The sequence below is a fragment of the Falco biarmicus genome, chromosome 2 (genome assembly GCF_023638135.1).
Source record: "Falco biarmicus isolate bFalBia1 chromosome 2, bFalBia1.pri, whole genome shotgun sequence".
Classification (NCBI taxonomy): domain Eukaryota; kingdom Metazoa; phylum Chordata; class Aves; order Falconiformes; family Falconidae; genus Falco; species Falco biarmicus.
Genome location: NC_079289.1, coordinates 79,441,870 through 79,501,607, shown reverse-complemented (window position 1 = coordinate 79,501,607; position 59,738 = coordinate 79,441,870). Strand labels below are relative to the sequence as shown.

At 41.9% G+C, this 59,738-nt stretch overlaps 1 protein-coding gene across 8 annotated transcripts; it reads left to right on the top strand.

Annotated features, from left to right (window-relative positions):
• The first annotated feature begins 5,839 nt into the window (after nucleotides 1-5,839).
• Nucleotides 5,840-44,679, top strand: PRDM15 (PR/SET domain 15). Of its 8 annotated transcripts, none has more exons than XM_056329965.1 (25): nucleotides 5,840-5,956; nucleotides 11,040-11,085; nucleotides 14,429-14,522; nucleotides 15,515-15,668; nucleotides 17,348-17,600; nucleotides 18,789-18,911; nucleotides 21,498-21,596; nucleotides 22,372-22,602; nucleotides 23,308-23,443; nucleotides 25,174-25,295; nucleotides 25,924-26,018; nucleotides 26,949-27,036; nucleotides 28,435-28,602; nucleotides 30,191-30,285; nucleotides 31,365-31,496; nucleotides 32,353-32,487; nucleotides 34,422-34,585; nucleotides 35,033-35,112; nucleotides 35,723-35,842; nucleotides 36,575-36,706; nucleotides 37,235-37,318; nucleotides 37,516-37,691; nucleotides 38,860-38,940; nucleotides 39,328-39,540; nucleotides 40,033-44,679. In XM_056329965.1, the coding sequence occupies exons 2-25, from the start codon at nucleotides 11,049-11,051 to the stop codon at nucleotides 40,507-40,509; spliced, it is 3,489 nt and encodes a 1,162-aa protein (XP_056185940.1). In that variant the 5' UTR covers nucleotides 5,840-5,956; nucleotides 11,040-11,048; the 3' UTR covers nucleotides 40,510-44,679. The 8 variants fall into 8 exon arrangements, with proteins under 8 accessions (XP_056185940.1, XP_056185939.1, XP_056185937.1 ...); XM_056329964.1 differs by having other exon boundaries at nucleotides 25,171-25,295; XM_056329962.1 differs by having other exon boundaries at nucleotides 25,117-25,295.
• The last annotated feature ends 15,059 nt before the right edge of the window (nucleotides 44,680-59,738 follow it).

Sequence of the window (59,738 nt, the reverse complement as noted above, 5' to 3'; positions counted from 1 at the left end):
ACTGAGCCTGTTTAAAAATACTGTTTGTGTGTGTAACCTCCTAAAATCACTGTGGTAGTACAGCAGTTCAGACTATCAAATAGTTGTACATTTAAGCATGCTGCTTATTATGAAAACACTTGAAGGCATTTTAATATTCTGTATTTTGAAAATTGGCTACAAATGAGTCTTCTAGAGCTGTAATGTGCTTAGAAATCACAGTTCAGTAGTACATTTTTTTCCAGCTTCAATGTGCTTGAACACATTTGTTTATTGTTAATTCAATATAAAGTAGAAGTTAGGTTTCTTCATTTGTTCTACAGTGGTTCACAATATGAGTGTTAAAAAAAAATGGTTCTCTCAACGTAGACTTTTTCCCTTGACTTAAGTAGGAGCTCTTTGCATGATGGGGCCAGCTGGGGGTCAAATCTCTGCCATGTTGTAAATCCTTAGTCTTGTTTGCTGAAGGAGAAAACCACAACTGGTCATTGAGTTCAAGAAATCAAGGTGAGACTGAGCTCCATGGGTTACACCCCCTTACACTAAAAGCAAAGAGCTGTGGAATTGGGAATGTAAAGGGAGCACATAACACGTCTTGAAGTCTGCTTCAGTTACTGAACTGGGATTTTAATTTACAGAAGTTTTGTCGTGTACGGTGGAATGGGATGGAAATAACACTGAATAACTTGCAGAATACAGGAGTAGGGTTTGCTTGTAGCTTACCCCAAAGAACAGATACACACTGAAGTGGGTTGTTGGTTCCTCTTTCTTTTAAGGTCTTGATGATTGCCTAAATGCAAGTCTTGATGGTGGGAACCAGGAACATTCTATACTGCAAACTGTGTGAAGGTTTGGGCTCACATATATTGAGAAAGAATGAATTCTGAAGATGAGAAAAGTAAGGCATTTTGGGTAAAAAGGGAACCTTCTTTCTTAATTGTCTTCACTCCTCAGGAAAATAAACATTATTTAGTTTGATGTTTGACCTCTACATCTGGCTGGTGTGTTCCCCACCTCTTGCTATTCTTCTACAAATAATTTGTGTTCTATTGTCAAAACAAGGTAAGGTACTAAACACAAAGGGACAATTGAGTTGGTTAGTTGTGACAACCCCAAAGGCCCACGATACTGAATCCCATTCCTCCCTTCAGAGACGATTAGGTTGTCATTTATGATCAGGAGACCTGAGTATGTACATATTTTTTTTTTGTTTACTAGTATTTAGGTCAGTGTAAGTTGTCAGTGGATCCTGACAACTAGCGGGAGCTATGCTACAGGTTTGGGATAGGAGGACTGGATTTGTAAACTGGCGTAACTAACACTGAGATGTATCCTGCCAGGTGCTGCATGTTTCATGTGCAGTTGTGTGAAGGATGCTGGAGAGAATTACTTTGTTCTTTTATGTTTTGCAACCTTCATAATTTTAGTAACTACACTTTTGAACAGTAGAACAAATCTCTGCATGATGTTGCACTGAAAACTTGTTTTCTGCCTTCCAATTTAAGTATTTCAGAACAATAGCTTGGAAACAACCTGTGAAATCTTTCTTCCTTTTTGCCCCTTTTCTTACACTTTTGTGTCTCTGAATATTCTATACAGCAAAGAAGGCATGGCATTTAATGAGCACTGAGAACTGAAGGCTTGCTTTTCCCCTCTGAAGAATTTTTCTGCCCGTAGTTGAAACTTCTTAATCTTTGTTGTTTTTCTTTATGGCATTTTAGCTTTTCATTTACCTTGATGAAGACAACCTGCATCCTTACCTACCCAAGATTTGCCTTGACTTTAGTCTGAATTTTGACCAAGCAGTAAAAGAATTAGATTCCTCTTTGTAGATCGAAGCAATAAACCTACCTAGTATCTCAAGTGTGAATATAAGCTACATAACTTTCTTAAAGTGACTGAGATCACTTTAAGAGTCACTTTAAAGAGGAAGGGGTTCTTTATCCCTAGATTGTCGGTATTTCATATCCAGTTCACCTCAGGAAAAAATTATATTTATGTCACTCCTAACTATACATGAAACTTGTGAATCTGAGGTGGCAGGAAGGAGTGGAAGAAAATTCATATTCATTTAAAAAGCAAAATAGTTTTGGCAAACTTGAACTTAATGGACAGGTCATAAACCGTGCAGGCATAAATACTGAGCTTTATTCTTAAGCTTTCTGTTAGATTTTCTTTTTCCCCTGCTCTTTCTTTGGGAGGGAGGTGAGGCTCCAGGTCATACAGAGCTGTAGTTACTGCCTTGCTCTTGAGAGGACGTGGCTTGCAGCACTGCTTTTTTTGAGGTGTTCTGTTGCCTGGCAATGATAGCAGCTTTGAGGATCAGTGAAATTCTACAGCATTTTGTAGTACTGCGTCTCCTCACTGGTTGTAGGTGGTTTTAAAGTGAAAGCTTTCTGCTGTACATTTCTTGTAAAGTTTTGGTGTCCTTGATATGCAAAAGAAAAATCAAAGTCACCTACATAAAATGCTACCACATGCATATAGGGAAGCAAAGTAAGAATCTTGTTCTTGTAACATCTTTTTCAGCTCTGGTAGCTCTAGGTGTTACAAGGAGCAGGAGCTCTATACAAGGTGGGAGCCGCATGGCTTTTTCATTGTAGTTTATTGCAGTTTTTTAATTGTAGAGCTGAAGTTTGAGATAAGTGCTTATCCCAGTACAGAATTAAGTATACTGTAGCTCCAGGCTAAGACATTCCCGTTGTGAGTGGGAACAGCTGACCTCATGCTTTGACCTCTACAGGACCTAAGTGGATTTATTCATGTGTTTAAAGTCAGCATATGCTTCTCTACATTGCTAAGCCACAGCCTTGGTGACAACCAACTGAAGATTAACTGTGTAACAAGGGTGATTAAGTTAAGGGTGAATAATATAATTTCACTCGGGATATCCAAACTGCTGCTATGCAAGATGCTGGCATGGTGTGAAAATACCTGGGAAGCATGGGTCTGAGGTCTTTCCAATACTATAACTCTGTATTTCCCAATAATGTATTACGCTCTGATATTCCAGGTGGAGTAAAATATTTTTTCTAGCATTCAACTGTGATACTAACTTTTTCTGTGGTGGGGTTGTTTGTTTGTTTTTCTTTTTTTCTGTGTGTACACTAAGTCAGTGTAATTAAGAATGATATACAGATTTATTATACCACTAAAAAACCTGAGAAGATGATTTTTTTAAAGAAATAACTGCTGCTGTACATACAATAAAGCAAATTGTCTCTGTGTAGTGCGCTGTCCTACATACCTAGTCAGCCAAGCGTAACAGATGGTTTTCTACTCTCCTTCACTAATTTGACCTGTTGCTTAACAGACCATTTACCTGTTTACTCAGGAGCAGAGTTCTCCACTGATGCTGTGCTGACACCATGGGTTGTTTCTGATAACCCTGGCTATATCAGGTAGCCCCTTCTTGTTCCTTGAGAAACTGCCTGAAACATGGACTGGGTGGGAATCTAATGGAAAAAGGAATTATGAACTCATTGCGGTTACTTGCTATTTTTTCTTTCATTTATATTCTATTACCCTGAAACCATTTGTTATTTTGGGGGCAAAGAGGGAGGAGTGTTATGGCCTATACCCTGTAAAGAAGACACCAGTACTAAAATGAGCACAGCCTGGGAATAAGGTTCTCTTGCAGTCATTTTACTGAAAAAGGTATGTTCTAATTAATGCTGCTACAAAGCCCTACCAGGCGGGGGGAGGGGAGAGCGGGGGGGGGGGGGGGGGGGGGGGGAAGGGGAGAGGGAGGGGGAACAACACCAAAACCAGGCATTCATATGAAAATAGCCACAATACTGTTTTTATTTTCCTTCCTAAAGTGAGTGCTGTACCTTATTTTGCAAGGAAATTGTATGTTACTTTACTGGAAGTTGCTGTCCACATTTCTATGCCTGATTATTTCATACCCTTGAAGTGCTTAGCTGAAATTTCCTAATGGTCTCCCAACAAACCTTCTTACTTTTTGTCCCCACTCTAATCTTGGGTGAGGTTTTTTAACTTGTATGATGCCATTCATGTATGCTGGCAAAAGTGACAAGACTTATCAAAATGAGAGCAGGAATGGATGTAGCACTATGTCTGGTCCATACTCTTTCCTCCAGTTCATCATTCTTAAACAATGAATAGAAGGAATTTTCATTTTTTTCATCTCTCTACCCTAGCAAGACTGGCGTAAAATGCCAGTTCACAGTCTGATGTTAACTCTGCAGAAAGGAAGGCAGGCATACTGGCAAAAAAAAAAAAAAAAAAAAATGTTGGAGCTGCAGGATCCAGAATCACATGTATTGTAAATCCAGATTGCTTCAGCTAGGAAACATACAGATAACTATTCTGAATTAGTTAATACTGACAAAGTGAATGCACTGCAAGCAGGATGTGTACTGGATGCTGAAGAAACCTAGGCAGAGGCCCAAAGACAGCACTGTGAACACGAATATGCACTGAGATGTACAGGGAAAATTAGTAAAAGCAGACTATACAAAACTAAAGACCAGTCAGCTTCGATCTTTGAAAAAGCAAATGACCTGTACTTGAAAAATTCCCCTTACTACTGCTGTACTCATTGAAAACTTCAGGTGAGTCACTTTTAGAGAATAAACAGTTCCCCCTCCTTAAATTGCCACCTTTTGCCAAGAAACAGTGTTGCACATGTTCAAAATTAAAATGCTGCATTGTTACAGTTTACCCAAGTACTTAACAAGTGGAGAGCCGCAATACTCTACCCATCCCTCTTCAAACCAAGTACTTGTGCCGAAGGGGATATAGGATGGGTGAGGTGAGAGTGAGAAGGAGCCTGGCTTTAGCCAGCTGTTAAAAGACGTAGCTGTGAGAAGAGCACATCCCCCAAAAAGGACAGAACTAGCACCTGCTTTCCATCATCTTTAAATCTTCAGCGGTGCTTTTACTGTGAAGACTGGCCAGCCGCACCACAGTGGCAGGGAGCACTGCGTAAGGCTTTGTGGGGGGCTCCGTTGTAGGCGATGCTTCTTCCCAGAGGAAAAAACTCGGCGTGTCTCTCTGGAATACAGAAAGCCTAAGTGGTTCCTGCCCCCAGCCTCTGCCTCTGGAGGGGTGTTCTTGGCTGCACGGTGCACACTTCGCTTGGGGCGGGGTAAGCGCTGCTGTAACCTGAACTGAATGCTTAAACCCCCTTGAGAGAGGAGCTTTTGTTCCCTGGGCACCAGATTTCAGTGGTAGCCCACGATATGAAAAAAAACCCCCTCAGATATTACTGGTTGCACTTACGGATGGTACGTGTGGCCGCAGTGTTCGCTATCAAGCACAGCAGGGCTGGGCCCTGATAACATCCTGCTCAACCAGGCGGAGGGGCTCGGGCGCGCTGTCCGTTGGCCTCGGCGAGGCTCGGGCGCGGAGGCAGGCGCTCAGGTGCTTGTTGAGGGGTTAGCAGGGGAAGTGGCAGGGCCGGCAGCCTGCCGTGCGCCTGCTCGGCTCCTGCGCGCCGCCAGGCCGCTCCTGGGACACCCCGCCGGCGGCCGGCACCGTCCGGGCGAGAGGGGAAAACCCAGCTGGTGCCGCCCGGCTGCGGAGCCACCCCCGACGGCAGCCGCCCTCCCGCTCCAGCCCCGCCCGGCACCGAGGCGCCGCGCCGGCAGCACGGGGCAGCCGGCCGGGAGGGGGCGGCCGCCCCTCGCGCAGGTGTCGCACGGCCCGGTTGGGGGGGGACCCCGGGGACGCGGTGCCGAAGGCCCGGCCGCCGCCGCTGCAGACCCGCCCCGGCAGGGACGAGCCAGGGCGATGGGGGCGCCGGGAGTAGGACTGTGCCTCCGCCGCCCCCCCACTAACGACGGCGGCCGCTGGCGGGGCCCGGGCCGCGCGGCCCTCCCCGCCGCCGGTGGACTACGCTTCCCACCGTGCTTTGCGGGCGGCCCGGCCGGTTTCCGGTGGCGCGTGGTTTCCGGAGCGGATCGGAACCCGGAGTCCGGATCCGATCCGGGTCTGGCCATTCCCCAAGCAGGTAACGCCGGTCCCCCGCGCTCGCGCCCGCCGCGCCCCACCCCGCCCCGGCCCACGCGCGGCACTCCCCACGCGGGACCCCCGCCCCGCCGCCCCGCGCCCGGCCCGCGCGGCTCGGCCCCCGCGCCTCCGCTCGCCGCCCCGCCGCTCCCCGGCCGCGCGGGGCCGAGGCGGGGGCGGCGGCGAGGGCTCCCGGGGCGGCGGCGGCTCCCGGCGTGGCGGCGGCGGCGGCCCCGCCGCCTCCTCCTCCGCCGCCGCCGCCTCCTCCATGCCGCCTGTTCTTTGTTACAGCGGCCGTGCCGCGGCGCGCGGAGGGAGGGCAGTAGCGAGGGGGGCGAGGCGGGTCCGAGGCAAAACCCGGCGGAGCCGCTCCCGGATCCCGGGCCGGGGCCCGCCGGGCTCCTGGCGGCTGCGGCGCGGTCCCGCCACTCAGCGCCGGCCGTGCCCGCGCTGAGGCCTCCCGCCGGCCCCGCTCGCACACACGCACGCACCCCGCGGCGCCGGGAGGCTCCGGCCCCGCCGCCGGGCTGCGCCTTGCCGGGCGCCGGCCCCGGCAGCGTGTCAGGCGGGCTGGGGGGGGGGTGGTGGCGGCGGGGCGCGGGGGCTGTGTGACGGCGGCGGGGGCGGGGGGGGGTGTCCCCGCAGGCGGGGCTCGGCCGGTAAGGCCGTTGGTCCGGGGCGGGCGCGGGCCCTGTGAGGGAAACGGCCCCTCTGGGGCTGGTGCCGCCGGCAGCGGCGTTTCCCCGGCGGCAGCCGGGGCGAGGGGCTGCGGTCGCCGCGGGGCGGCCGAGCCGCGGGAGCGAGGAGCGCCCCGGGGGGGTGGAGGGAGTCGCTTCCAGGTGTGAGGGCGCGAACCCCGGGGGAGGGGGCGGCAGGTTCCCCCGAGCTTGGGAACCGGGGCCGGCGGCGCTGCCCGGCCCTGCCCGGGCTCCGGGTGCGCGCCGCCTGGGAGAAGGTGCGGTGCGTTCGCTGCCAGACAAAAGGAAGAAAAGCCCCGGCCGGCAGTGCTCCCCGCGGACACGGCCTCTGCAATGCGCTCGTTTTCTGCTCGCGTTCATTAAACTTCGCGTGTGCTTTATTCAGCCTGGGCAGCGTGAGGTTGCAACGCTGGGAAGGGCAGGTGGTGTGAACTCAGCACCCGCTCTGTTACTGTGCTTCCCCTTACTGCTGTGGAAATTGTCCCCCTCCCCCTTCCCAACAATAACTGATGGAGTGGTTGTAGATTTGTGTGGATACAAGGTCTCAACGTAGTTTACCAGATATTCTGCCAGATAGCTTCTGATTACTTCGAACAGTAGCGTGAACAAATTAGGCTACATTATGAAGACGACAATGTGTATTTTTAAGCGTGTTCTGCTTGCACATGTGTATTTGCAGTAACCATCCTCTTGTGTTTTCTGGTTACTTATTCACCTTAGCAGAAGCCCATTTTAGAACTTTAATGGAAAACTGAAGAAAGGGAAACTTCTGTTTTACTTTGTTGGTCATTAAATTCAAATACAGGTTTTTTTTAGGGATTTGGTTTATTTTTTAATTCTTCTTAACTATTTTTTTTAAAATCTATTTGCAATATCAAAATTACTCAACTTACCACTGAAACCCGATTTCTTTCTTCAGCAGATTATAAGGGGAAGGTATGTTTTTTACACCCGGTCTTACATTTTTGGATAGCTTACGGCTCAGGTGGTTCCCTGACACTAATACTGCAGCACATCATGCTCCACAGGCAGATACCTGTGACACCGCAGCCCCTCCGTGTCTTCATCTGGGTTCCCGCCAAAAGTGTCCAGAGGCCTGTGTTGCAGCTGGAGTTTGTGTGCTTAGCTGTGTGCTTTACACTGGGCACAAAGTCACTCAGTTAATTATACAAGCAGCTTTTTTACTGCTGTCAGAATGAGGCCTTGTACCTGTGGTCTAGTTTCTTCTACGTAGCTTTTCACCTGATTATTCACTGCTTGGTGATTGGTCTCTGGTTTATATAAAAGTATCTGGTATTCCCAGAAGCTTTGATTACCTCTGCAAGACAAGAACATAACTGCATGCAGTAGGATGAGTTAATTTCATGGAATATTTTTCTGATATGAATGATTGAAAAGGAAATCAGACATGGGTCAGAGCAACAGCAGATGAGGGTAAAAAACTCTGAAGTCTGTCTTCAGTGCTATCATGTGAGCTAGCGTGGCCATTGTGTGATTGCATTTACCAGATAGAGTGGGTGGCATAATGTCATTTATTTAAAAAAACTCTTGGGAAATACAGTTGAGATTTGTGAGTTTTGAAGCCTACGAGTGAGAAGCAGTATGTGTCTGCAAAGCAGAATTGTTAGAGCCATTTTGGGGCAGTTCTTCCTTTCTTACGCTTTCAGTAAAGTACGGAGGGGGGGAAAAAAAAAGGACCACATGAGAATTTGTAACAAGGTGCAGATACTAATGCAAGGTGGTCCTCTTTTTTTGCACTTGCATGTTGAGGTGTGAGTTTATTTGATAGACAATACATTACCTGTTCCTGTTTATTTCAAAGCATAGCAGGTCATTGTGCTGAACATAGGAAAGACACATGACAAATCAGAAATGTGATGTGGAAAATAGAAGTACTTGCTGCAAAAATGAAAATTGCCCTAATGCAGATAATAGCTGTAATGTAGTGTCCTTACCAACTACGCGAGGTGTGTTTGAGGGACCTTTACGTTTTCTCCCCATCACCTTGAACAACATTTATGCTACTATGATTTCTCCGCCCCTTTGTTGCTATTCTCATCTGATGGCCCCTAAAACAAGACTGATGCTGCTTCTGTAATACTGCATGTCATCAGTCTGTTATTTGTGAAGAATGTGACACAGGAAAGTCCTAGAAAGAGAATGCCTTTGACAAGCAGGTCACACAGCAGTATTGCTCATCTTGCTGCAGTGTCCCCTGCATATCTGAACCATTGACCAAGAAGACTATTTGTTAATTCAGCCATATTTAGGATTAAAGTCTTGTCAGGAAACAACCTATCTAAAAATAACTGGACATACACCTCTTGAAATAGTGCAGAGCATCCTCAGTACATCTTGGTTAAAAAGCAAAACAGAACAATTTTTTACATCAGCCTACAATGTGCTTTCTGTGGCTTGTTTTGCACAATTGTACTCTGGGTTTCCCTAAATACCTGTTGCATTGTCAGTGCTTTCAGAAAAAGAACTTTTGGGAAATTCCCTGAATTGCTGCTTGTGCTCAGCACTGGACTTTTGTATAAATGCTTTATTATATGAGTTTAGTCCCCAAAAGCTGTAGCTGAGAAAGGCCTAGCCTGTGCCACAGACAATGCTGGCCCCTTATTGGGGCAGTGGGTATTAGGAGGGATCGTGCTGTTGACATTAGGTGGAGTTGGGGAAGGTAGGGCTTGGAATGGGCTGTGGGGGAATGCTAGGGTGGCCAGACTTGGTGGCCAAAATCCTTCTTAGGCTGCTGCTTAGATGACGGAGCAGCAGGAGGCAAGAGCCTCAGCGACCAGGTGCCCCTTTATATTCCCATCAGTTGACTTCCTGGCTGTCCACCCAGCACATCTCTGTGTGGTGGTGGACTGTCCTTTGCTAACTGGGTGTATCCTGCCGATTGGTGAAGGAACCTGTTTGCTGCTTGTGGTGGAGGCTTGAGGGAGAGTGGAGCATGGGTGCAGCTGGCTGCTGCTTATCAGACACGGCTTCCTGGCATGTGCAGGTGCCATTGTAGCTTTAGCATCGGATTTGACACAAGTACAGAGTCCTTCCTGAAACGGTGAAAGGGGTTGTGTGGGACAGGGACTTCACTTGCGCTGAGAAGTCAGTAGAGCTGGTACCTGTGCAGAAGTAGCTGCTGCTCCAGGCTCCAGCCTGAAGCATATCCATGGCCCAGCCAGGCAGAGCATCTGAAGCATCAGTGGTCAAGAATAAACTCGTTAACGGGAAGTCCTGCTTCTACACTGATGCTGAGTAACGGCCATGCTTGTGTGTATCTTTAACTTTGCTTCTGTTGTTACAGTAGCACATGCTTTATCTTTTTTCCAAGGGGGCTCAGCTGGCTTGGTGTGTCTTTGGTCATGTTTCCTCCCTTCCTGTCCTACTCCCCCTCATGGGTTCAGTCTCTTACTCCTTCCTGTTCTCTTCTTGACCAATGTGCTTGCTGTTTCTGCAGCCTCATTCTGTCGTAGCTCTGGGTCATGATCTTCGACTTGCTTTGCCTCTCACTGGGCGTTGGGAAAATTGATTATTGGAAGAGGAGAGCCTTGTCATGGTTAGAAAAGGGAAAACTATCTTCTAGATTCTGCTTGTGCCCTGATCTTAGCCACACATAATCAGATTATTTGCCAACCATAATTTAGACTGTCTAGACATCATTGAGGAGCAATAGATAGTGTTTATGCAAGTTTTTAATGCATACCTCCAAAACTGATTTATGTAAGTGAATATAGATTATCCTTATTCTATGGGTGAAAGTAAATTGGTGAGTTACCATTCATGGAAGGTCAGTGACAGAGACTGGATTTTTTCCAGGTTTTCTGACGCCCTTTACCACAGTATAGCTTTGCCTTTGAAAGAAATCTGTGATCGTATCTACAGGTTTTAGGTTCTTAAGATTAATGTCTTAAGTAATCCACCCTTCATAGATAACTTTTTAAACTACTGTTCAATAAAATGTTCCATTGAACCAAATGGGCCTTGTTTCTGCAGCGGTTGTTGCTGGCCTGGATTAGTCCCCTCGCTCTGCTCGTTCTGAGGCTCTGTGGGAGCTTATAGCAGGGGACACAGGGGTGGCTGGAGGTTGGTGAGGGAAGGGATGGGGAATGGCATGAGGCAGCATGGCCTCGCCGAGAAATGGCTGTGAACCTGCAGACATGTAGGCTTCCTGGTAGTGACTTCAGCAATACATGTAATGATACAGCAGTCACTGGGGGATTTTTAGCAACTTCAATTCCTTTAACTTTTCACTGATACTCCTGGAGGGGCAGTAATGTGTTTGGGTATGCTCTGGGCCAGTCAGCATCATTAGTCCATAAAGGGGTGTTTCCATAATACAGAAGGTAAAAGTCATCCAGAACTAACTTCGTCTTTGTATTTTGACAGGTTTGAAAAATGGCTGAAGATGGCAGTGATGAGACTATGTTTATTTGTAAGTATTAAAAGGGAAAATTAACTTTCATGATGTGACCTGTCTACTCAGAATGATTGAAGACTAAAACAGACTAAGTTTTTATTTAGGAAAATATTTATGTAAAAGAGGCTCAAACAGCTTATGGAGGAGTAGAGAGAAAGTTGCTCATTTTAAGCATACACATTCTCCCAGTTTTGTTGGCAAGCACAGAGACCTCTGAACGTGAGTTAGCAGAATAGATTTGTAATGGTTGAAGTAAGTGAGATTGAAGGCCTGACAGTAGTTTAAGCCTTTCATTTATACAGCCAGCTTTAGCACCCAGGGGTGTCTGTGGGGAACTCTGACCTCTAGCCTGAGTTGAAGATCTGCAGCTCCACAGGAGGGTGCAGGCTCATTATTCTTTCTGGACAAGCCCAGCTGGAGATGCACCGACTGCCCTGACGAGTTTCACTCATGGCATTCACTGTGTTTTCTTGTGCCCCTGGGCCAGTGCTTCATGCAGCTCAGCTCTGTGGTCTGTCTTCTGTGTAGCCCTGTATGCTGCGTCGGGCTCAGTGACCTGGCATCTGGACTTGTGGGGTCATGACATGTGAAGAGAGGCTGCAGCGGTGGTGTGCCCAGGGACTGTAGTGGGCAGTATCCCATGCCTGATGGAGCTTGGCTAGTAGGCATGTTTCCCAGTGGCATACTAGCCCCTGCAGCTTCTCTTTTTTCACCAGCCTGGATATGTAGGATCTGGTGTCACAACAGAAAAAAGCAGAGTCCACTCACCTGCTTGAATTAGCAGAGAGGACCCAGATACTGTGGAACCTATCTGGAAGAGCAAAATGAAGCATACATCACCGGTCGTATGGATCCACAGCCTTTTACTCCTGATGGCTCCACAGCTGTACATTAACCTTATGGCAACTATGCTGGAAAGTTCCACTTTTCCCTCCACCACAGATTCACCAGGTTTCTTTCAAAAATAGTGTTGACTCAGTAGGCAATCTTGCTGAGTTGCAGGTACCAGTAGTGAAGTTACCTTATCTTCCACTTCATAAAAAGACGCTGGAGGATAGCAACAGGGATTAGGATGTGACACCCTAATTTGTACAGAAAGAAGGTGTCACACAACATGGTTTTCCCCCTTCCAGTGGGGAGACGGGTCATTTCTTTAGCTTTCTTGTGCTTTCTGTAAGTTTTTTCCATGGGATATGGGAACTGCTTTTGTTCTGAAAAAATAAGTTGTTGTAAATGATACTATGCACTCCCATAGTTAGCATAATTGAATATATATTTCATAGACCTAAGAGAGTTTTTGAGTATTTTTTGATAGAAGTCTGTGAATATACTCCCCCCAGGGTATTTTACCATTTGTCCCATGCTTAGTTTTGTATTTCTCTAGTGGCTGTAATCTCTTGAAAGTGTCACATATGGTGAGCATAACAGCCTTGGGGGTATGTCTGCTGTAAGGTGCCCCTTAGATTTTGAGAGGCATACTACACAGTATCAATGTCGTATTCCCCCTACTATGATCATTCATTTGCAAAGGAGCGAGAGGAATGTGTAGCTTATTCCTGCATGTAGTTTTGGATAGTGCTGTGTGCACTTTGTTGAACCTGTGCAGTGGCTATCTTTGCAGAAGTAAGGGGCGCCTAGATGCAGTCAAAAGATAAGGGGAATGACAAAGTGCTTAATTTCCTTTGGCAGCAAAGCCCTTCTAAGAAGTTGTCGCTCCGGCTATTCCTTCCTGTCCCCATTGGTTATGACAACCCTTTGTGGTTGATAATCCAGTTCTTTTCAGCAGTCTGGTTTACACATTCCTTTGTGGCTCCTGTGCCTTCTCTGGTTCTGGAAATTTGTATGTAGCCCAGATTATTTCAGCAGTATTAAGCTCAGTGTGAGCTACAGGCCCACCTAAGGGTGGTAGTGGTACAGTAAACAGTGTGGGACAGCTGTAGGCTTCGTTTTGATGCTGGTGCTATGTGAATAGCACATGCCTGCAGGTCCTTTCCTCCGATACAGCTATCTGCTGCTGTACAGCAAACTGGACTGCGAAATTCATTCAACTGAAAAATAAACTGATGGGAAAAGCTGATTGTTTCGTTCCTTGGTTCACCAGAGGGCATCACAAACAGCTGTACAGGAAGCAGCAGCCAGGCTTGGGGGTTACACCAAGCTGGTTTGTCAAATGTATGTGGATTTTCACTGCTAAGCTGTTCTGTTGCCAGAAGAAGCAGCAACACGGAGCTGTGCATTATAGTTTGGGATCCCTTTTCCATGTCTTAGAATAAATCATTTTTTTAGTTCACTGGGACAGATGCTGCAAGGGAGAGGTTTCCAGTTAGGAGTACAGAGTAGCTTTGCCAGAGGGGACATACCCTGGAATGACATGGCTTTTGTCCTGTTCTCTTCCCAAACAAAGCATAACCACCATAACTTTGCATCCTTACTGAAGTTACCTCACTTGCCCTTGTGAGTGTGGAGCTCAGATGAAAATCACGCTATAGGAATATAACCCTTATGTGATGATCTCTTCTTAAGCTGCATTAGTAGCTGACCAGGCAGGGCAGTTTGACAGCTGTTTTTCACAGTGAAGCAATGTGTATGTGTGTGAAATCCTGTTAAGTTGGCTTATTTTAGAAAGCCTCAAATTACCTTGGTCTGGAAATTGTTCCTTAGGAACTATTCAGTTCTGACTAATTTACAGCCACTTAATAAACTAAAAGTTAATTTAGGTAAGCTGACCGTGAATTAAAAAGTGGCCAAAGTGTGTTGCGCAGCCAGCTGGCTTGTTTGGAAAGGCACCAGAAGGTATCTTGGAGGTATCTCTCCCTGCGCTGTGAGTGAGGAGCACGAGCGGGCCAGGCATGGCTCCAGGCAAAGCTGGGTTCCCACAGTATGCTGTGCCTGTCGAGGCCCTGTGCCAGTCCCACTGCTGGTACTCAGTTTATGCCTCCTGGTGCTCAAATGACCATGCTACCCAAGCTGTTTCTGAAAGCCTGGGTTCTGGTGAAGGTGGTAATGTGGTTTTCTTCAGTTGCTAGATGTTATGGCACTTTACCTGACAAATAATGCCACCTTTAAGTAGAATATTGACTGCGGATGCAAGGCAATTATTTTCCTTTGAAACAGAATTTAAACAATTGTATTTGGACAGTACCGATCATGGTGTGTGTTATCTCACCTAGAGGTGCCAGCTATCAACTTGTTCAATTATACATGGTTTTTAAAGTAATATAAACAAACATCTGCCTCTGTATGTACGTACTTTGCCTGGTGCTTGGTTTTGTATTTGGCTTTTGAAAGGAGGTGGCAGCGGTCCTACAGTGAAAGTATTTTCCATCAACCCTTCTGTACGCTGTCTGCTTCCTTGCAGGGTGTGAGGACTGTGGGCAGTACCATGATTCAGAGTGTCCAGAACTGGGCCCAGTGGTGACAGTCAAAGACTCCTTTGTATTGAGCAGGGCAAGGTAAGGAACGTTTATGTTACTTCTGACTAACCCCCCATGTTAGTTCTTTAAAACGCATTTGCTGTTTAATGGGTGTCACGCTGACAGCTGAAAAATGAAGTCCCGATGTATGGAGAGCACGTGGCCTTGATTAAATAGAAAAACTGATGCATACGCTTAAGTGCTTTACTGAACTGAAGCCGAAAAACAACTTGCTGCTCATGGGGACTTGGCTTCTTTGCTGAGGTTTCTGCCACAAAGTTAGACAGTGCCAGGTGGGGTGATGTCTTCTGTCTTAGTCAAGTACCTGCAACTTTTTCCCCTCCTCAGATATACCATATTAGTTTTAGAGAAGTGTATGAGAATTTCTCATTCTTATGAATGGTTCTGTTCTCCTGCTTGGTATAACCTCGGTAGTTCCTCCACTATGCAAACCAAGTTGTTTATCCTGGAAGGCAAACAGTTTGTCAGGCATGAGTTGCCATTAATCAATCCAGAGTGACTGTTTCCAGTCACTTTCTCCTCATGAGCCGATAAATGCCTCCCAAAAGGTCTTGTTCCTTGATTTTCATAGGGACTGAAGTGAGGCTGACCAACCTGTAGTTCCTTGTATCATCCTTTTGGCTTTTTTTAAAGATGGGTGCAACATTTGTCTTCAGTCATTGGGGACCTCCCCTGATGCCCATGATCTTTCCAAGACAATAGAGAATAGTCTCACTATGGTGTTGGAGTGCTCTGTCAGCACCCTCAGGTGCAACCCATCAGGTCCCTGGACTTACATGAGTGAAGCGCTTTCAAGCAATCACTGATTTGGCCTCTTCCGCTGCTTGTGGGTTTTCCTCTATGTTTGTTTATAAATCCTCATGGAAGTTAGGGTATGTTGATCAAAACACTTTGCTGTCACTGGAGATGGGAGAAATAGATGTTGACTTCTTTCTTCCATGGCTTCTGGCAGTGTTGTCCCATGTGTAGCTGGGGTTTTTTTTTCCCTCAATTCTCTCTTCAATTTTTAGATCATCTCTGCCTTCTAATTTGGAGATAAGGCAATTGGAAGATGGGACCGAAGGAGTGTTTGCTCTCACTCAGCTAGTGAAGCGTACCCAGTTTGGCCCATTTGAATCCAAGAGAGTTGCCAAGCTGGAAAAAGAATCAGTTTTCCCCCTAAAGGTAAGACATGACACATGAAAAGCAGTAACAAGGAGTCAGTTTTACCTGTGATGAATTTATGCCATCTGACACTATGGGGGGGAAAAATGTGTGTAGGGGCGTTATTTGGGACACCTTTTAGGCATGCCCTGCCATGGACTAGCTAAACAAGCATCGTCAAGATGGAGGGACAGAGCATACCCTCAGCAAGTTTGCTGACGATACAAAACAGGAAGGAGTGGCTGATTCACCAGAAGGCTGCGCTGCCATTCAGCAAGACCTTGACAGGCTGGAGAGTTGGGCGAAGAGGAACCTTACGAAGTTCAACAAAGGCAAGTGTAGGGTTCTGCACCTAAGCAGAAACAACGCCATGCACCAGTACAGGCTGGGGGCTGACCTGCTGGAAACCATTTTGCGATAGACCTGGAAGTCCTGGTGGACAGCAAGCTGGTCGTAAGGGCACACTGCTGGATCATGGTTAAGAAGGCCAACGGGATCCTGGGGTACGTTAGGAGGAGCATGGCCAGCAGGTTAAGGGAGGTTATTCTTCCCCCCTACTCTGCCCTGGTGAGGCTGCATCTGGAGCACTGGGCTCCTTGGTTCAAGAGAGACGGGGAACTACTGGAGAGGGTTGAGCAGACGGCTATGAAGATGATTAGGGGACTGGAGCATCTCCCTTATGAAGAAAGGCTGAGAGAGCTGGTCCTCTAGATACACAAATACCTTAAGGGTGGGTATCAAGAGGATGGGACCAGACTCTCTGGGCAATGGGCAGAAACTGAAACACACAAGTTCCATCTGAATATGAGGAAAAACTTCTTTACTTTGAGGGTGACAGAGCACTGGAACAGGCTGCCCAGGGAGGTTGTGGAGTCTTCTTCCCTGGAGACATCCAAAACCTGCCTGTATGTGATCCTGTGCAACCTGCTGTAGGTGAACCTGCTTTAGCAGGGGGTTGAACTACTCCAGAGGTCCCTTCCAACCCTGACCGTTCTGTGATTCTGAAAATACAGAAGAACCAAACTAGAGGCTTGTTCTGCGTGTTTGAAGTGAACATCCTTGTAGGAGATAGGGCTAGGATACAGTCAGCAAAACTGCTTATCTTCCACCTTCTGCATGTGATGATACAAGAGAGACGACTATGGTAGTTAATTTCGGTTGTTTTAAATGAGTCTCTTCAATGTCATTGTATTTGCTTGATGAGTGACATATGCATTAGGTTTATGGAATGTGCAGAATATATTTTTTTTGTCTTGCATTTGTTTTATTCTTCTCTTGACAGTTTTGGTAGGAAAAATGCTATGGTAAAAATTTAATTAACTCTTAGTTTTCAGTAATACCTAACGCAGAAGTAAAAATTTAGAAATGTGACTTGGGTTGATGAGTGTTTCACAGCATGCTGTTTGGATTCCCCTCCATTCTTTTGTATTCAGTCATTCATATTTTTTGAGAAACTGGTGGCTATAGCAAGAATTCTTAGGATCGAAGTTCAGTTTGTTTCCATCCTGCCCCAGTAGTCTCTCAGACTTACTCATCTGTAGATGTGACTGATATATGAAACATGCCTGATGCAAGTGTTGAGGCTTTCTTTGTCTCTGATGTACATTGAATGGGAGCCATTGCAAAAGCAGAAAATAAAAATTCTTCTTAACTTTGTACTATTTGTTAGGGTTTTATTACGTAAATATTTTGCTTGGCAGGTGTTCCAGAAGGATGGGCCCCTGGTATATTTTGACACCTCAAATGAAGATGATTGCAACTGGATGATGATGGTGCGACCAGCCACCGAATACGAGCATCAAAACTTAACTGCCTTCCAGCATGACAATGATATTTACTTCACCACCTCCCAGGACATCCCACCAGGAACTGAGCTGCGAGTGTGGTATGCAGCTTTTTACGCCAAAAAAATGGAAAAGCCAGTGCTGAAGCAGGTCACTAGTATTGCCAATGGTATGTGTGGGGGCCTTTTTTCCTTCCTAAGGGCCCAGTCCTGATAGGGACTGATAGTTGCCAAACTGTTGTAGTTGGCAGTGCTGTTTATCAGATAGGCTATGACCCTGAGTTTGGTAGCCTTTAGAGTCAGGCTAACCTGTGTACATGGTTGCACTACAAGAAAAAAACATAGATTCTACATTTTTCACCATGGTATATCTGAGGTTTTGAAAATGGATGGCCTAGTTGATGAATCAGCCTCTTCAGTGTGAACAAACCGGATAAATAGTTCTTATCTAAAGAACTGGTGGTTGCGTCAACATTTCTGGATAGAAGAGCAAAGGAACCCAAGTGTAGTGTAAGTCTAAATGCATACCCAGATTTGCTAAAGAAGCCATTCTTTTTTAATAGTGAAAATGTTTTGGTTTTGCTCAGAACTGTTACACAGTTTTAAAAAAATACTTTTATCTTATGCAGCCTTACGTGGGACCCACTAGAATAAGATAAGCTCAAGAGTGAACTGCCATTCCACATGATCGCTTGTGCATTGTCAAAAAAAGGCAGCAGATATTTTAGAATCTGAATTAGAATTGCTAGAAGTCTTTTGTTCCTCTGCCCCTTCATTTTCTTCAACTTTTGCATTTCTACATTTAAAAGGCATGTGATCCTTTAGCATTGCAAGGGTATTTTCTTTCTGCTCTTGAGTTGGAAGTACTTCCTGAATGGTATTACTGCTACACTGAGTATAATTTGGGGTGACAAATGGCTTGAGGAGAGGCTGTTGCTATCAGCATGCTTTATGGCTCATCTTGATGGTAAGCACAGTCTTACGTGGTACAGCTGAATCAGTGCAGTTAACAGGTTTCTGAATTCTAAGCTGTTTCCAGTTGGTATTGAAACTGAGAGGTTTCATCTTTTTCCTCTTTAGTTTAACCTATTTGTGTATTTTTATGTATATGGGTATTTAGAAATATTGTTTAGGTACATCCTGCTTTCTCTGTTCAGCACTTTCACTTTACAGTCCAGAATATGAAAGGCACATTGTATGAGGTTCAGGCATAAGAATGTCCTGTTTAGGATTTTGCAGGAGAATGTTTTTTGTAGGCCTGCTATAGGGCAAATTTTCTGACTGTGGTTACTGCCCTCAGCACAGAGCAAGAGAATCAAAGGTCTGGAAAGTAAAGGAACTGTTTTTCCTCTTCACAGATATGTGCTTGGTAGTGACAGAGTCTGATAAAGAGGGGAATAAAATCTCTTCAAAACCTTCGTCTGCTGTCTTCCCCCATAAAAAACCGAAGAAATCCAGCATACCAGCAGCCGATCCAGCAGGTATGCAAAATTATGGTATTTGTAAGGGAGGCAGAGGACAGGTATAGATCTGAAGAGCTGTTAGGTGTAGCACTTCTATGTAGATACTATGGTTATATAACTTTCAGCAAATGTTAATTTAGAGAGGATTTGAAAGACTGGATTATTCTTTTTGTGGGCATGGTGCTTAAAATACGTATGCAGGTTAAAAAATGATAGAGGGGCAAATAAACCTTTAGGCAGATGATTTTCATGAAAACCTCAATTCCTGACTTTGGAGGTGGTTATTGTTGGGATGGGGCCTTTTCCAAAGAAAATCTTCAGATACTCTGTGCAAAGTGTAATGATTAAATGATCAGGCTCTAGAAGAAAACATGAGACCATGAGTGAGTGTAAGAACTGTTTGGAAATGACAAGAACATTGGTCATCCCCAAATTAAAATAATAGCAGAAGCCTAATAGCATTCAGACTGTTCTAGATTACAGGAATTCATATTTAGATAAACTTATAAGCAATAGATGCTCTTGGCAAAAAGAACATATGGCTCAGGAAATAACTAGAGGTGTCATAGGAACTCGATCCTCAAGGTCAGTTATGAAGCAATGTCCCCCCCACCTCCGTATTCTGTGATAAGTGGAACAATGAAATTAAGAACCTACTTAACACGAATTGCCGTGTCTAACAGGAAACTCCTAGTGTGTAGGGTGGAGAACAGGATCAAAGTACAAATTCTGGGTTTATTCTTTGAAAAGGTTATCTTGTTAAATTTTGCTTACTAATACTAAAAGCAGCCAGGAGAAAAGGAGGAGAGAGATGTGTACAGCGGAATTCATCAGAAGATCCATTGATTTAACTTGGATACTGTCATAGCTAAAATATAAAGTTGACTGAGGGGTTGTCTTTCAGTTTGGCATCATTGATTTTTCCGGGGAGCATGGGTGACTGGACTGTACTGCACTGTGAAGAGTTTGAACAGCCCCTCCTGCATCCTACTGTCTTGAAAGTCTGACTTCAATAGAAACAAAATGCTGCCTCTTACACTTCGGGAACCCTAAGGTGTTCCCACTGATGTAGTGTTTTGGTGTTTCTAAAACAAAATATGCCTCTCTTAATTCTGACTGTTTGCCTAAAGTCATACAAAGCAGTTGCCAACTGCCAGACCTGTGCTTCCAAGTAAACTTGGTTGCCCTGCAGCTGTCCTGGAAGCCCGAACAAGTGGGAACCTAAACAGGACCTGGCTCTTCCTGGAAAACCCAGTGCACAGCTAGGGTTTCTAGGTTTCTGCCTGAGGCAGCTAAAGGAGCAAGGGAAGTGTGGAGTCGGGGACAATTTTCCAAGACAGACTTCAGTTTTGCAGATAGTGCTTTTTCAGTTTTATTAGCCTGAAACTCCATGAGACAGATACAGTAGCTTACATGTTGCTTATTAATCTTGTTGGGGTTTTTTTAAGCTATGCAGAACCTTGGGGTTTAGGTTTGCTGGTTTTGTCCTTCTGGACAGAGCTCTGAAGATAAGTTCTTTTTGTAGCCTGTGAAGAAGGAATTTCTGGTGCTGAATTGTCTAGTCATTTTTTATTTACTTATTACAGCACAGATGAGATCACACCTCTGTACTGCAGAACGCTTGTAGCAGGGAACCACCTCTGCTTCAGAGAAAGTCTTATTTTTGTTAAAGAGCCAACACTGAAACGGAGGAACTAAGTTTATCATCCCATTACAGATGGGGTCCTCAGGCACAGAGATATGAATGACTTCCTAATGATCATACAGGAAATCTGTGGCAGAAACTGAGACACAGTTTGAATCTCCTGTGTTGCCATTCACCTAAGCCATTTTCAGTGTTGTCCTCCTCCTCTGGAAGCATCTTGTAGATGGTGGAATATTCAGCTTTGTGTGTACCAAAAAGTCTCTGAACCAGTCCAGATTTATCAGATCCTCTTGACAAATTCAGACATATAATCCAAGGACTTAAAAACAATAAGTTATGAACAGAGTAACTATTTTCCTCTTTCTTTTGTTTTTTATTCCAGTTCCATTTTCCCCCAATTTCTTCTTGATCTTCTTTATCTGGTGTGAGCTGATAACATTAATTAAAACATTAATATGGTGTTTTCATAGAAAATCTATTTAATGAAACTGCTCAAACCCAGGTTTTCATTGTCCTCAGCCTTACTTCTGTTAATCCAAATACTCTTACTCTGCAATGCTCTTCACAGAGAGCCAGGAGGCTTCTCCTGCTTTGTCCTCAGCTGACCCAGAAAAGGACTGGTAACCTGGTTTTAAAGGTGCTAAAAATTGCTTTATATTGTGCCTTTGATAATCACAGTTCTTTAGAAAGTGATAAAGAGACTCTCAGGACTTTACAAAAACACTGATACTCTCTCTCCTAGCATCATCTAGTTTCTGTTCTGACTTTTCATCTGATCTGATGTTTCAAGTGTTCATGTTTGGAAAATCCTGAGTTGGTCGCAGCTGCCCCTGTGTGCTTCTTACTGCTTAAATTGTAACTTGTGATACTTGGGGAGTTATTGCAAGATAAACAAAGCTACAGGGATTTACCACCTTCCCATTTTCAAAGATTTTCAGTATTTCCTCTTGTGACTTTAGTGAACGCTTCAGAAGGCAGTGGAGCTGCAGAAGCAGAGTCCAGCCAGTGGATGTGTAAAGTGTGTTCATCTGCTTTCCAAGAGCCTCAGCTGCTGACAGGTAAGAAGTGCTAGAAATTCATGAGAGAGTACTGAGAAGCATCAGGACAATTCTGCTCTTCTTAGAGCAGGACACTGTGAAGCCATGCCCCATCCATGATGCAGTAAGATAAAGTTTTTTATTTTTGTGTTCCTTTAAGAAAAAGGGTAGGTAGAACAGTGATATTTTGGATATAGCAGTGGTCAGTCTCTGAGGAAACAACTGTGATGTTGAATCTAAAATAAAACTGTTGTCTAGAAGATGACGTGAGGATTAGGAATATCAAGGATGGAGAACAGCATGAGCAGTGTATAAGGTCAGTGATACCAGCTTATACTTAGTGATATTGTCTGTCTGGTATTTATGGCACAGATTTAGTAAAGATAATGAGAGACGTTTTTACTGCATTGAATTTACAGCTATTTTATGCACTTTTCAAAAGAACTTAAAATATTTAAGAGCTCTGACCATTCGATGAATAATTTTTGAAAAGGAGACTTGGGCTGCTAAGTAACTTGGGCATTTGGAAAAATGTGTCCATTATTAGGGAGCACAGCCTTTTTGCAGTGATATCGAACAAATCTCTTAAAATAATCCGTCCCTCTGAGTAATTGTTTCAATGTTTAGTAGACTGTATGCTTTTATTTAGGAAGGTATTGTGACTACTTTTGAAATAATTTTAGGTGAATCTGCTAAGTGAGGTTGACCCAATAGATAGGCTTCAGCTGGATCTGTCCCTTTGAGTATTTAATGAGCTTCTTTCCTCCTTACTCTCTTTTCTTTCCCATCCACCCAGAGCACTTACTGAGTCACCTGGAACAAGCTAAAGGTGCCCCCCAAACCAGCCAAAATGAGGCTGTTGCAGAGAAAGCTGTGGAGGGTCCCCCTGTGGATCAGCCAGTGATTTGTGATGCAGCCAGTGCCAGTGCAGATACAGACTCAAGGAGGAAGGCCAGGCGGGGAAGAAAGCCCAAAACAGCAAAAGCGGAAGCACCTCTTGTCGTTGCTGAAGAGAAAGATTCTGCAGGTAAAACAAAACTTAAGAAAATGCTAAGCACATATCCCCACATATGTCTGTATTGATGCCTTCTCAGAAAGGTTTAAAAAGTAGCACAGAGGCAAGATGGAGGTATTTAGTTAGATCACTAAAGCAGATGATTTGAAAACTTTGTTAGTTATTTTGGAGGGCCTTGTCTATACTAAATGTTGCGGCACCTACACTTAATTAACCTGCATTCTTCTGTGACGGTTTTAGTAATAGAGAGGCACAGAGAAACACAGAATAATGGTTATGAGAGACCTGCCTGGCTTTCTGCAAGAAGGAACAGGAGAGAAAGCATCCTCCCTCTGAAGAGGAGATACCTACCTCTCTCTACCTTAAAGTTTATTCTTGAAAGGGGCCTTTTTCAGGGCCTCACCTTCCTTCAGGGGAAGTTCTAGCAGGAAATTCTGTGGTGCATAGTCAACTGACCCCTTAGTGATAGGTTGGAAAGGTAAGAAATCATGCCTTCTTAAGAGGTGTTGGCTACATTTTACTTGACATTCAGTAGCCACTTTACCTTGCAAGTACTACCTACTCGTTAGCAATCAATTATTCGTCATTGGCAAATAACATGTTTGGTGCCACATCTCGCTACAAATTCTGCATTTGAGGTTTGATTTCTTTCTATCTATCTATATTAATCTAGATATTTCTAACTATTAACACTGTATTTTTATGATGTGTTTCTAGTGGAACGTGTAGCAGATGTTGTAACTGAGGTCCCACCAGAAGAGGTGGCCCTGCCTTCAGCTGCAGAAGAGAGGATTATGGAATTGGTTTTAGGAAAGATGCCTAGCACCACAAATAGCATCAGTTCAGTGACAAAGTAAGTGTTCTGGGATGCAGAATTTCCTTTTAGGCTTAATTAAGATTATGTAGCATGAAACAGCTCTGCTCGACTTCTGGACCCACAGATGTTCTTTCTTATTACTGTAAAACTGTGTAATGCTGCTGCTGCTACAAGAGCTGCCTTTGAGTGCCACAAGGATGGCGTGTGCAGTGGAAGATGGTGCACAGATGGTGAGGTACTGGTGGTAGAATTTTGGAGCATAAACAACGAGAATTTCATTTTCTGTCATGTTACTGCTTTTGTTCAGTGTGATTCCAAAAGCCTCCTGCAGCTGCAAGGTGAAACACTACTCCTGTTAAATGTTGGTGGTAAACCAGGAAAAGACATCTTTGCTAAAAAAATTACGCTAACCACTATTACTTTTCAGTCTTTTCATCTTGTAGTTGACCAGCTTGCAGATACATGATTAATAGAAGGCCAGTCTGTTATTTAACTTGAACTTTAGACAAAATATATGAATACCTATAATGAAGAGCAAGAGAGAGTCTGAAAAACAGAGGATGTTACAGACAGTTGGTGGAAAGTGGCCTTGGGAGAAGGGATAGACACGGTAAATGTATGAAGCTGGGCATAAGAAGATAAGCTCAAGGAGAACCAAACAGAAATACTTGAACTATAACTGTCCAAATCGGCATACTAAAAGATCCACCCTCGAGCAAAAAAAGCCCCCTCCCCACAGAACATGTGCAGTGAAAAAGAACTCTGTGCCTTTAAATGGAGATGTGGCTTGTAAGAACTAGTGAGATTTAAGTGTGACTGAACATAATTGTAAACAGTTGTTCAAAGTGTATATGAAATTTTACTATGTGTTAAGAGGTGTGCCAGCTTTGTGGATTTACCACCTAGCACCCGTCTCTGCACAGACATGCAATAAATGGTATCTTGGCTCTGTGTCTGAGATTGGCTCTGTGCACACCAGGTAATGAACTCCATTTGTGAGACAGCAGTCTTAACTCATATGAATGACTTCATGTTGATTTGTGTGTGTCATACTTCCGATTTAGAGCAGTGGGGGGGGAAAGCTTCAGTATATTAGAACCTCAGGGAGACCCTTAAATATATTTGATCAATTTAAGTTCTTTAATGTCGTTTTGTCTTGATAAAACCGGCTTTTAAAATTCTTTTTGTATAATAAAGCACTTGATTTTTCAAAATTAGCTAGTAATGCTATATATTGAAGTTCTTAGCTGATACACAGCCATCAAAAATGCATTCCAGCAGGTGGTTGTGCTGGGAAATAGAACAGTACTGCTTCTTGGCACCCTGCTGCCCTCTTATCATATTCCTCCTGCATGCGACCTGCCAGGCTTTCTAAGCTGAAGTAGTGCTAATGTTTTCAGAGGATAGTCAGAACAGTTCCTTTATGTTCCTCTGAGGAGCCTGCAAAGAGAATCTCTGAGGCTGGTGGGCTGCTGCTTTTTTCCTTGTTTGTGCTGGGTGAAGATAATTTGGAGTTAGCCGCGCTCTGACATCTGCTGCTTCCAGAGGATGGCCAGGAGGGCACCTTGGCAATGAGGAAGCTCCAGGCCCCCTCCCTCCTGCCAGAAGCTGAGCATAACACTCCTTTAGCTTTAGCCAGCTGGTGGGACTCTTCCTTGCAACCTGTGGGATACCTTTCAGTCCCTGCCTTTCTTTCTCTAATCCAGTAGGTTTGCTCATCACCAAAACACCATGTCCCTCAAAAGAAGTTTAATTCTCTCCAGTAGACATGGTATACGGCGGAAGCTGATAAAACAACTTGGGGAGCATAAGCGAGTCTACCAGTGCAGTATCTGCAGTAAGATCTTCCAGAACAGCAGCAACCTCAGCAGGCACATCCGTTCTCACGGTGGGTTGCTTTTACCTCGCTTGTGTATTGATTTTGTCTCTCATTGGCTCCACCATTGAGTAAAGGAACTAGGCTATTGTTAGATACTGGGATACGCAATTTGAAGAGAGCTATTTTTTCTTTTTTTTTTTAACGCTCTCTAGGAAACTCTTAGTTATGCAGAACAAAGCATGAGAAGATAATAGTTGAAAGGTGAAGTTAAGAGTATTTGGAGCTTGAATTTAGGTACATATTTTAAGCAAGGGCAAGGACGTGATGTTTTCTCCAGAATTATTCTTGCCTTTAAATATACACATATGTATCTCCCCCCCCACCTTCACAGGCACATGGGTAACATTGCTATGTAAATGTCACCCGAGTGCATTTTAGCTTGTGAGCTAAAGTTCCAGGGGTCTGTGACCTACTACAAAGTACTCTGTGAAAAATAATCACTGAAAAAGGGTGGGGGAACCAAACAAAATTGTTGGAAAAGGTTAAAATCCGCTACTTGGATCTCCTGTATTACTGAAGTTTCTCATCACTAGCCTGTTTGTTTGCTGTTGCTTGTGCTTTGGTTTCCCCTGTCTTGCCTAGAGTTGATATTATCAGTCACTGACTACTTTCTTTTTATCTTGATTGATCCCCTCAGGTGACAAACTATTTAAATGTGAGGAATGCGCAAAGCTGTTCAGCCGTAAAGAGAGCTTGAAGCAGCATGTTTCATACAAGCACAGCAGGAATGAAGTGAGTGTAAATGACTAGCGGGCTCTTTCTGAGGTTAGGTGAAAATGTAGTGAGCTTCCAGGTGCTAGCTGGGAAGCTTGGGTCAATTATATTTGGGTAGATGTCTGTGTGAATAAGTGAGACAAGACTGATAGGGAGAGGTAACATCTTCTGTTAGAACAGCTGATGAATTTGCAAAGCGTGGACGTGCTTTTGAGTGTACAACTCCTTTTTGTGTCCGAATTTCCTATAGAATATTGTTTTCAGGCATCATTTACAGCAAGACAAGCTGGAGTTAGGTGGACCTGTATGATCTAGAGGTGAGATCTGACTTCAGTTTATGGTACTGTATAGGATTGTTCCAGTCTTGTTTGCTTGTTCTGTTGCATTTATCCCCACCAGACATGCGTAACTCTCTGGGTAAAGGCTGTGTCGTTAAGGGCTACACACATGTGTGTAAACCTACAGTGCTTACAGCAGCAGCACCATGTCCATTGGTGAGGGCCTTTTAGTGCTGCTGCCAATATAAATATTAAACATGCCTCTAGTGGTGCCTTATCAGAAAATATTTCTGTTGCTACTTGGCATCAAGGTCCTAAGTTCTCAGATTGCTGGCATCTGTTCTGGAGCTGAAGGATGAGTCAGATTACATCCTGCTTCTCAAAAATTGTCTCTGTGTTGGACCAGGGGTTGTCAGGAAGACTGTTAAATGCACACAGGGGCATGATCTACTTTTTTTTTTTTTTAATAGAGCTCAGATATAGGAACATGGGAGGATGATATAGTGTCAGAATTTTGCATCAATGTGTATTTGAATGTCCTGTTGAAGGAAGAAAAATGGGAAAAGACAGAAAACAGCAACAAAAAAAAAGTAGTTCAGATTTACAATTTCTCTGTCAGGCGTGACTTGACTTTTTCCCCGCTTGAACATTTACTGTTTGCAATCCTCAGGTTGACAGTGAGTACAGATACAAGTGCAGCACATGTGAAAAGGCCTTTCGGATAGAAAGTGCATTGGAATTCCATAACTGCAGGACAGGTGAGAATGGCTAATTGTTCCACTTCCTCTGGCATCTCTACTCCATTTTGGGAGAACATCCACAAATCCATCTCAGCATAGAAACTGCAGAAGGGCAGTAGGAATTTGGTTTTTGTCATCATCACAACAAGCAACCTGCCCTGCTTCCCTTAAACTCTGTGATAAGTGTAACCACTAATCTGTAGAGCAACACATCCACTTATATATTGCTTTTTTTAGTATCTCCTGCTTACCTGTCTAATATCCTCAGTGGTATTTCATTTGCATGTTCACAGATACCCTGTCACCATCTCGGTTTAATTTTCTTTTTTGCAACTAAGTTTCACTTCATTTATCTGTAACAGAAGAACTGGAAAGGGGAGCAGTACTATTGATTGATTGTAGTTTTCTGGAATTACAGTTTTCTTAGGTTTTTTTTATACTTGGAATAGTTTCTCTAGATTTTTTTTTCTTAGTATCTCTACAACCTGTCCTTTCCTCCCATAGCCATCCCTTGTTGTTACTCGTATTATTTATGTTGAGTGATTTATGCTTAGAAAAGGACATGTTGGTTACTTTTATGGACCCATGACTGACATGATAACTGTCAGTCCAGAATCACCTGCGTAGTTACCCCTTACAGCACTATTCAAAGAAGGTTTTCTCAGTTCCTTTCAAGAGGGTACAGGCTGTGTGAAAACTCAGCCTTATGAAGAATGGAAACTAATGCCAAGTAACCTCGGTATTCATTTTATTCAAAGGCAGCAGCTCATTTTTGCTTTTAGACCAAAATGAGCAGCAGTTTTTGCTCTATTCTTCAAGGCATGAAACAGTTACTTCTTTGTGATTGCTGTAGCATTGGCAGATTCCATCTACAGAACCATGCCTTCATGTTCCAAGAAAAGTCTGAATACTGAATACAAAACAAATTCCCCATAGGCCTATCGTCATGTAATGGTATATTTTTGAGATTTTATACTTTCTTCTGGAGTATTCTGTACTGGCTGGTATTAGAAGCCAGTGCTGGCAGAAGTGTTCTGGTGCTTAGACACAGCTGTTCATGTTATGCTATGTTGCTGTATGTGTAGTGATTTTACCAACATTAAAAACTTGAATCAATTGTAACAGAAGCCACTCCAAGCATAATTTTAATGAATGCTAGATCACAGTGGAAGTAGCCCATGTGAGGAAGTTACAATGCTAGATTCCATGTTCAAGTTAGGATTATGTATATTTGTTGCCTTTGAAAAAAATTTTAAAGTAGAAGAAAAACTTAGCTTTTGCATTTCCCTCCTTAGTCCATACAATGATGGGTTATAGCTTAAAACTCCTCAGATCTAACAGAAGAATTACCTGTCTCACAAACATACAAAACCTGTTTTCGTCTGTAAAGAACTGCATGGTTTCTCTTGCTGACAGATGACAAGACATTCCAGTGTGAGATGTGTTTCAGATTCTTTTCTACAAACAGTAATCTTTCAAAACACAAGAAAAAACATGGGGATAAGAAGTTTGCATGTGAAATCTGCAATAAGATGTTCTACCGGAAGGATGTCATGCTAGACCATCAAAGACGACACTTGGAAGGTAAGTATGCTGCAGATCAATTACTACTCTTGAAATGGCAGTAGAGGTGGGAAGGTTAAGGAAACGATTGTGTATCATATTCTTCTGTATGCTAGCTGTCATTTTTTTTTATCAGTTACCTGATCTGGCGTAGCAAGTTTCAGCAAAATGAAGGACAAGAGTAAATGGCCTCAAGTTACACCAGGGGAGGTTTAGATTGGATATTAGGAAAAATCTCTTCACCGAAAGGGTTGTCAAGGATTGGAACAGGCTGCCCAGGGAAATGGTTGAGTCACCATCCCTGGAGGTATTTAAAAGACCTGTAGGTGTGGCATTTAGGGACATGGTTTAGTGGTGGACTTGGCAGTGCTAGGTTAATGGTTGGACTCAATGACCTTAAAGGTCTTTTGCAGCCTAAATGATCTGATGATTCTATGATTTATTTAACATAATAATAATGGATCCTGGAGGGGAGTTATCTAATTCTATGAAAAACTTTCTAGGAGGGGCACCTACCCTTTTTTTCAGCCTCATGTGATTGGATCTAGTGCTACTAATGGTCATGGGGAAGTTGTTTGGCTTATTATACAGTAGTTTAGACTAGCAGATTTTAATTAAATCTTTTTCTTTCTTTAATTCTGTTCTTTCTATTTAAAAAAACGGTACAGTAACTTGAAAATTTGAAGGCAGATAATTAACTGGCAATGTACAACTGGAAATGACTAGTGTATAAATAGTATAAATCAAATGCTGTATGATGATATCTTTCAAAATCTTAAGTATGAAGAAGAGGTTATACACTGTTCAAAATCTTAAACATATAAAGATTTTATAGGTATTCAAAGACTCTGGAAAAACCTGAGTGATGGTAGGTATCTGAAATATGTATTCTTACCTCTAGTGATATAAAATCATATAAAATCTAAATATAAAATCTATATATAATATATATATAGAGAGAGAGAGATATAAAATCTAGATATGAAATCAGAGGTGATTTTAAAGAAGCAGCCAGATTGTCTAACTTTGTACTGTGGACATAGCTGACTGTCACTGGCCTCTCTTGTGATTCAGACCTTTGTGTCATAAATGAGAGGACAGCTAGAGGATGAGGGGTTGAATGGCAATGGCAAGGCATCTCTTGCTTAGCTGTTACAGCACAGCAGCCCTCTTCCCTCCTGAAAGTAGCAGAGAAAGATCTGAAATTCTCATTGAGCATTAGAGATGATGCTGGGTGGTTGCCTCTCTCATTAGAGACTGCAAGGGGAAGTTTCTGGGCCAGCGATTTGACTGAAGTGCCAAGGCCTACTAGATCTGCCTGTTTCCAGGTGCTGACAATCTGTGCCTGGTTTCTGACACTTTATGATTGGTGTGCTGAACAATAAGCGATAATATTCAGTTCAGCAGACTGCTTTTATATTCTTTAGGCACCGTTTTAATTTAGAAATCATCCTTTTGTTAGCAACTAAATTCTTCATTGAGGCTTTTCCCATGATCCTAAATGATCCTCTTCTCTACAGTATTCACCTGAAAGGGCATGCAGATTGGAGTGGAAAACCATGGTTTATTTTTTTTGTTTTGTTTTTTTGATGGGGACTGTTCTGTTAAGGGGTGAGGCGTGTGAAAAGAGAAGACTTTGAGCACAACACGGAAAACATGGTGCGCTACAAAAAGGAGCCTTCGGGATGCCCTGTGTGTGGGAAGGTAGGCGCCTTTGCCAGCATGTGCCATGTGAAGCTCTGCATTGTAGCTGCAAGGATACTGCAGGGGTATGGTGTGCCTCAACCCAGCTCCTCCAAATGAGTTACCGTGGCATAACGAGTTGCCACCCATGTATTAAACCACAACAGCAGCCTACCTAAACCACAACACAGCCTGCCAAAAGGTTGAGGTAAATTACTTGCACTGAGGTATATGCCAAGTCAGATTACCTCGCAGCTTGGACAGGCATGTGGCTTGTTACCAGCAAGCCTCGCCATCCAGCCACGACGTTATTCTTTAAACTGCCCAGCTCCATTATACATCCAAGCTCACTGTGGCCATGCATGGTGGCAGCTGTCAGGACAAAGATAAGAACAAAACTACTTTTCAGGATATGTAGCACAATGTAGAGTGTAACATGGCCACTGTCTGTCAGTGAAATCTCATGGCTCATGTTATTTACAGTGAAGCTTTTCTTCTGGAATGTAAACAGTTGGAGTTGACTGTGATTCCATGGTGTAGTCATGGCACTGTTGCATTTGGGTATTTAACACTCATGAGATTAAGTTGCTGTTATCACAGGTACAAAGACTGTGAGTTTAACTAGTGATTTTATAAATGTCTAATGATTCATGGTGCAAGACATACTCAAGCAGCTCTTAAGTTGGTGTGTAGACCTTTGGTTTTGATACTTCAGATACGTTACATATCAATGAAGGTAGATTTTGTGGATGTGTCTATTTATAGATAGGTGGAACATTCATGATTCAAAAGGCATTATAAAGACTAAATATTTCTAAATCTACCCTGTGTAATTCTGCTGCAGCTTTTTTGGAAGTCCACCTCTGATGAACAGCCAATTTCAGTCAGTTCCTTGGAACTGTACACCTGTATTTTGCTGTGCCAGTAGTTTCTGGGGTAACCTGCTGGCTGGATAACAGGAGCCCCTACATGTTTGTGGTCAGAATGAATGAAACAGGACAGTAAATATGTTCTGTGCTCTCCACTGGATAGCTTGTAAAGAACTCCAGCCCTGATGGACATTATACAAAAACCATTCCTTCCTTCTTCTTTTCTTTTAGGTGTTTTCATGTAGGAGCAATATGAACAAACATCTTTTAACACATGGAGACAAGAAATACACTTGTGAAATCTGCGGACGTAAATTTTTCAGGGTGGATGTGTTGAGAGATCACATTCATGTCCATTTTAAGGTATTGTGCTAATAATTTATTAGAAAAGTTACTTGGCAGACATGTAAACGTACCAATATATTGAGACTGTTGCGGCCACGTGTTCATACTGGCAATACAACAGTGGTTATGTACTCTGCGCAGTGATGTTTCTACAGCAGCTTAACATGAGTTGTGTTCTGATTTACCCATGGCTCTGTTTCTACATCTGGATTGCTACGGCATATATGGACCAGTTTAAAGCAGGGAGAATAACTTAACAGGAAGGCTGCAGACAGATGTATTGTTCCAATTGTAGTTTGGTTGGGCTGAGGGGTTACTGTCATACTCTCTCTTTGTGGGGAAAAAAACAAGAGAACTAATTGTTCCTGCCTTTTGCATGCCAGTGACTGTGATCCTCTTGCATATGCCACTATAACTGCCTGTATATTGAGTTCTTTACCTGATTTTATCAAAATGTTCCAAATCACAAAAAAATCCCCCATTTTAATAGTGCTTAATCAGACCCAGATTATTTTGACATAACCAGGTTAACACTAAATTAATTATATGGATTGAATTGAAAGTTGTATAACTCAGTGGTGCTCATAAGGATGTTTTTATGAATAGAATACTGTACCAGTTGAATCTCTGTTTACATTGAAGTTCCTTTTATACACAGAAAAATTGTTTGGATAAGCAGTTGTTCCTTGTTTATTCATGGACAGAGGAACTTTGTTTACCTGATTGAATGAAGCAGGAGGGTATTTTAAATAAATAATGTTGCAGCAATTGTTAATTCAAGGCAGTCTGCATGGCAACAAAAGCTGACGAGGTGCTACCTTTTGAAATAGAAGTTTAATCTATTAAAACAAAATATTCTTTCCCACCTACACAGGACATAGCACTAATGGATGATCACCAGAGAGAAGAATTCATTGGTAAAATTGGAATCTCATCAGAGGAAAATGATGACAACTCTGATGAAAGTGCAGATTCTGAGCCTCACAAGTATAGCTGCAAAAGGTGCCAGGTAGCTTTAAATACTTTCAAATTAACTTTTTGGGGGGATGGGAGGAAGGAGTGGAAACGTTTATAAATCATTCAGTATTTTAAATAACATTAAGGGTTCACAAAGAGAAGGCCGGTCCACAGGTCTGCTCTCTTCCACAGTGCTTGTTACCTCTAATCTGTTGATGCTTGCCATAAGACTTTAGGTGATGTTCTGTAAGGTGAATGCTAAACACTTAAAATGAGAAATACACATACATATGCTTGCCTGTGTGGAAAGAAGCTAGCAAGCAAAACTGGAGGAAGAAACAATAACGGAACATTCACATCTTACACTACTTTTTAATTATGTGCAAGTTAAAATTATTATAGCATTTCTGAATTATACAATCCATAAACTGATTAATTTTTATGAGATCCAATGGTCCTCTAGTAGACACCCAGTTCTGGAGACTTAAGACTGCTGCTTATGTTCAGTGTGACTGCTTATTCTTGGCCTACTCTATTACTAACAGGACAACATTAGAAGTACTGATGGAACATATTTTACTCAGTTGTCAGCTGAGACCGGAAGACTTTTTAAACCTTTTGCATGGCTTTTGCCATTTTATAAAGAAGTAATGGGGAAGAATGGAGTCCTTAAGGCCCATTTGGATTCCCTTACTGGGCAAGCGTGCTGTGCTGGGTGGGTGGGATGCAAAAGCAATCAGTGAGAACAGCAAAACTGGCCAAACTGACATAGGGACAGGGGAATTTCGGTAGTTAAGCCACTGACTTAGCTGCTGGAAATCAGAGCTTCTATCACAGTCTACACTTAATGTGATAAAAGTGCTTAGCTTATCTTCATTTTAAAGACATGGATATAATAATTCAGTTGTATGTTTTATCTGTGCACTGGTTTTAAGTGCTAAGTGATTTTAAGCTTATGTCAGTGAGCGTAAGAAGATGTGGTATCACACCAGTTTACCACATTGAAAGCAACCACATGATTATTTTAACACCTGACACTTTATGGGTACATAAACTATATAAAATTGTATGCTTCCAAATGAGGGCAATTGTGCCATTTGGATTAGAAAGATCGTTTTGGAAGCTGGGATTTTAGCAGTTTTGCAGGTGTTTGTGAAGTAAATGGTTGTGTAAGGCAGCAGCTGTGGATAACGAGTGTTAGCTGTGATGAGATGGGGGGGCTCTTTGTGGCTGAAAATATCTTTCATGCATTCCTAAGGGAGAACAACATACAAATGAGTCATAGTGAACATACCTCTTCTGAGCTCTTAAGAATCTTTCTCTTTTTTTCTCATCCCAAAGCACACCTTCACCAAGCTGTGCAATGCTGTCAGAAATACCCCGGCTACTCCCAAAATTGGAGCAAAAGATGATGTCATTAGGGCACTTTGCCTGATATGTTGGAGTATATATGTGTATGCAGGGTTACTTAGTCCAGGGAACTGAGTCATGGAGCACCTGTCTGTTGTAGTTGTAGCAGTTCCAGGAGCTGAGCTAGAATCACTGCCCTGCAATGCCTAGAAATACCAACTCTTCTGGAGAAAATGCCAAAGTTTACTATGCAGACTAGAGCTTACCATGCCCCTAGAGCCCAAAAGACTTTTTTTCCTTCTATGGCATCCTTGCTTTGGCAGCTAGTGGAGGTTAGATGTGGCCCTCTTCAAGGCTGTTCTTCAGTGCACAAATAATTGGAGGTCCTCTGCTTGTCCAGTGTAAGAAGCAGAGATACCATCTCAAGCTAGTTTTCCAAATGGTGTCCTGTAGTAATGTGTTTGTAATGGCCAAAGAGGTTCAAGCCTAAATCCGGCTTTCACAGATTTTTTCACCTAGGGATACACAGGATATTTATGTCTACTAGCTCTGACTAGATCCCAGTGATGTGTTACTAGACTGTTACTGTTCCCAAGGACTTTTTCCCCTTTGATTCACTATTGGTTCTTTCCACAGTTGACTTTTGGCAGAGGGAAGGAGTACCTGAAGCACATAATGGACGTGCACAAGGAGAAAGGCTATGGCTGTAGTATTTGTAACCGACGTTTTGCCTTGAAGGCAACTTACCATGCACACATGGTCATTCATCGGGAGAACCTGCCTGATCCTAACGTGCAGAAGTAAGATGATGTGTTGGACTGACAGCAGGAGCTATCTTTCTGAAGTTACAGTGGCTCTGCCACCTGAATTGGGCTGTACTAAAATATCTGAAACTGTATAATAGGCGTTAAAATGTTTATTGAAAGCTAGAGATGTATACCACTAATGAATCACTTCACACAGAGATTAGTCAACAGCCTCCCAGTTTGGGCTTTGTAAAGTATAAATCTATGATTTTGGTAAATATTTTTACAAACTATGAATTGAGAATATAGGAATGCCAGACTGCTCCAAGCTTGCAGTGAACTTACAGGTTTCTTAAGGCTAATTTAAAAAATGCATTTGTGTTTCAAGGAACTTCTGTAGTAATTATTATTACCACATGAAATACAGTTACTGATAGAGATGCCTGAAAAACACCTCTGTCTCAAGAAATGAGTCACAGTTTTTGTTCTTCTTGGTTCCAGGTACATCCATCCATGTGAAATCTGTGGAAGGATTTTTAACAGTATAGGAAATCTGGAAAGACATAAGCTTATACATACAGGTAAAAATGTTGTATTTCTTTATTATTATCAATACTAAGAAGACATTTCTGTTGCCAGTGCCTGCCTTATTTTTTTTCAGGAGGAAATAAGTTGTGAGTTTTTACTATAGGTTACAATGAGATAAATGTTCCATTTATGCTTTTAGGGTAGACCGGTTTTCTAAAGCAGGAGGTATTAATGAGGGTATTTCATCTAGGCACACAATCCAGATTCCTAGTTAATATGATGCAGGATTCACCAGCTAAAAATCCTAATTCTGTATTCTGTTCTCCCCAAATTCTTACCCGTGCCATCTTCTCACCATTACACAGGCTGAAAACTGCTATCGCAAAATCATTTTTAACAGCTCATTATTATTTCACGCTATTCAGTATTTTCCTGCCTCAGGCTTTATCTTTTTTTTTTTTTTTTTTTTCCCAGATCTCACACAAAAAGCCAGCTTTTCTGTCTCTCCAAAGTCTTCTAATTTAGTTTGGGCTACAATATGCGTGAAAGATGTGGTTGACAACACAGGTTGCCCTCTTATTCACCAGTTTAGTCAGTTTTTAGGAGATGCACATTTTTCATTAACATCTTTTTTTTATGTTGTCTTTTAAATTTACTTTTAAGGTGTAAAAAGTCATGCTTGTGAGCAATGTGGCAAATCATTTGCTAGAAAAGACATGTTAAAAGAACATATGCGAGTCCATGATAATATCCGAGAATACTTGTGTGCAGAGTGTGGCAAAGGTATGTCTAATGCCTTGTTTTCCATTAATTGTGATACTGAATAACAGGTGAATATCTGAATTGAAACTACTGCCATTCTTAGGATATTGGGAAGGTCCTCAGAGTGATGTAAATCCTGCATTTTTGAGAGGTAGAAACTGTATTAATCAGGAGTCTTATGGTTACATAAACTACCCCTAATTTTATGCAATTTAAGTTTCATGGCCTGTAAGACAAAACTGATTTTAATAAAATTTGCCTCTGTCAGACTGAGGATTGCTTGCCTGACCAAGTTCCAAGGCATTTGCAGCACAAAAATGAATACAAGTTAATTTTGGCATTCTAGGCTGTTTTTAGGCTTAAGAAATAGAGTAATTTCTCTCTGTAAGAGCCTTAAGAGTTAAAGTTGCTTTGACTTTCTGAATTGTTCATGTTATAACTTGAACAAATCTGCACTGGTATTTTAGTGGAGGGCAGTAACTCTGAGATGTCTAATGATGTTTTGCCTTTGCTTGTCCCTGCTGTTTTGCTTCTTCATCAGTGGTTACTCTGGTGTTTTCCAGAGCTTTTTCTTGGAATTAAAATAATAATAATGATAACATGCACTGCTGCCTAAACAATTAAAAATATGCAATTGTGGACATGCAGCAAATATAATCTTAGAGCTTATGGCTAACAACACGGTCATCCTGAGTTCTTCTCTGAAGGTGGGAGCAATGGACTAATTGTCATGCTGTACCTTTTGTCTCACAGGAATGAAGACAAAACATGCACTTCGTCACCACATGAAACTTCATAAAGGGATTAAAGAATATGAATGCAAGGAATGTCACCGAAAATTTGCACAGAAAGTGAACATGCTGAAGCATTACAAAAGACATACGGGTAAGGTCTCTAAAGATGTACAAAAGTTGCACTGATTCAGTTAAATGTTTCCTGAGAGAACTCTTATGTAGAGCAATCAGAGGGTATGAGGAACACTAATAAAAATATATATATTCTGCTTTTTGAAAAATGAGATTTAGTCCTCTCACCAGCCAAAATCACCTGTTATAAAGTTTATATATTTAGATTACCTGGTTTCGTGTTTTGCTTTTCTAAGAGAGGTTGTTTTGGTCTAGGATAGGTCTAGAGCATTGGTTTTGTTTTAAGTTAGTCTTCAGTTTCTCCTTTTCCAAAACAAAACTCTACCTTCCACATCAGTTTCTCTTGGATTCATTTTCTGCCAGATATAGTGGCATGGCTTAGTTAAAAATAGTTGGTGAAGCTGGGCTTCTACTTTTTGTAGATAAAATCTACTTTTTGTAGATTTGGCTGTGATATTTTAATATTTTTTTTAGTAATATGAGACTCTGAATTGTCCCAGATGCTTAGATTGTTTTCACTCTGATGCTGCCTGTGCTTTTCATGCAGGAATCAAAGATTTCATGTGTGAGCTGTGTGGCAAGACGTTTAGTGAGAGAAATACAATGGAGACTCATAAGTTGATTCATACAGGTAAATCCTCTAAAAAACAGTATCCAAAGACAATATTTTAGTTTTGTTCCTGGGCTTGCTTTAGTCTTGCTAGTCCTGGAACTAGTGTTACACATCATGTTACCAATATAAAATTGTTCCTCTTGTTGATATGCCGACAGTATGATACTCATCTTTGGGGGCTGTTGCTAACAGCGTTTCCTTCCATCTGCCACCAGTAGGAAAACAGTGGACATGTTCAGTCTGTGATAAGAAGTATGTCACTGATTACATGCTACAGAAGCACATCCAGCTCACTCATGATAAGGTGGAAGCCCAGAGCTGTCAGTTGTGTGGGACAAAGGTTTCTACCAGAGCATCTATGAGTCGACACATGAGGCGTAAACATCCAGAGGTGAGTGAGTTTGGCAGGTAGACTGTGGGGTGGTTGGTTTTTTCTTTTTGTGTGTGGTGTTGGTTAGTTCATGGCTTTGAAAGGAATTACTTTTTCTCCCTCCCTCTCTCTCTCTCTCTCTTTTTTTTTCTGTTCTTCTGGGGCCAATTTTAGGTAGTGTCTGTTAAACATGCACTTAACTGAATCAGCCTTTCATTATGTTAAGATTCAGTAGTAAACATATCTGATTGTCAGTCTCGAAAAATGAAATTCTTCTGATTATTTAAGTCCTTTTTCTTTTTCTGCCTCAGCTTAAATGTTATTTTTTTCATGTTTTGTCTTCATCCATTAATGAGTATAATTGATTCTTTTTTCCCTATTGTGTTCTCTGTATTCAGAAGTGATCTGAAAGAAATGGTGAATAGAGAGGTGATGGCAGCGTCTGCTGATGATACAAAATTATTCTTAGTATTAAAGATGAATGCTGACTGCAGAGAATCTGGATTAGAGCGATGTTTTGTCTGACCCCAGTGGGGGTTTTTCTGTGTTCTAAATTTCTGAATAGCTATTGTGTTTCTCCTAAGCATTTTTTGTTTAGGTTGACCAAGGCTTTTCTGTTCCCTTTCAGGCTTTTTTGCCCCACCCCTACCAATTTATCATTAGTATTGCTTTCCATGAACGTTTTTTTATCATGATGACTGGGAAGGAAGTCAACAAAAAGCTTTGTTTATTGATCTTTGGATTAAAAATACAGCTGCATATCTGCAGTCCAGAGGGCAATTTGTTCTTTGATAATCTGAGATGTATAGATTCAGCTGAAAATAATGGAGTAAGACACAGTTGATAAGTTTATAAACAGAAACGCAAAAATAATAAGTTTTTTCAAACACACTGTTTGTTTTCTATAGAAGTCATCACTTCCCAGAGGGTTGTATTCTGTCTAGAATATGAAAATAGTCTTCTGTTGTTGTCTTTAAACTTTGCTGGTTTTCAGCAAGAAGGAAAAGATTATAGGTGAAAAGGTTATTTTAAAAAAAGCCATAGTTAAATTGCTTGTGTTAAATGATATGTGTAAAATGTTAGATTACATCGTTTTTGCTTTGTGACAGGATTTATTAGGACAATGCTGTCTTGTTTGACTGTGGTATGCAGTGGTGCAGTTCACCAGCTGATAACTCTTTGCCTACAGATTCTTTCGGTGAGGATTGACGATTTAGAGCAGCTGCCAGAGACGACGACCATTGATGCCTCCTCAATTGGGATTGTTCAGGTAAATTCATCATTGCAGAATTCTGGTGGCAGCTAGGTTCCAGGCCTACTGGACGGTGAGGTGGGGACATCACTTTTTGGGTACATAATGTAAGGTGGGCGTAGGCTGATGGGAAGGAATGTGCTTTTTTAGAGAGTCAGCTCCAGCTTAACATGTATGAGCAGATGCAAGCTGTTGATCTGTTTTTTTGTATAGCACAGGTGCTGGTGAAACAGAGGTAATTACAGGGTGAGGTCTCATTCCTCACCTAATTTTTTTTGGTTTTTTGCTAAAGTGTGTTTCTTCACTTGAGAATTGACAGTAAACCAACTTCAGGTGATAGTCTCTTACTTGGAACTTCACTAAGCAAAATGACTTGATGTTTTGTTTGGAAATGTGTTGCTCCAGCCGGAATTAGCCTTGGAACAAGGAGAATTACCAGAAGGGAAACAGCATATGAAAGCTCCTAAACGTGGCCAGAAACGAAAACAAAAGTCAGGTGAGGAGGAGGAAACTCAAGTGCCTGAGGACCCTGCCTTCAGTGAATACACAGAGAAGGAAGGTGACTTCACAGGGAATGTTGGAGATGAGACTAACTCAGCTGTACAGAGCATCCAGCAGGTGAGCTCCAGTAGCAGGGTGATGGGTAGCAGGCACTGCTTAGAGGAATAACCCTTCTTTTTTCCTAATAACAGACACAAAAGAGTGATCAGAACATTTAGAGCTAATTTGATCAATTGTGGCAATAAGAAGATGAATAGGGACTAAAAAAAGAAGTTGGTCCAGTAAGCTCCTCATGTTTATTTTCATTTATTTTGGCGTTACCATCTCCTTGTTTGCCAGATACCACTAACCAGCAGAAGCTGTGACTAGAACTGCAAAAGACAATTCAGCTGCATGTTTTGAATGTTGCATATGCCTCTCCCATTACATTCTGTATGTGGAAGTTGTTATATTCCAAGCTTTCTGTGTTCCCCTCTGTGTGTGTGACTTCTCTTGCTGGCAGTAGCAACGTGTGAGCCCATCAGCACTTGGGTGATCTTTCTTGATGCTTGATACTTCGTAGTCAGCTGCAAGATGTAAGGTTGAGGTTACCTTTCTGTTTTTCCTCAGGTGGTGGTGACCCTTGGCGACCCAAATGTCACAGCCCCTTCCAGTTCCGTTGGGCTGACAAATATCACTGTTACCCCCATTACAACAGCAGCTGGAACCCAATTCACAAACCTCCAGCCAGTGGCTGTGGGCCATCTGACTGCACCTGAACGTCAGTTACAGCTGGACAACTCAATTCTCACCGTCACGTTTGACACTGTCAGTGGTTCTGCCATGCTGCACAACCGCCAAAATGACATTCAGATCCAGCCGCAGCCAGAGGCAGCCAATCCTCAGTCTGTGGCCCATTTTATAAACCTGACCACCTTGGTGAACTCCATTGCTCCTCTAGGGAACCAGATAACAGAACAGCATCCTCTGACATGGAGGTCAGTGCCTCAGACTGATGTCTTGCAGCCCCAGGCACAGCCAACGCCACAGCAGTCAGGACAGCAACAGGTTCAAACAGAGCAACAACAACAGATGTATAGCTACTAATTTATACTTCAAAAAGTTTTGAAATGGACAGTACTTAGAGACAAAACCACACAGATGTTTGGAAAATTTCTAATAGGATTGTTTGCTGGATACCAAACAGAGATGGGAAAATGTTTATATAATGAAATGTAAGCTAAAATTGGCATAGCACCCTGCAACACCCTAATCTTGAGATTCTTGTGCTGTCTCCAGATCTTGCACTGTCTTTAAAAAAAAAAAAAAAAAAAAAAGGGAAAAAAATCTCACCGTAAATTTAGCACCCCTTTGCACTGTGTATTTTGTGCAGTAAGATTGAGATTTGACAGGAGCATCATAATTTTAACCAAAGCAGGGAAATCCTAAGTATTACAGCACCGGTGATTTACAAAACCCTTTCAACCGTACCATGTCACTTCTTTCAAGTCTGGAAATTACATATAAAGACCTTGTTCACAGCGAGGTGGAATGCACCTGTGGTCAGCTGGTAGAGACTGAAATGTAAAGGCACAAATGGGCAAAAAGATAATTGTCTTGGGTTTTATCTTCTTTAGGTCTTGTATCTAACAACATTGGTAAAGTAGGTGGAGGTTGGGGCTTTGGGGTGGGGATGTGTGTGGTGTGGAAGAAAACACACCAATTTCACAAACTATTTCCATTTTAGTCATGGGAAAAACCCTGTACCCATAACACAGTGTTAGTGCTACTTGAATCAGCTGGTCTAATGCTAAAGCAACTTTTATGGTCTTCTAGTCAAGTTTGAATCAAACCAGTTATGAACTGAAAAAAAGAATGTGATACAGTTTTATGTAATTTTTCAAAACTGCTCTTTCAATCTTGCTTTTAGCTATTAGGCCTGAAGAGCAATCAGTCCCCTTTGATCAAGTTCAGGATGTGAATTTTTTTCAATTAGTCTTCTTTCATCGTGTAATAAACATTTGAGAAAGCATTCTTTTTATTTATATATATATACATATATATGCATATATATATATATAGCCTTTGTACTTTACTGTGTGTTCCTGGTGAGTATTTGTGCAAAAAACACTGTTATCAATATGATTTATTAATTTTTTCACCCCCATATTTCCCTTTCTCACAGGAATAACATATGGAATAACATTCCTTCAGTTCCCAAAATTTCCAAAATTCATAGCCACACACAAGGTTGTGTGAAGTGCAAGAAAAAAGAATGTTTGAAGCATATTCTGCCACACGGAGGCAGTATGCCCTAGTGTATAATGGGCAAGGTTTGCATGACTGTTGGGAATATAAATAGTGGGTCGGGTCGAATACATCATTGCTGATACTATGCTTTCATTCCATTCTCCATACATTGATGTGCAGTCTAGACTTTTGCACGTCACGAAGATAGTATCATTCCCACAGAGGAAAGCAGCTGATATAAAAAAAGAATAAACTATAAAAAATGTTGCTGCCTGGAATCTTGAAAGGGAAATCTGTCCTTCCAGCTGCGGCTGAAGAGCAAGGTCCTTTGGGGCAGCAGACTGAGCCACAGAACCGTGCTGAAGGTTTTTGCTGAGGATAAAGCAGCTGCTGTGTTTGACAGTGAAGATAGATTGATGGTTGTCAAAATCCTGCTTGTGCCTATGGTATTTATGAATATGTTCTGTATTAGCAAAAATATGAGTAGGAACGAGTTCAGCTTTGAAAGTCTTTATTAACATGGACTACTTGACCCCTAAAGGATGCCTTATAATCTCTACAACAAATTTCTCCAAAGTATAAATGTCTGGATATTAAAGTTAACCTCCAATGGTTTTCTTGGTCCCATAGCAGTGTCTACAGGCTCACTGTGCTAGGCTCTCTGTAAAGCTGGGTTGCAACAGGACCTGTATAGGCCAGGGGCTTCTGGTGACGTATTTTTTATGTCAGAGGAGAACTACTTTTCTGTAAATGTCAACAAGCCTGTAAAATGTCTGCATGAGAGGCACCTATATTAGATGGGACAATAATGTATATCAGAAAGAGAAAATATCTCACCAGTGTGGGAAAGAGAATTTGTCATTCCCTAGCTCCTTCTGTCTTCCTCAGATCCTTTTCACACAATACTGTGAGATTCTGTAATTTTCTCAGCCTCCCAATATCCTGAGAAATAGTTTTATGCCACTCATCACCTGGATTATTTCACCACTGGGCTGAGAAACAGTTAAGTTTCTTCTCAGCTGCCCTGTCTGCAAATGCTTCCCCTTCACACCAAACCCACAGGTAAAGAGGAAGCTAGGTTTGATTTATGAAATACACTGTTTATGTACCTGAAAGTACTTGAACTCCACTCACCCACCCACCCACCCCCAGTGCTTGGTGCCTAATTAGTAAAGGTATGTTATCTTTCGGCAGGGCACTTTGGAGAGGGGAAAAAAAAAAACGGCAGGGAGAGGAAAACAGAGAGGTCCCTAGGTCAATTTGTTATAGTAAATAGAAAATGGCTAACATCTAAAAAAATACTTTTTAAAATATATATATATATGTACACACACATATGGAGGGTTACAGTGCTATGTATAGTTTCTACAAGATGAGGGTTTTGTTTAGACATGTAAATGGCGATTAAGCTTTTAAGTGGGGAGGAAGAGGGGTTTTGCCTTAGCTGCAGAGGGAATACATCTGTTCTACATTGACCCTACTGATAGTAGCTTTCATGATGCATCAGATCAACCTCAGCCATTTTAACATGTAAATGCCTATTTAATAAGAATTGCACATGGTGGTAATCAACCATTATAGAGACCTCTCTGACTTCACAAAATCTCTTTATCATAATGTGATCTTCAGGTATACTGTATTGTTACGTTGACTAGCATCCCTCCCACTCTAACTGGTCTACATAATCCCATCCAGGCAAGTCCAGCATCTTGCCTTTCTGGTAATGATTGATTCTAGCTGATTTAAAAAGGAATGATCACACAATAAATGCTTGTGTATCGGTGGTCACATAGAAAAGAAACATCTTTTTTCAGTCTCTGTATCCCCAAAATCAGAATTGTGGAACAGCCCAGGTTGGAAGGGACCTCAAAAAATCATCTGGTCCAGCCTTTTTTGGGAAAGGGAGCCTAGAGGAGGTTATCTAGCACCCTGTCCAACTGCATCTTAAAACCCACCAGTGACAGGGACTCTACCATGTCCCTGGGAAAGTTCGTTCAGTGGATGATTTACAGTTCTTACTGTAAAAATTATCTTAAGTAATACTCTGTTTCAGGAGGGAAAAAATATAACCACTGGAAGGGCTTTGACTAGGCCAGGCAACAGAAAGTTCTCTAAAAGCTGTTCTTCCCAGAGCCCTCCCAGAAATGATCTTGACTTTCTCTGCAACCATTGCTATGATACCACATCATCTCTCAGCATGATTTTAGTATTATTATTACTGTTCTTAACATCCCTATGAGGACACAACTGTATCTTGGGTGTACTGCAGCATGAAAAATTTTGAAGCAAATTATTTTGTTTCAAACAAATTACTTTGTTTGGAGATGTTGGAAATTGATGCCTTTTCAGACAGAGCTTACCTTGGACAAGTAGTGACTGCCAGCTGCTCTCCCAGCTAAGCCTTTTTCAGATGAATACCAAAGTTATACTGATGCCGTTTCAAACTGCACAAGAAATAAAAACAATGTAAGGGATGTGCAATCTAAATTTCGTTTGCCAATTTGTTACTATATAGGATGTGAAGGTTATTGTTTTCAGCCATGTGTTGGAGATTTTGCATAACAACTGTTCAGTAACAAACTGGAATTACTTTGAGCCAAAGGAGTGATGTTGTGTAGTGTTCTGTGTATTGTCATTGTTTATTGCTGAGACTATTTAATCGAATGCTGTCTGTGGCACATGGGCTCTGAAGTAAAGGAGCATCAAGGTACAGAACCCTTTCTCTACCAGTGTTATTCTTTTCTTAACTAATGCATTAAGCTGCTTTTTTTTTTTTCCCCAAATCATGTAGATGTGCTTCAAAAGCAATAAGCTTAATCATGATCTTATAGAACTTTGTACATACCACAATATATAGAAACATGGGGTAGCATTTTAAAATATTTATTCTATAGCTTGTTACTGGGTAATAACAAAAAGCAGAGAAGATTGAGTCTTTCTTGGCTATGGTCTATGGTGAGTTCTCTCAGGAAAACCTACTGTATCAAGTGCTGTTACACTCTGTAAAATTAAAATCTTCTTTTTAGATGTGTCAGTATGAAAAGTGAGTATTTTTACAGCAACCTACCAATCAGTCTCCTATCAGACTAACCAGCTATATTTCTGTCCCTTTTTATTGTTCCCGAAATTGTTAGAAGTTAACAGCCAGGTAACAGTTGAATTTATTTCTAGAACTGAATTTTCTGTCAGTTTGTTGGAGTGATTTGCTATAGGTGTTCTGCATATATAAAGATGCCTGAATTTCTCATCTTGAAAACCAGGAATGGAAAAAATACCATAAATCCAAATGACAATCACATAAAAATTATAGGTACTACATGAAAGCAGATAGGGTAAATAGCTTTGTTAGCATTGCTTTGTGAATTATTGTTTAGTAATGAGATTTGCTTGGTGCTATGTAAAGTAATAATAACGTCACTCCTAATTACTTTTGGCCTTATATTTATTATTGATGTAGGCATACCTGTTGGAAAACCTTTAAGCATTTGAATTTTTGGCATGCCTTTCCATGGTGGTTGTGTGTTGGCCTCATCTAGTGTAAGACAGAAGGAAACATATCGGAGGAGGAGGATGCTGATCCACACACACCACGATGCACCTCAAAGCTTCGCTTGAAGTAGTGTTGGAAACAGACTGCACCCAAGTGTCGTGTGTCTGTGAGATGAGTTACCCAGGTTTGTTTTCATATAAGGGCTTTTGCTCTATAGCAAACCCAAAGTGTCATGTTTGGCAACAGGATAAAGGAAAAAAAAATATTTTTATCATGTTTGTAATTAACTCCAGAGTGATTTTCACTCAGATGCTATATGATATTTGTACTATATGGAAAGAAGCCTTTAGATTTTCTTGATTAAAAATGTTGGAGTGCTGTAAAAAGCCACAGGTACTTCACCATATAGTGCAGCCATGGTCAGAAAACACGTTTCTTGCCCTAAAATGCTTTGAGAAAGCTGTTCTGGATTTGTTTTCCCTCCTGGGTGCTGAAGTGCTGTTCTGCATATGTACTGCTGCCAGTTCAGTTCAGAGTGGGGATCCAGCATACTGAGCCCCTGCAGTACAGCTAATGGATGGCTGACATGCATCGCTTTTCTGGAGAGTCCAGCCTCACTGTTGCTAAACTTAAATTCCCAACGGCTGAGCTGAAAAGGACAGAGTGTGGCAGGGAAGGTGGGGTTTTTCCAGGAGACTTCAGTTTCACCCCTTGAGTCAGGATTTCAGCAGTCTGTAGTGCTAACGCTATTGCCTTTCTGACTTATCCATGAGCTGTTTTGACCAGTTACAGTGCCTGGTTAGTTGCTAACACTTTTAAAAAGCTGGTTATGAGGTGCAGTGGCTGTAGAGCTGCTGATGTCAAAAGCAATTAAAAATACTGAGTTTGGGTATTTATTTCATCTAAAGCCAAGCTTTTAAGTTCTAATGTCTTTTTTGCTGTTAGTTGAGTGCTTTCCTGTATTTTTCTGCTTACAAATTTTCTAAAAAGTTTCAGGTGTCCTGTAAGCGTAGCAAAATTTAAAAGGCTACGAAAAGAGAAGTGTAGTAATGGCAGAATGAGGAGTTAAAATTAGGAGAAACTAATGATGCTCATTTTCTACAGATTTCCACCCTTCTACCCACATGAGTCTGAGTTTCTTCTGTGATGCTAGCTCAGGGAAGGAGATGGCACATGCTCTGGCTTGTTTTTCAGAATTACTCATGCAAGGATTGATGTGCTGGGTGTTGTTAATGTGAGCAGATACCAGCTAAGTTCTGCCAGCCTTCCCCTCAAGCCACGTGCTCATTTCAGTCTGCCCAACACAGCTGGCCGTTTTCACAAAGCTCACAGTAAACGTGTCTCGGAGACTTGCATCTCTCATGTTTAGCAAATGCCAAGAAACAGATTCAAAACTTGGGAAAGAGGGACCTGCGAGCTGAGGCAATGAAATACGTTGGAAGTACAGCTAAAAACTATGTGGGAGAACACACACTTAGCCTCCTTTAACAAACTGTATGGTGAGTTGAGGTGGATGCAGTGCTGTTAATTATTAGTTATTATTGTGTTCAGGTGCTTTTTTCTAGCAGAGTCTATATTCTATTACTTGTGTAGGATAAAGTATTAGTGTGTGTTCAGTTTACCATAAATTAAATTCAAAGGTTTGAATTCACATGCTCTGTGTTATATGCAGCAACATGCAGAAACCGGAGTAAGATGCTCAGGTGATAAGAGAATGAAGCAGGTCCACATTTCACCGCTTTTGGGAAGAGCTAAAGCAAGATTGTGGGCAGCGTTTTCTCAGGAGTGAATGTCCTTTCTCACACACAGAATAGACCTACATGACACCTGCATACAAGTCAGGCACAGGAGTGTCATCAAGGGGATGACACTGGAATAGAGGGGTGTTTTACAATAAAAACAAAAAAATGAAATCAGCTCATTAAAGGAAAGGGTGGGGAAGTTCTAATCTTAATCTCTTGCTTTGCCACAGAAGGAGAAAAAGAATGGCTTTTAATCTTATACTGGCTGGTAGGTTAAAAAAAAATATAAATTAACTGCATGTGTGAGATCTTCTTCCCTTCACACCCATGCCTGTGTTACGATCATAGTCTGAGCTTTCAAAGGAATAAATACCTTTTGTCTGACTGACATACAGATGGCACTTGTGCCCAAGGGCCCTAGTTATTGTATGGAATTCAGGGTTGCTTTTCCAAGTAAATACAGGTACATAGGTTGGGTGTATTTGGGCATGAACCAGGTTCTTTTTGGGCTGTGTGTCTCTTAAAAAGTAAAGAATAGCTGCTTTATTGTTCCACTGCCGAGTCCATGCTGATGCAAACAGATTTTTGCTGAAGAGACAGTGGAATCAGTGACAAAGCACCGTTTTTAAAGATGCAAAAGAGAAGAGCTTAGATTGCATAATCAAAGGAAAAAATGAGAAACTTTGTCCTGAAGGCAAATGCACCTACTTCTCATTCACTCTCCTCCCTTTTCCACTACTTTTTTTCCCATGAAATACATGCAAATCCTGACATGCACTTAGTTTTCCTCCAGGCATGATATACTTGTGTAGTTGTTTAAGTAAGAAGTGGGTTGAAAAGAGGTATGAGGTGTTCCTGGTAGAAAGGTCTTGGAAAAGAGTGCTCTATTTACTGCTGCTGTTTTAAAGTAGTCCAGTCACCCCTGAGAGCATTTGTAGTTAGTAAAGGGATAGCTGTCATTCTAATTATACAGCATACAAATTTCCTTCTTAATTTACTTGGTCTTCTCACAGTATAGCCAGTATTTCTGAGTCAACCTATGTTAAAAAATGTCTAGAAATTAAAGAGTAAGCATTTTATCAAAATGAAGAGTGGTTTAAGAAGTAATTCAAGTAGAGCAAGAATTTGCTGTAATCGATTAATGCTTGCAAGGAAACACCAGTTCTAGTTGCACGGGACACTTTACCAGAGTTGGAAGCAGTAAGTGAATGTGTGTGGTCTCCTACACTTGGCGACAAAGACTTCCAGCTCTCAATGGCACCTGTTGCCAGCTAATGCACTTTTACCTTTAAAGGTGCCTCTGTTTGGTGTGGATATTGAAAAGGGTGAGGACACTGACAGGACTATAAATGGAAGAATTAGAGGGCGGCCAGTGGTGGGTGCGAATGTTCGGTGGTAGCTACAACAGCAGCCAAAGGAAGATATTTTTTAACCGCCCTAAATGCCTTCGCCGCCTCCCCCGTTCCTGCGTGCGAGCTGGCAGCCCCGCCGCCAGACCCGGGGCCCCGGGGCCCAGTGCCGCAGGTGCCGCCGGCGCCTCTCGCTGAGGGGCCCCGTGGGCCGCGCCACGCGCGCCACCGCCGCCCTCTGAGACCGGGGCGCTCCGGGAGCTGCGGGGCCCGTTAACCCGTGCTACAACGGAGCAAAATGGATCGCGTCCAGCCAAGGTGCGGCCCTGCTCATACCACCCCCGGCCGGCCCGCACCAGGGCCCCTCGGCTTGGGGAAACAGCTCAACGGGGGCGAGTTTGACAACGGGGCAATGACCCCCCCGGGGCCGCCCCGGCACAGCGCGGAGCGGGGAACAATCACGGCCGTTAACGGCCGCCGGGCCGCACACACTCGCACCGACTCCAGCCTCGGGTGAAACCGCGGGGCAATCCACGGCGCCACCCGCGGGAGGGGAGCGCTGGGCGACGAGGCTGAGAAGCGCCGTAGGCGGCTCGGAGGGCTCGTAGGGCTCGGAGCAGCGTCCCGTCCCCCCGCGCTGCGAGGGGCACCCAGCGCGCTCCGGCTGGGAACGGCCTCCGCGCCTGCGCGCGGGTGGGGCGGGGCGGGGCGGGGCCGGGCCTGCCTTCCCGCCCGCCAGCCGCTGAGGGGGCTGAGGCGGGGGCTGAGGCGGGGGTTGGGGGACAGCGGGGGCGCAGGGGGCGGCTGAGGCGGGATGTAGGGGTTAACGGGGAGGGGGAGCTGGGGCCTTGCAGTTGCGGACGAGTGGGGTTCAGGGTCGCCCCCAGAGTTTTCCCTGTAGTCGTTGCTGCCTGTAGTTTAGTCTGCTTGTTAGGATATTGTGAATACTGGCATTGGTCAATTAGAATAATTAGAACTTGAAATATTTTGTTCCTGTCATACTAATACTGTGTTGGAGTAACTTTATTAAAGTACTTGACAATGCATTATTTAATGTGTAGCATAAATGATAGCTTCCCGTCTTACCTTCCCGTCTGTCTCCAGAGGTGCCAGCATTTCCTGCTGCAGGTCAGTAAGATGGAGTGTTGGTGAAATAACAGGGCTGGTTGTAGCAGTTTAAATTAAACTGTTACAACGTGAGAAGAGTCCCACTCACAATATAAGACCATCACTTCTTTCAGAAGCTTTCCAGTAATTACCTTTCCAGTAGGGAAATGCTTCCAGATGGGTATTTTTAATAGCTGAAGTGCAAAGATACTGCCAGTTAAGTTGACAGTGTCAGTTTAATACTATTGAGTTAATATAGTGGTTCTTGCATGGTTTTCCACTTGCATGCTTTTTTTTTTTTTTTTTAACCCAGTATTATGTCAATGCCTGACTTTTTTAATCAATAGAATCAGTAATAGCATCAGGGAAGACACCGTCAGACTTTTATACTGATGCTTTAGGCTATCGGACAGAGTTTCTTTTCCAGATCTGTATGTGTTCATGAGAAAATGAAGAACCTCCTCCCAGCTGCTTGTTACTATCCTCCCAAAGTTTCCCCATGACTGAGATCCATCAGCTGATCTGCTTGGAGGCTATTTAAACTCTTAAAACTAATCCAGATTGCTGGGAATAATGCAGGTTAGGGAGTGGTCCTGTGAGCAGCTGAACTGGCAGATCTTTGAAGCTAGTAACATAGGGAAGAAAGAGTAGGGAGGTGGCAAACCACTGAGAACGGGCTAGTAGTTTTTAATGAAGTTTGCTGTTGTTGCATCTGTTCAGAGTCATGGAAAAACAGTGGAACCATTTCTCCATGGTTTATACTCCTGTTGCTTCCTTTATGCTGATACAACATGCATCTACTTGAGCAGAAAACTGATTTACCATCTGTCTGTCATTCCCCACAAGAACTGGCTTTTCTCATCAGTTGAGTGGCTGGCAGTGCCAATTCCAGAGCTGGATCTCAAGAAGAACAAGAAGGGGTGGATGGAACCAGGCCTGTTCAGTGGGAGCCCCACTAACGTCAGGTTAAAGTGACTGTGGAATTGGACCCATGGGCATGGTTGCTTTGGCTTTCTATGTGGAAGGAGTTCTTACACTGCTGCCATGAAGTTAAATTACAATAAAGGCATCCACCACAGATGTTTGGGATGGTGATCATAGGACTCTTGCTATATGGTGGTAATGAAAATGTTACACCTCGTGGCTCTGGCAAGATGTAATTGTTTGCAAAACATGGCCTTAGATTTTTAAAATAACATCTAGTAATTAAAAAAAAGAACAACCACCACACCTACAAAAAAAAAGTTTAGAGCCTATAATCTTAACTGCTACTTTTACAAGAGAAATTTACAGAAACGTAATATGATAACTAAAACTTTTCTGTACTTCTAAAAATTTTAGAATGGGCCCCAGAAGCAAATTTAAGAATGCTGAATTGATACTACCATGTGAATGGAAAGAATGCTGCTTTGTAGGGAAATGCGTAGAGGAATTTTGTAATCATATTGTGGAACACTTGGAAAAGCACCTACAGCACCCCCTGGAAACAGCAGGTCATTTGTCTCATCTGTCACAGAGATTACATTGCAGTTTGGAAGATTTTTCCTAGCCTAGAAAATAATACTGCCTTAAGTTTACCTGGACATTAGCTTTTCTAAGACCCAGCTGCATGAAGCCCTTAGACTTGTACCAGCTTATACCCACTTTTTTTTGTTTCATATCTGATTGCCCTGGATTTTTTTGTTTGTATTGATACCTATTACTAAGGTGGAAAGAGACCAGAGAGGTGGTGTAATTAGAACTTCTGCTGAGGATTTTTTTCTAAGATTAGAGCCTTAGCAGGTGCAACTGTCTAAAACAAATTTTAGCAAATTGGTTTTGAATGTTGAGAGTTCTTCCCTTTCAGGGAACTGGCCTGCTGCTTAAGAATTCGAAGTGTGAAGTAGCAGTTGTATGAATCTTTACAGAAAAAAGGAAGCTTTCATTGTTTGTGTGGTATTTACCTTATTTGGATACATATGCTGGTGTTATTTTATGATGGGTATTATATTTTATATCTTTTTAACAATATTAAATGTACTTGAAAACAAAAAAATATCTGATTTTGCAGAAAATTATAGGCAACCTCTGTGGATGTAATAGCAATAACATACTAGACTTTTTAATATAGCTATTTTGGCTCTTGTGTATCCTGCTCTTTATTCTTAACACTGTAATCAAGTGTAATTACAGGTGTAGGCATTTTAATTAAAGGTGAGTGAGTTTTAATTAAAGGTGAAAAAAGTAGAATTGGACCAACATTAACAATGTTTCTGTGACCTAAGCTGAAGAGTGTTATGGTATATATCTAAAAAAATACTTACTTTTACAAAATTTTCCTATTGAATCTATGAAGTGCCTTTCTGCAAAAAGTTGTGTTTTAAAGTACAGAGCACTCTAGTATCGCTGCAATTTTGAGGCAGTGGAAAATCTGTTTGCCACTGAGATTTGAAAATTTTATGTAGTACATTATCAGTAGACAGCAATTACTAGCTTCTCTGCTAAGGTTACTTACAGATTGTGAAGTTATTACAAATGTAAGTACTATTGGCATTCTCACTGTTGTGGCACACGGTTGCAGATTTCATGCAGTAGTCTGTAAAATGTTACTTCTTTCTTGTGTTTAGATTGGTACAGGTGTTGGTGGAGAAGTTGTGAATTTAGGGGGAAAAATCCCAGAGAGCTGATAACATATGTCTGTTTTCACAGTTACCACACCAAACTGAAATCCATAGGCTCTCATTAACAGGCATTGCACCACAATTTGACGGCATGTTTGCAGAACAGCCATAGCTGGCATCAGTTACCAAAGACTTCAGAGGAGTTTGTTTGCCATTGGGAGAATTGTGATGTAAGTGAAATACGTTGAGGTATTGCTATTTTGTTCCCTTTCCTAACTTCACCTTATCATTCTTTGCATTTGACTCAGTATTAGGAATTTTTGCTCAATCTTACCTCTGAACAATGTTTCCCACTATCTCTGTAAGTAATACATGATAATTATGGTAGCATTCACGAAAATGTAAGCAGCATATTTGCATAACATCTGTGACCTTGGATTCAAATTTTCTTTCTTTTTGTGGTGACTTAAAATGACCATTTTGAGAAAGATGCAGCTTCTCTTGTGTTTTAACAGCATACGTGCAAAATTTTACCCAATTTATTGATAAATTTATGAAGTTGGTAATTTGTAGAGAGTTTGAGAGTGTTTATTGTTAGTTTGTCTGAAGAAAGGCAACAGAATATCTGATGTTTCCTCAGTCAGCTGGAAGTGTGGGGTTTTGTTTCTTTTTTTCACTGGGACAGAAATCAGACATTTGCAACAGGCTGTTCATACAAGTCTGATGTTCTTATGTGGCCAAGATTGGTTCCAACTAAAAATGGTGTGCCTCGACCACTTTTTGGTGTCCTATATTAAATAAAATCTTTATCCGTTCTGTTTTGACTGCTGTTTCTCTATCAAGTAGACCAAGATGATCAGCAGTTGCTATCTTTTTTTGACAGTGTTGATATAAACAGTGCTGCTTTTATACATTTTTTTCTGCTTCTTGTAGGGGTTCATCCCTGATCAAAAGTAGCTTCGTATTGATAATGACATTATAGGGAAATAGTTTCTCTGTTAGTGTTGGCCTCAGAACCTCAGCTGTTATTTATGGCTAGTGAGCATTACCTTTGCATCCACAAGTGTATTGCCTTGCAGATGACATTTTCTTGCCACCTCTTGTTGTGTAACTGTTGAGTAAGACAGTTTTTAGAGCAAGTAGTAGTGCAGGAAAATAGTCTATCTGGTCTACATTAATTTTTTTCATGTTGTATAAGGTTTTTTGGTTTATTTAAGTTATATAACCAAACCCAAATACACCATTGATGAAGAAGAAACAACTGAAATGAGTTGTGCTGTGGAAAACAGAAAAACTGTAAAACTAACCATTTTTCAAACCTCATGTGGGCAAATCTAATGTAGGTACAGTAATGTTGAACTGCAAATCAAAACAAAAACTTCAACGTTTTTCAAAGGCCTTTGATAATTTTTTACTTATGTCTCTCTAGGCCTTTCATTGATTCATGGGTTATCATCCTTAAACCCTATGCCTCTATTATCTCTGACTTTTTCATATCAAAGTTGTGATAGCAATGAAATAAAGTATGTTTTTTGAGGTTATAAACAAACACTATAATGAGGATGAAAATATTTCCATACAAGGAAACGTCAGACTGGTGGTGCTTTACATAGGTATTGTATCCCTTATGCGCATCACATTGTTGAATTAGAATCAGTGTGATATTTGAGTAAATATACTGCAGTGATGGGAGTGAAATTACTTGTTTTCTGGTGGTGATTATAGTCCATGCTTTGCTTTGCTAACCTTCTCCTTACTAGGTCTAAAGCTATTTCAAGTTTCCTCTTAACATTTCAGCTGACAGGTTGTGCCATAGCCTATATAAAAGGTGAGTTCCTCCTCATCTGTATGTTGTTACTGGGCAGGATGTCTACAAATACCCATTTGGATCTTTTGGCTTATGCATTTAGAATATCTATACTCACATAATGCTTTGATGCCTCTCTTCATTAATTTTTCTTTACATGAAATAAGGAATGACAAAAATCTGAGAGTGAAGTTTATATATAGAGAGAGGTAATCCTGTTGTTAAGTCAATCTGTGAGAAACTCTATCTCTGTAAATAAAGGCTTTTATTTACTAGTGGATTACACATGGAGGTACCCATTCTCCTCTTCCAAAGCTGTAAGCCTAAACATATAATACAGAGCATTACTTATGATAACTTCTGTATTGTTTGCATAGCTTGATTACAAACTTCTGTTACAAACAAATCTTATTGCCATTTTGTCTCATAGCTTATAGGAATCATATTTCTTACAGTAGTTATTTTTTATACTATAAGCTTTTTAATAGATACCAATTAGTCTTTACTCGCATACTGCCATGATTGGTCTATTTCTTTAAAAATTGAGAGGTTCATAAAAACTTCAGAGCCCTCAGAATTTTATTTTGCTACATCTACATCTGTCAGTAAGCACAATCTTTGCTTGAAAAACATGCTTAAAAAAACCAGAAGAAAAATTTTTCCGTTAATTGATTTAATGTTCCATTTTTCATTTATGTAAGTGGGCAGTTTGGGCTGATGGAATCCTTTAGTCCATAGCATTTTGCTAAATCGTTTTATACATGATTTTTCAAGTTCAAACTATGTTGTGAATTTAATTAATTAAAGGAATGTTTCCCAACTTAGTAGGCAAGCTAGACTAGACCCAGGAGGTGGGGTAGGGCACACTGCAAAAGAGGAGAACTTTGAGGGCAGGGAAAACTGCTTACCTTTCCCACCCTCCTGCAAATATGTTCCCACAGTTATGAATATAATTCTCTTTGCAAATCATACATAACAGCTTTCCCCAACACTTGTGGTGCCTCCTACTGTGTCAGATTCTGTTTCCTCAAAGGTAAAGCTTCTGACTTGGGCAACAGCCCCAAAACTTCTGTCCTGTCCTATTTAAATATAAAGAAATATTCAAGAAACTTCCCACAAAACACTTAGAGATGGTGCCAAGAAATTAAAACAGGTTTAACCCCCATATGGTTACCCTGATAAAGAAGTAAAGAAGTTTTCGATCACTGTCTAGCTAGCTCAATACTTTTAGTTGGTTCACCTTAATATGCCTATATGTTTTCATATATACAAGACCTTGGATTTCTCAGATCATGTTTCAAGCCCTTCAGAAGAAATAAGGGCTTGTCTCCCTGAGGGAGCTATTGTGAAATACATTGGAGTATGAATTTAAAATGCAGCAGTTTACCTGCATTAACTCCTTGTGTAAACGTTCTGTTCTGCACACAGAATGCCTAGCAGTTTAATCTACCCTGCTAAGATTAAGATGATTAAAACCAGATAATACTAAATGAATAATTTTTTCATTTATATATTTCTCTTTAAAAAAAAAAAAAAAACAAACCAACAAACCAAACACTTTAAATTTTAATCAACTGTATATGACCAGCAGTGGCAATATCAGCCTGAGGAGTTTCACTTTCCTTTCCTATCCCTGATGTTTTTATTTGGTTGAAAGCCTGATCAATTCCTTGTCCCAATTCAATGTGTAGCCTTACAAAATTGTGCCAGCACAGCAGAGAAGTTAAGGGATTAAATTATTGGGAACTGAAAGGAGTACTTTGAACTGCAGCTGGTGACAGTGCATGGTTGAATGACACCCTGTGTTACTTGAAGAAAAGCCAATATGTAGTCTACTTTCACTCTGCAGGTGTGGATTTTTGTGGAGTGAGGCAGAAGCTAATTCAGGTTTAATCCCCATTGCCACGTAAGTACTGACTTGTGGTGCACAGTGTCCATAACTCCTAATTCAGTTTAATCATTGCAGAACCTTCCCATTTCTGTTGGAATTATCTGCGCTGTCCTCACAACCTTCTCGTGAGTAGGAGCAGGTAGAAGTGAAAGGAAGGGAGAAGTTAAAAATATACCAAAGAAATAAATCAACAGAAATACTTTAACAGATGTATCCCTGCCCCAAAGAATGGGTAGAATTCACTCAATTAGTCTAGACAGACTTTTCAACTACTAGATGGTAGCTGAAAATTGAGGACCTGGTTTGTGTGCTGTTCTACATTTTTGTAGTTCATGTAATTGTCCCTGTGTTGGAGTGAGCTAATTAAACATTACGACAATATTTACTGGTGTCTGATTGCTTTCTAAAAACACTTAATCCTCTGTTCCTGTCAGTTGATTTTCTGCCAAAATTATCTTGTCTTCCCCGTGTTTCTCTTTTGTTTTCAGGCTACCTTCAATAACCCAGTGTGGTTTTATCAACATGTTGCTATTCATGCCTATGCTACCGAGGAAAAAACTGCTACAGATCAGAAGAAAGCTGTTTGTTGTCACTGGAAAGGTAGTTCATATATATATAAATATATATATATAATATATTTCATAAAGTATTTCACTGCAGCATTTCTTATAAAAGTCACTTAATTCTACATATTGCATAGGAGCTTGTGAGAGCTCTTCAGGTCTTTTTTTCCATCTAAAATAATTGCAGAAACATTTCTATTTCCTAGGCATCGTGATAGTTCTTATCATCCCTGGAGTTGAATGAATCAGTCTAAGCTGAGAATTGCCAGTACTGAACGAGATTGGGTTTCCTCATAATTCTCACTGTGCTTGGTAGTTAATATACCATTCAAACAGACTTTTCACTTATATTCTACCACTCGGGATCAGGGTTGTCTCCCTTTCAATAATATTTCATGGAGAGTTTACTCTGCTTTTCCTTACATGTTCCCTTCAAATCAAGGGAAGCACACCTGTTGCTGTCCTTGTTTTTCTCAACTCTGTGTGAGAAAGAGCATTTTTAATGCATTCTACCTCTTGTGTTAAAATTACTGTTATGGCTTCAAAGCTGATGTTGTGCCCTTGGCTCTATTGTAGAAGCCACATTCCATTGACAGTCTTTCATAGCAGATGCCTTGATTGTTTGAGTAAGGGCTAAACTATGGACTGCCATTTGATGTGCATGCCATTCAGCTTCAGACCCATGAAGTGTATGAGCAGAACCTCTCCAGAAGAAAAGACTTTCTGCTGAAGAATGATGAGACAATTTATGGGACTCTGGTCCTGGAACAGATCATTCTGTGCTTGCTTTAAACCAGTCATTTTGGTTCTCTTGTGAAATGTGTCAACAAAGTCCAGGTTTGATTGGAATCCTAATGGTGAACCCCCCAGATACGTGTCTCTTAAATCTATGGGTTAAAGTTACTTCTTGGGTTAGCTATTCACTGCAACATTCTTTTGTTTCTTTTCCCTCTTGAGTTAGCTGACAGATGCCCTGGTTTTTGGCTGGGGAACAACCTACTGCTGTGACCCGACAGAGTAGAATCTGTAGTCCTTGGAGGAACAAAAATTGCACATCAGTGTGGTCATAGTTTTAGAAAATATAGCCCATTAGGACAGGTGAAGGGACTTCTTTGATTGTATAGCCGAAATAACAGAATGGCAGAAAGGGAAATGCAGAAGAAAAGGAATATGATATGTCTTCAGATATGTTTAAGAAATGCCCTGCTGTTATGAACAGTGAAATTATTTGTTCTCCATGTCTGTGCTGGAAAGGATGAGAAGTAATGAGTGTCAGTTTTAACAAGAGAGGTGTAAGTTATAAGTTAGGAAAGCCATTTTAATAGCGTATTTTAAAATAGTGTAGCAGTTGCCTCTTGAAATTATGGAGGTTGTGTGTCACAAGGGAACTGCGAAGACCTCTTTTTCAGACCAAGGTGTAATTGATCCTGCCCTGGAACAAAAGAATAGGTCCCAGGTTTTTACAGGGTCTGTTGCAGTCTGTGATCTTGATGTTGAGGGTGGTGGTATATGTTTCAAAGTGACATGCAAAATCATAACGTCCAGGCAGTGAAAGACAGCTTTTCATTCACACCCCCAAATTTAACCAGCAAGGACAGGCCAGTAAGGTCTCATCTCTGTGAGGAAGCAGTTTCCATGGAGCTGGGACAACAGGCAGAAGGTGATCAGTTTTTTCCAGGAACCGTCAGTATGCTAGCTGGTGGTCTAAGTTGGTTTGAATTTGTGAGGCTACAGCAAGAGTGGGCTGCTCTGCAAGGTTAGGCAAACGGGGAGTTAAAGGTGACAGGCAAGCCAGCAGGTACCTGACTGACAGGGTGCAGTCTCGCAGAACCTGAACAAGAACAGGGCAGGTCAGGTGGTGCTAGCCAGGGTCAGCCATAGCCCCACGATCACCAGCCAAGTCCCCTGTGACAAGACAGGTCTGACCTCAAGCCAGGACTTCCAGGTAGCAAGTCAGAGAGGGTCAGTGCGGCACAAGGCAGGGGTAACCCCAGCTGCCAGACAGACAGTGCAGAGTGTGTGAGTGGAGGTCCCAGATGAGGCTGCTCACTGCTCTTTCTCGCAACTTAGCTGTTTTCACAGAAGTGTGATTGAAGCTTGAACAGTGTCGCCATATCGGAGCATACCTCAAACACAGGCAACTAAACTTACAGATGTGTGGGGTGGAATTGCCTGCAGAGGAGGATTACAGAGAAATATGGCTATAGGCTGGTCAGGACACCCAGAGACTGTTGGTGTACTTGGAGCCCTGGCGGAGTTCACAAAAGAGGGATATAAGGGAGAGATGCAATCTGATGTCCCGTATATCACATTTTGAATTTGGGGTCAGACAGACACAGAAATCTTCATGTTGCACTAGAAGAATAATCAGTTCTCCAGCTTCTAGACATGGAAGCTTGTCCTTTTTCTTTGGCCCTCCTAATCAGAAGTATTCTGTACACACTAGAGGTGAAAGAGACACTGATGCTCCTGTTGCCTCATTGTAGGCAAGGTAAGGTTTTAGGATTTCCTGTGTCTTTTAATAAAGAGTCTGGAGTTCTGTCCCTTTACTAACTGTTATTCTGGAGCTCAGAACTCCTTTCCAGGAAGCTGCCTGTATTCTACCCATTGGGGTGGATGTGGGCTATTATCAAAGCTATTGCATTCTTGTTCTACTTGAGAGAATGTCTTGATGAATAGGAGAAATAGAACTCATGATACATCTACTTGGTTAAATGAACTAGGCAAATCCTTTTTGTTAAGTGAATTTCGTGTATTGATTTCTGAGACCTAAAAGTATCCAACCTGTCATTGAGTTTGATTCACGTGATTACTCTTATCATGCACCATCCACGAAAGAATATTTTATCTTTCTCTACCTCTTGCTTTTGCATTTGAATGTAGTCCTCTTGATTCTAGAAAGGTGGCTTTCCACATAGCTGTTATCTTTGTTAGGTAGGTGAGAGGCCCGTGGCTGCTTCTCCTTGTGTGAGAGGGTAGGCTATTCCTTCACACCTGTCTGAAGTTTTTTCCTGAAATAGTATTTTAGCTCCATTTACACCAGTACATTAACCTGCTACGGATTTTCCCCTTTTTTGTCACATGTGAATAGCCAGAGCTTTCTACTTGTACTGTTAAAACTTGCACTGTGTCCACAGTACCAGTCTGTTCCTGAGCTCAAGATATCTGAGGACATAGCTATTCATATGCAAAGATTGGTGGATAGCTGATTGCTTGTGGTTAACCACTATGTGAATGTGTATGTAAAGATAGAAAATTTGAAGATAAAAAAGTAAAAGACAGCAGTAAGTAGACTTCTTGGAGATGTAACGTTGACATGTATTTACAGCCCCGTCTTGTTCTCCTGGTTCTCCAGACACCATGAAGATTGCTATAGTTACATGACAGGGGGTGGGCAACAGGAATAGTAATGCATGTTATCACTGTTCTAGTGTATGAGCATGCATGCAGAGTCAAAAACTTTGATACGTGAGGGTGAAAGTATAGCAGCAGACTACTGATTCAAAACTGAAATTTTTGAAACACACACATGGCCAA

Excerpts from the sequence above, each read along its gene's own strand:
- PRDM15 (XM_056329959.1), top strand. The coding sequence starts at position 11,049 with ATGGCTGAAGATGGCAGTGATGAGACTATGTTTATTT. Across the intron at positions 27,037-28,434 it reads ATTCCATAACTGCAGGACAG|ATGACAAGACATTCCAGTGT; the intron begins GTGAGAATGGCT and ends TCTTGCTGACAG. Across the intron at positions 36,707-37,234 it reads GCATTACAAAAGACATACGG|GAATCAAAGATTTCATGTGT; the intron begins GTAAGGTCTCTA and ends CTTTTCATGCAG.